Source organism: Leptidea sinapis, chromosome 6 (assembly GCF_905404315.1).
Source record: "Leptidea sinapis chromosome 6, ilLepSina1.1, whole genome shotgun sequence".
In the NCBI taxonomy this organism is placed as follows: Eukaryota; Metazoa; Arthropoda; class Insecta; order Lepidoptera; family Pieridae; genus Leptidea; species Leptidea sinapis.
This window is the reverse complement of record NC_066270.1, coordinates 3,169,971-3,242,059: the sequence shown is the minus strand read 5'-3', so window position 1 is coordinate 3,242,059 and position 72,089 is coordinate 3,169,971. Positions and strand designations below refer to the sequence as shown.

The following is a 72,089-nucleotide window of genomic DNA, read 5'->3' as shown; positions in this document are numbered from 1 at the left end:
CCGGAAACACCGCACAAGGAAGCTCATTCCACAGCTTTGTAGTACGTGGAAGAAAGCTCCTTGAAAACCGCACTGTGGAGGACCGCCACACATCCAGATGGTGGGGATGATATCCTAACTTGTGGCGTGTCGTGCGAAGGTGGAATTCGGCGGCAGGAATCAGTTTAAACAGCTCTTCGGAACACTCCCCGTGATAAATGCGGTAGAAGACACACAATGAAGTGACGTCTCTACGCAACGCCAAGTGATCTAACCGTTCACAGAGCACTGGGTCCCCGACAATTCGAGCTGCACTGCGTTGCACGCGGTCAAATGGATCGAGCTGATACTGGGGTGCGCCAGACCAGAGATGACAGCAATACTCCATGTGTGGCCGTACCTGTGCTTTGCAGAACGCTAGAATGTGAGCCAGCTTGAAGTATTGCCGTGCTCTATTGATGACGCCCAGCTTCTTCGAAGCCAATTTGGCTTTGCCCTCCAGATGGCCACGAAATTGGCAATTGCTCGAGATTTCGAGACCCAGTATTCCGATACTAGGCAAGGCTTTAAGGGAAGTGTTGTCGACGAGCAGTGATACGGCAAATGGAGATTTTTTTGTAGTAAACGCGCAAGCTAGAGTCTTCTGGGGGTTGAATTGGACAAGGTTCAATTTACCCCATTGCGCGATCTTCTCGAGAGAGGACTCGATAGAAGACACAAGTTTCTCCCGGCACTGGTCGACGTTTTCCCGAGGAGGAGACCTGCATGATCCGTGTATACGGCATCACCAGTGCTGTCGTCTGCATAGCAATGTATGTTGGAGGTGTCCAACATATGATTGATATGCAGAAGAAACAGCGTGGGAGATAGCACACAGCCTTGGGGCACTCCAGCGTTCACGGGCTTGGGATTCGAGAAAAAACCGTCGACAACGACTTTTATGCTGCACCCAGTGAGGAAGCTGAAGGTCCACTTGCATATGCTCTCGGGAAGCCCAAATGATGGAAGTTTTGAGAAGCGCGCCTTGTGCCATACACGATCAAAGGCCTTCGCTATATCCATCTAACTGCCAGGCCATCCCCCTTGCTTTCAATAGCCGCCGCCCATCTATGTGTTAGGTATACCAGAAGATCACCTGCCGACCGACCATGGCGAAAGCCATATTGTGGGTCGTTGATCAACTGGTGACTTTCTAGGTATACTAAAAGCTGGCGGCTAATTATGCTCGCCATGATTTTGGAGAGCAGGGAGGTAATAGCAATAGGCCTGTAGTTTGCTGGATCCGAACTGTCTCCTTTTTTTGGGATCGGATGGACAAGGGCTGACTTCCATGAATCAGGGACTACGCCTTTTGAATAAGAGTGCCGGAATAAACGCGTTAGCACCGGCGTCAACTCACGGGCACACGTTCTAAGCACGATTGAAGAAATGCCATCCGGCCCGCTTGACTTCCTGACGTCCAACGAAAACTGAGGTCGCCTATCACTTTTCTGTCTGAACTGTACTTGAGGCATGGAGCTCTGACACCGTGGGATGGTCGGCGGTGTTTTTCCATTGTCGTCAAGAGTCGAGTTGGAGGCGAAAAGAGCGCACAGGGGATCGGCTTTCTCTTTTGCCGTATGGACCAGGGTGTCATTCCTCATGTGCAACGGCGGCATGGACGGCTGGTTGAAGTTACCAAGAGCAGCTTTCGACAACGACCACAACTTGCGTGTTCCGGTCGGGTAACTGGAAAGCTGCTCGCCGATTTTGACGACGTGATTTGACTTGACACGGGCGATTTGCCGCTTAAAAAATCTGGAGGCACGGTTATATTTCCTCTTAAGAACTTTGCAGTTCTGATCCTTTGTGCCCAGCGCCGCAACCCAAGTTCGATACGCCTGTTTTTTGCAGTCAGATGCTGCTTTAACTGACGCATCGAACCAAGGCTGTGATCCGCCACCGATCGGTACTACAGAGCTTGGTATAAAAATATCCATGCCCTGCAGTTTCACATCGGCTACTGCAACGGCGCAGGCACCAGGATCATCCAAAGGGAAACAAACCTTGCCCCAAGGGTAGGATGCAAAAAAGGAACGCATCCTATCCCAATGTGCTGACTTGTAGTTCCAAATGCGGCGGGTCGCTGGTGGTCTGTGACGTTGGCGTCAGATGGGCACTACACTCCTGACCAGGTAATGCTTGGACGTTCCGAGAGGGGTGTCGACAGAGACCTGGTAACTATCGGGATGTGTAGTCAGCAGAAGATCTAATAAGGACGGCATGTCGCTATCCACATCCGGGAGCCGCGTAGGCGACTCAACCAATTGGGACAAACCATACGCCAATGCAAAATTGTGCACAGATCGCCCTGCGTAGTCTGTGGTACGTGATCCAAGGCATTCGGCATTGTGCCCGTTGACATCACCCAAGACTACGTTTTTTGCGGAGGGAATCTGTGCAAGCACAACGTGCGCAAGAATGCACCGTGCGATTTTGGTATAAACGTTTCATGGAAATTTTGATTTGAAGAACAAACCACGTAGAGGACCGCTCACACATTTGAATAACAATGAATTGAAAGAGATGATGGAAGTCGATCCGAGCCAAACTACCCAGGAATTAACGGCATGGTTTAACGATACCTTACCAACAATATTAACACTCATTTGCGCCAAATCAATACAATAAAAAATAACAAAAATGGGTCTCTCATGATTTGACTGATCTGCAGAATGAAACGCGTGTTGATACTTGTGTTGCCTTGTTGAATCGATGCAGAAATGAATGTATATTGGATTGAATTGTGACATGCGATGAAAAGTGGATTCTTTACGATAACGGTAACGATATAGATGGCAGCAATGTATTATGGTAATTGTTTTAATTAAATAAAACTTTAATTTATTCAGACAAAATAAATCTTATTTTATTATATTTACAATACTATGACTACATAAAATTAAAACTACCATTACGTGGAAGCGTACCAAGAATACTGGCAGCATTTCCGCGTTGGATAGCTGGGCTGATCCGTTGACCGAAATAGGTGCCAGCGCTTGGATTTCCAGTAGCCTTATTAATATTATTAAATAAATATGTTATATTAAAAAAAATGAATTACAAATTTTCAGTACAAAACCGGCAATTTCATACTTTAGCCCCTAATAATACTAAAAACACATTTCAAAAATTACTTTACCAGTTTGATCTGAACCCGATTCAATTGCCTAACGGCCGTTATCAATAACTTATCTATCCTTAGCTTAACTTACGGATACATTGCTGTCACCGTTTAATGACAAGATCTTATCTACCCATAGTTATGTTCATGTATATATTTTTAGTTATTGAAATGTAAAAGGATTAATTTGTCCACCTCTAGTAGTTAAGGATAGATAGGTTATTGAAAACGGCCGTATATTTACAACAGCAAAATATTACGATAATTTTCATAGTACCATCAAATTTGGTATTTTTTAATTTACCGGTGATGTAGTCGAAAACATTTTTTTTTTAACGAAAACCACAGAAAATTAGCATGAATTGTTTTACTTTGTACTTGTGCGAGTATCTACAGTGGGCATTAATGGTTAAACATATCCTTAAAAGGGATAATACATTTATAATTACAATTTAACATCATACGGTAATGCAATGGTCCTTTTTAAAGTTATGTACGTTTGTGTTTATGTGTTTTTGCGTAAGTATCTGTACCCTGTTGTACCAGGCCATTCACACAGTTTTCCGAAAAAAAATATAAAAACTGGGCGAAGCCTTGGCTAATTGTAATTATTTTAAAATATGCGATTATTTACGAGTTATAAATTAATAATGGAATCGTGTCTCATTGAAAATGAATCTGCTTTGAGAAGAGTATTGTGCGATGATATTTTTCTGACTTCAAATGTTTTAAGCCAGACGAGTCACTTGATTAACTTAAAATTACGTTTATGGGTGAAGGCCCTTCTAAAGCAACCATCTACCTTTTGATCGATAACATTACTTGTATTGTAAAAAAACTGATGAGTTTCTTACCAATTCTTCTTATTGAAATGTATTTCTTATGAATGAGCTTCTTGACAGATTTTGAGACAAACAGTCGTATGAAAATCACAAGTATGTATCTTATACCAGTAGGAGGCTTTGCACAGGATGCCAGCTAGATTGTGGGTACCACAACAGCGCCTATTTCTGCCGTGAATCAGTAATGTGTAAACAATTTTGTGTTTCGGTCTGAAGGCCGCTGTGGCTAGTGAAATTACTGGGCAAATGCGACTTAGCATCTTATGTCTCAAGGTGACGAGCGCAATTGTAGTCTCGTTAAGAATTAGATTAGTTAGAAGAGCGGCACAACATTTTTTGGGCAATTATCATCAGCTAAACGTCCTGCTCGTCTCGTCCCTTACTGTAAAAAAAAATCTATATACATACGAAAACGTTAGAACAACCACGAACATATTAAAAAGTTGCGCCTTTGTGAAATGCTCAAACTCAGACCTACAAACCACTATAAGTTTAATATTCAAAACTAAATAAGAACTTATTAAAGTGAGATAAAAATTCTCGTACTAAAGCGAAGTCGTTTTAGCGAGACGTGTGGTTATTTCAATATAGTTGAGTGGTTTATGAAAGCCTTGCTTTACTTTATGTATAAAGTGGAAAATTGTGCAGGATTCATGTTTTGAGGCTGATTTTCATTTCGCTTGAGTTTAATTTAATGTTTCTGCAATTGCTTGCAGCTTAAATATGACTTTTTGTATTTACACATGTACTTGACTTCACTAGGTAATCAATTTTGTTCATAAAATCGTCAAACTAGGTCGCTCCTGCATCCGATTTTCATGCTGCGTTGATAGCTATAGTTGATGCCTCTGGGGGTGAGAACCACCGTTCCCATATAATAATAGACTTAGCTTCTTCTCTTTATTTCCTTCTGTATAACCATTTACCTCAAGCGGTCCACTATTCCCCACCCGTGAGATAGGCTTGAGCGGATATGACCGGGCGGCCGGCGAGGCGGCCTTCATATCCTAAAAATGCTTCCTTGCGGCCCCTGCTGAAGTTAATATCTACTTTTAGATGGCCGTGAATATATGGATAGGTCTTCAAAAATGATATTGAGGTTGCTAATATTATTTTTTTTTCTAAACTGAATAGTTTGCGCGAGAGACACTTCCAAAGTGGTAAAATGTGTCCCCCCCCCTGTAACTTCTAAATTAAGAGAATGATAAAAATAAAAAATATATATGATGTACATTACCATACAAAAAAAACATAAGAGTAGTTTTTTAATACGTCACAATTCGTAAACCATAATTTTGCTGCAACGGAACCCTTCATTCTCGAACCCGACCTCGCACTTGGCCACTTTTTTGTATTCGGCTTAGAACAAGATACAAATGATAGAATACAATTAATTAGAGTAATTAATACATAATAATTGTAATTATGCATTTTGTGTAATTAGCCTCGCCTGTATTTTGTTCTGTTTTGTTGTACTAGCACACATTGCGCTTCGTATATTCTCATCTTATGTTTGCCCATACATGCTGCCGCCTGGATAAACTGCTTCCGTCAAGCTGATGATATCCTTGGAAGAGGAGAAATTTTGATGAACTCTGTTGAGAGTTGAAATAATCACAGTTGCTAGCTCATATATAGGCTGGATATGATAATATTATGGTGTTTCATCATTTCCGCAACAGGAGACTGGAAGGCAAATTGAGCCCAATAATTTGTATGTAAACTAAGATTGGTTTGTGACCGTCTTAAATTTGAACGAGCTATTTTAAAATTTCACTGAGTTGTAAATACCAATCGTTAATTCGCTTCAAATTATTTTAGTTTTCAATCTATATGTACGTATAATTTACAAATTGCATAATCGGTTTCATAGAAACCCATATAAAATAGTGGAAGAATTATTAAAATATCAGCACTCATACAGCGTAGTATTTCCTGGGCGGGGCTTAGGTTCCATAAAGAAAACAAATATGCTTTCCAAAAAGACCAGAAATGCTCCTGTGATTGAACTGAAAGAAGTAAGGTTAGCGTGTCATGATAGGGCAAACGTGCGTGAGCTCTGCTCATCCTTCTATGAGACTTATCTCTTGTTTATATATTACTAGTGACGACCCGCGTCTTCTCTCGCGTGTCTCCTGCCCGTATATGCATGCCTGGTACAAAAATTGCTCCAATTAGTGAACTATGAGAAATATTTGAACCTGAATCGCTTTATAATTTTTTTTATAGGTCAAACGACCAACAACAACAACAAACCAGTGGGATGCTCCTTTGCATAAGATGCCGGCTAGATTATGAGTACCACTACGGCGCCTATTTCTGCCGTGAAGTAGTAATGAGTAAGCATTACTGTGTTTAGGTCTGAAGGGCGCCGTAGCTAGTGAAATTATAGGGCAAATGAGACTTAACAACTTTTGTCTCAAGGTGACGAGCGCAGTTGTAGTGCCGCTCTGAATTTTTGGGTCTTTCAAGAATCCTGAGCGGCACTGCATTGTAATTGGCAGGGCGTATAAATTACCAATTAACCAATTAGTGTCTGGTTCGTCTCGTCCCTTATTTACATAAAAAAAAACGAGCGGGTCACCTTGTGTTAAGTGATCACCGCCGCCCACAATCTCTTGCAACATCAGAGGAGTCGCAGTAGCATTTCCGGCCTTTAACGATGGTATACGCGCTTTTTTTGAAGGTACCCATATCGTATCATCGCGGAAGCACCGCCTAAGGAAGCTCATTACACTGCTTTGTGGTACGTGGAAGAAAGCTCCTTGAAAACAGCATGGTGGATGACCGCCACACATCCAAATGGTGGGGATATTATCCTAATTTATGATGTGTCGTGCAAAAGGTGGAATTTGGCGGCAGGAATATCTTAGCAGAATCAGGTGAAACAGCTTTTCGGAAAACTCCTCGAGAAAATTGCGGTAGAAGAAGACATACTATGAAGCGACGTCTCTAAGAAACGCCAAGTGATCCAGCCGAATCATCAAAATCAACAATTTTAAGCTTTTCTCATCAAGATTCTCCAACGATATATTGTGGGGGTCTGTACTTAGTGTGTTTGCTTAGGAATTTCCAACGCCGTCTCTGTGTTTTAAATATAGAGATGTATTGAGAAGTTTTGAAAGAAACAAGAAAACATGTTTAATTTATTCAGTGTAAATTACTAGTTAATTGTATAGTTGGAACTGAAAAGTCAACCTATAGCCTTCATTCTTTCTATTGCTATTTGAAACGGCTAGACTTGTATATTTCAGCTACTTTCATAGTGTCATGTCCTACGGAATTATATTGTGGGGTAGGGTTGGAGATACTGACAACATTGCTGCAGAAAAGGGCAATTCGAGCAGTCCATAAAACGCGTTCAAGGGATTCATTGAGAGAAAAGTTTTGTGAAATCTTATATCTTTAAACGAGCAATTCTTGTATATATATATATATATATATATATATATATATAATCTGAATCTCGGAAACGGCTCCAACGATTTTCATAAAATTTAGTATGCAGGGGATTTCGGGGGTATACAAAGGTAAATTTCGCCAATATATACAAGACTATTATAGCTGAGATGGGACATTGGGTGATCGGGAAAGCAGAAGACCCCGGTTCGAATCCAGAAGTCGTATTAGTTTTTTTTTTTGTTCAAGTTTTGTACATTCTTAAAAATCCGAGCAAGGCTCGGTCGTCCGGATATTTAATATTATGACAGTACACTGAAAGAACATATTATACGAGAACCTCCTTTACGCTCACAAACATATTATTAGCCAATTTAAAAAGAATAGTGATGTACATAATGTCAATACTCGAAACAAACATAAACTCGCAATTCCATCTACTAGGCTCCGTAAAATTGCTAAATCTTTTAAAGTGGATTGCGTTGTTTTTTATAATAAACTCCCAAATGATATTAAAATATTATCTATTAAAAAATTTAAATATATCGTTAAAAATAAATTAACATCTGTGGCATATTAAAATGTGAAAGATTATTTGGGGGATAAAGATAGTTGGAATTAATGTTCTAAATTTTGTTAATGAATATTGTTATGCTCATTTGAATGCTATTGTAACTTTTGTACTTCATCCTGACTTGCAATAAATAACTTATAAAGTTTTACAGTGAATAAAGACTTTGTCTTTGACTATGTTTTCTCTCTCTCTTATGCGAATGAGTAGTACATTTAAGTATAACCAATTTTAAATCTTTAAGCAACTATGTCCTTGTCACTCATTTTCTAGACAACCCACTTTCAAAATATTTTTAACAAAAAGCCCTTTTTAACCATTAAACGATTGGGTGAAAGTCGCTTCCCACTCGGAATCTCTTGTATGTACACTATGGATAAGTCATAGTGAACATTTCTTTTTTCAAATTCAACCAGAGTCATTATATTTGGACATAACTGTTTTCCCAAATTTCGAAACCATTTAATAACTCGTCTAGACTGTGGTGTACAAGCGAGCTGCGGTTGTGGTGTTGACATGTGACATGGGTCAGAACTGCTTGACTACTTCTATCGATCCTTTCAACCACAGTACCACCAACAGGTTATGAAAGTCAAAGGCCAATCAAATCTAAAATTCTAACAGAAAAGAACTTGCGCTATAGAAAGTGTGCTTTTAGAAATAGAAACACTTTATTTAAAATCCTTAAATACTTAATTAAATACCATAACAATATTATAATAATTAAAACTAAAGTAATAAAAATAACAATGTGAGCGTAATTCCCTGCTAAAAGGAGCTGACTCAGTATATTGTTGGTCAGTGTAGAAGACACCAACACAACACTGGTTTTCAGCAGCCCCTCGTGACATTTGGAGTTGACAGTTGCATTAGTCTTCCCATTGTAATTAATTTGTGTAGGTATCAAAGGGAATGACTAAACATTATATTTTCTTGATTTTGTCGTCTTTTCAAGGAGCTTTCTTACACGTACTACAAAGCTGTGGAATGAGCTTCCTTGTGCGGTGTTTCCAGGACGATACGACATGGTTACCTTCAAAAAAAGCGCGTACACCTTCCTTTAAGGTCACTTAACACCAGGTGAACACTACGTTCGTTTGTCTTCCTTTTTCCATAGAAAAAAGAACATCCATTCTGACTGTTGTAACACTTATTAAAGTAACTGATTCTAATCGAAATTACTGAATTTGATTAATGATGTAATGGGTAATCCCTTTAGGGTTTGCCTTTTTACGAAAAGCTGCATTGAATAATCCTGTGTATGTTCGATTGATTCTCGTTAAATACACCAAGAATTCGAATAAAAAGAGAGTTTTAATAAATATGATTTGAGTCAGCAACACCAGGCTATGAGTGTATCTAAATAATACCCATTATTAACACAATTAATAGGAACAGAGTCATATCCAACGATATCCCACAATCGGAAGAATGGTCAATGGACAAATCCTAGTTGTCTAAGAAATAATATACTTCTCGTATACAAGCCGAATCCCGCATCGTTCATAAAATTTTGTTTTTCAAATTTTATTTGTGTATTAATCCTAGAAGTGAGGGTTATCACTTTAAAAACATAACATATTGTTTAAATACCCTGTTTTAAAAAATGAGGCTGGAAAATGTCATCTGCACTTCTCGGCCTCTGTATAATATGTCGTAGGTATATTGTCAAAGCCGTAGAGGAAGATGGGAAACACAAGGCACCTCATCAGTCGAACCTTGGTGGTTTTGGTGATTCTTCTGTCCTTCCAGATCTTATTGAGCTTCTCTACCGCAGACCTGGTTATAGCACATCGCCTTCGCATTTCCAGCTCACAACCTCCGGTATTGGAGATAGTAGAACCAAGATATTTGTAGGTTGGCACCACCTCACAGTTGGCAATGCGTTGAAATCCTACTCTGTTATTATCTTACGCGGTTTTGGTATACAATAATCTAAATAGGAAACTGCAATGTTTGCAACGGGGATTGCATCCATGAGCCCTTGCCAAACTTGACTTAGACTGACGATTTTAGTATCATCTGAGTAGAAACGAAGGAATCGTCTTAATAAATATTTACTATACATGTATTCAAATAAACATCAACAGCAGATGTTCGATTAGATCAACACCGATTTGAATCATGAATATGTATGCAAATAATCCGGACCTCAAATTCCACTTAATGCTCGTGAAAGGTGAAAATCTTTGCAAACTGTATATTTTATAGCCATGTGTGTCTAAGCTGCTTGAGTCTGAACTCGGGATTTTCTCGTATAGAATATTTAACGAATACGCGATAACTGAGTGTGCTTAGTGGTAGAATCATTGTGGTGAGACAGGTGTTGGAAATTATATTTAGTTTTGAAACGTCGACGCAATGTATCGACCAATTACATCTGTCGGAAAATTATGGTTATAATATTATATATTTGCAATTACAAGTTGCAAAATACAATTATAATATTATAGTAGAGTGCAGAGTATAGGGCAGAGTTTTATACAAAAAAAATTTGAACATTACTGGCACGAGATAAGGTGTCAATTTGAACGAATGTTATAATGTTATCTGTATAAGTTAATGTATTAATAAATACGATGCCGTTCGGATATTTTTTGGCGATTTGGATTGGGAGTCTTGGTACAGCTTTGAACACGTCGAAAAAAATAACAGGAAACTGTTAACCTCTATTGATAGCAACGCACGCACACTAAAACACAGTGACTGATATATCAAATTAATAATAATACACGTTTATATCACTCTATTACATTACCTGGTTAATTTACAAACAGCACTTCATTTTGTCTTAAATAAAAGAACTTCGGCGACCATTAAGATTTTTTAAGGTTTTCATGTTACATAGTCCTGGATGTTGTACAAATATTATTTTATCCAGCTAATTTTTAGAACTCTTGAGAACAAATATCATATTTTATTCAAACATAGTCCTGAGATCTCTCGGGAACATCATTGTTTCAAAGTTATTTTAGGACAAAGGCATTAGAATTTTAAAAGTAATTCATTACCTCTTTTGTAACAAATCTTTGCTTAGAAGCGTAGAGTCTGAATTTTAAATTGCAGCAATTATAACGTATGGAAAGGCATTTTAGCTACTAAATGCCCAAATGTGTATTATTCTACCATCGAGAGGTTAATTGCTTACTAATGATTATACGACCATTATCTTTTAATAAAGGACATAAGATATTCCAAAGATCCTCTGAATTCTGTTTTGCGTCGATCTCTCCGCCTTGTCCATTTTAATGAAAAAGGATTACGAACTAGTGTACGGGTTATTTTACATTTTTAAGATTTGCAACTTTTTCTGAGGCACTGGACTTTCATGATACATGATTCCAGGCTTGGATAAGCAGCGTTGCTTTGCAGCGTAGATTGCCGATCCATCGACAATTTTGGTTACGAAACACATTCAGATTAGATCGGCTAGATTATTGTACCCAAAACGACGCCTATTTCAGCCGTGAATCAGTAATATGATAACATTACTGTTTTTCGGTCTGAAGGATGCCGTAGCTAGTGAAATTACTGGGCAAATGAGACTTAACATCTTACGTCTCAAGGTGACGAGCGCAATTATTCTAGTGCCACTCAGAATTTTGGGTTTTTCAAGAATCCTGAGCGGCACTGCATTGTAATGTATCTTATTTTTATTTAAAAAATCTCTAAATGATTACATGCATGTCATTGTTTTAAGATTAATATATCTAATAGAACACACCTATCTATTTTCTTCTTCAAACCATATTTCGCACCTACACTTTAGGACAGACAGGATTCACATTGTAATCACACAATTAATTTAATGTTACTTCTCATCTCATCTATGATATCATCAGTCTATTGATGGATGATATAAAAATGAACATCAATAAACAGGTAAAAGACCGTACATTACATTTAACTTTATGTTTTAGAAGGGTCACTCATGCCCCAATAAAATTCAGATGACTGAAGTAATTGTCAACCCTTTCAGGTTGTTGACTGTTTTACGACGACACTGAAGTGGTCGTAAATAAAGAGTAGCTGATAAAACGTGAATAATACTAGTTTATGGCCAATAATCAAGTACTAACACAATTTTAATGCTTTTACAAAATAAATTATGGTTGGTTTGACATTGAAGGATCCTTTTGTTGGCGAGATTTATATATTTGTCTTGTTGTTTATGTCATAGCCAGTTGATTAACGGCCGTTTTCAATAACCTATCTATCCTTAGTTTAACTTACTAAAGGTAGATAAATCTATTCTTTTACGCTAACTAGATTGGATTATAATTATATTGGACATCAGTGAGGATAGTTAAGATCTTGTCATTATCGGTGACAGCAATGTATCCGTAAGTTAAACTAAGGACAGATAGGTTATTGAAAACGGCCATAAATCCATCAATAGTTAAATTAGTCGTTAGTACCAGGGGGTTGGTTAGTGGGAGGCTCCTTTGCACAGGATGCCGGCTACATTATGGGTAGCACAACGGCGCCTATTTCTGCCGTGAAGCAGTAATGTGGAAGCATAACTGTGTTTCGGTCTAGTGGAATTCCTGGGCAAATGAGACTTAACATCTTATGTCTCGAGGTGACGAGCGCAACTGTAGTGCCGCTCAGAATATTTGTGGTTTTTCAAGAAACCTGAGTGGAACTGCATTGTAATGGGTAGGGCGTATCAATTACCATCAGCTGCACGTCTCGTCTCTTTTTGCATAAAAAATGAAGTTACTTTATTTAGGAGATAGCAGAAAAACCACTGGCCCTATTGCGTTACCTACGTAACGTTTAATCAGAAGGCTGTTCAGCCATTTCGTTTTTTCATTCGCCATTTTGTTGTTGGTCAAGACCAACCCTATGCAAATTATAACCATACTTGTGTGGTCAGATTAGGTCATGTATATTAATTATTAGTTCAGTCAACACAAAAGTACATAAAACATGGAATTTAATTAAAGGACTAGCCAATAATTAACTCTAGGGAATTTGATTAATAAAAAGCCAAGTACTTATTAATTAAACTAGTCGGCTTCGATATTAACATATTGATAAAATATAAGATTAAAAATAATTAATATTAAAATTCTTTCAGTTCTTTCACAATATTATTTTATTACAGTATTTTCACAGTATTAGTTTATTATATTTATTATTATTATTTAAATTTATGTTACGAAGAAAACTGTGTGGTTCATTTCCTTGTCGATATTTAGTATCAATTTCCAAGCAACTTATTTTACATTGATTACCTAGCGATATTCAATGTTTTCACATTGGTTCACAATTTTTTTCACATTTAACTAGATACAATTATGTATCACAACTAATTCTGATATCTTTTTTCTTTACCTACTTTCTGAATTATTCTTCTCGAAATTGAGAATTTTATTTTCAGTTTCCGCCAGGTGATTGATGTTTGTATAAAACATTGTCTTATGAACTTTAAAATCAAGGAGTTTTTAAACATAACCATGATTTAGGGATGTTCAGATTATCACTCAATATCGTCTCGAACTAAGCAGATTTTGCTGAAATAGCAGGTAACGTTTTGGTGAAACTTATAAGACCTTATCATGTGTTGACAAAACCTTTGTTTAAAATGTTCTCAAGCACTTTGTAGATTAAGTTTAAAATCAAAAGTGTCGGCTAAGCATATTTAAGTTTGAGTTTAAAGATAAAACTAAACATTTTTGTTATTTTTTAAAGTGATAACCCTCACTTCTGGGATTAATTACACAAAAAATTTATTGAAGTAGGCGTTACTTTGCGGAAATCCATAATTATTCAAATGATTTGAGTTTTCTCGAGCCACGAGAGCAGTCTTGCCAGATTTTGGCGACTCAACATGAACTGAGGATGCCTCGTGAAGAGGCTAAACACGTGTCGAATTCTTCTTAACGTGCCGTCTCCTTGCGAAGGTTGGCAATTTCAACTTTCGACACAGCTGCTCTAAACAAAGATCTTGTGCTCTTCCCAAACCATTGGCGCAAGTTTTTAAGCCACGATATCCTTCTGCGGCCAGGCCTCCCCCTGCATGATTAGTTGAAGGAGTTCATATTTCTTGGCATTACGCCTCACATGTCCAAAATATTCTAACTTTCGTTCCTTAATAGACGTAAGTAGCCTTTCCCATTCTCTCTAACACAATGCTATTCCGTACGCGCTCTGTCCAAGAAATTCTCAGCATACGTCTGTACACCCACATCTCGAACGCTTCCAGTTTTTTTTTGTCATAGCTTCTGTCAGCGTCCAAGCTTCTACGTCGTATAGGAGTACAGAAAAGACATAGCACCGCGCTATGCGTATATGAGAAGAGAGATGTTTAGGTTCCGGTCACAAAGTACTTTTTCATTTTTGAAAAGGCGTTGCGTGCTTGCTCTATTCTGCATCGTATTTCGAGGCTGTGATCTCCTGAGTCGTCAACCATTGTGCCTAGATATCTGAACTTGGCAACCCTTTCAAGACTTTGACCATTGAGGCATAAAGACCACTTCTTTATCCCTCAATGGTCAAAGTCAGGTGTACGGCTTATTACCATGTACTTCGTCTTTTTCGTGTTGATGCTAATACCATACTCAGCACTGACGGAAGCTACGGAGTTGACTAGTCTTTGAAGGCCCTCAAGACTGTCCGCGATTAATATCGTTTCGTCTGCGTACCTAATATTGTTCAACATTTTGCCATTAATAGATATTCCGTCTGTGCTGTTATCAAGCGCTTCCGAAAATATGGCTTCAGCATACAAATTAAAAAGTAAGGGTGACAAAATACAGCTTTGTCGTACGCTCCTTTCTAACTCGATGTATGATGAAAGTTTCCCGTTGACCCTAATGTTTGCACGCTGTTTCCAATATAAGTTTCTGATAAATCGACAGTCTTTAAAGTCCAAGGCAATTTTCTGGAGCAGCTCCATCAATTTGACATGTTGAACTTGGCAACCCTTTCAAGACTTTGACCATTGAGGCATAAAGACCACTTCTTTATCCCTCAATGGTCAAAGTCAGGTGTACGGCTTATTACCATGTACTTCGTCTTTTTCGTGTTGATGCTAATACCATACTCAGCACTGACGGAAGCTACGGAGTTGACTAGTCTTTGAAGGCCCTCAAGACTGTCCGCGATTAATATCGTTTCGTCTGCGTACCTAATATTGTTCAACATTTTGCCATTAATTGATATTCCGTCTGTGCTGTTATCAAGCGCTTCCGAAAATATGGCTTCAGCATACAAATTAAAAAGTAAGGGTGACAAAATACAGCTTTGTCGTACGCTCCTTTCTAACTCGATGTATGATGAAAGTTTCCCGTTGACCCTAATGTTTGCACGCTGTTTCCAATATAAGTTTCTGATAAATCGACAGTCTTTAAAGTCCAAGGCAATTTTCTGGAGCAGCTCCATCAATTTGACATGTTGAACTCGGTCAATGGCCTTTTCATAGTCAATGAAGAGACAAATAGATTCATATCCCAGCATCTTTGTACCAGCACCTAATAGCCGAAAAGTGCGTCTCTTGTTTCCAAACCGCTTCTAAAACCAAACTGGGTATATGATAGTAAGGACTCACATTTTTTTTTTATTTTTTTATGGAATAGGAGGACAAACGAGCGTACGGGTCACCTGGTGTTAAGTGATCACCGCCGCCCACATTCTCTTGCAACACCAGAGAAATCACAAGAGCCTTGCTGGCCTTTAAGGAAGGTGTACGCGCTTTTTTAAGGTAGGAAGTAAGTAGGAAGGTACCCATGTCGTATTGTCCCGGAAACACCGCACAAGGAAGCTCATTCCATAGCTTTGTAGTACGAGGGAGAAAGCTCCTTGAAAACCGCACTGTAGAGGACCGCCACACATCCAGATGGTGGGGATGAAATCCTAACTTGTGGCGTGTCGTGCGAAGGTGGAATTCGTCGGCAGAAATCAGGTTAAACAGCTCTTCGGAACACTCTCCGTGATAAATGCGGTAGAAGACACACAATGAAGCGACGTCTCTACGCAATGCAATTCTTATGGCATGATAGACTTCACTTTTCGTAATGGCTGGTCCCGTGTCATCACAAACGAAATCTACAGGATCAGATCGAGTGTCATGAAACAGCTCAGTAACATATTGTTCCCATGTTACTTACATGTCATCGGTGGAAGATGCATAATTGCCATATTTATTGAGAAGAGTTACTTGTCTGCGTCCTTGATGTTTAGGAGATATAAGCTCTTTAATCTTCTTATGCATATTAAAACAGTCAAACTTCTTATCCTGTTTCTCTATCTCAGAACAAAGATTACCATACCATGTTTCTTTTGCCTGTCTTATTTTTTTCCGTATTAAAAGTTTTATTGTGTCATATTTTTCTTTGTTCGTTTTATTTTCACGTCTTTTATCCATTAAATCCATTATTTCGTCAGTAATCCATTTCTTTTTCTTCGTTCGTGGTGTCGACGTCAAGATCTTTTCACTTGTGTCAAGTATTGTCGTCTCAAAACTATGCCACGGTTGTTCCATGTCCGAGAAACCAGGATTAACATTGTTTCGTTTTAGCCTACAAATGTCGTCATTGATGGCTAAATGAAGTTGTTTTTTGGATTCAGGGTTTTTCAATTTGTCAAGGTCTATTCTGGTGATTTTTGGTTGTTGTTGGATTTTCTTTAACTGAAACTTTATTACGGCCACAATAGGATTGTGGTCAGATCCAATATCGGCTCCGGGATATGTTTTAGCAGATTTTATGCTATTCCTATGTCTTCTGCTGACCAATATGAAATCTATTTGATTACGTACGATCTTCTCTGGACTATCGGCTGGTGAACGCCAAGTGTAAAGTCTTCTAGGTGGTAACTTAAAGAATGTATTAGTGATGACAAACTCACGCTCCTGGCAGAACTGCACCAACCTTTCTCCTCGATCGTTTCGAACCCCAACCCCAAAAGTGCCAACAACATCGGGTACTGGACCTTGTCCGATTTTGGAGTTAAAATCACCCGTAATTATTGTTGTATCATGTTTTTTAATTATTTTGAGGGCTGTTTCTATGTCATCGTAAAATTCCTCATTCATATTGTCACTTTTGTCTGCAGTAGGTGCATAAACTTGGATTATGTTGATGTTAAACGGCTTAGCTTCAAGTTGTAATAACATTACCCGGTCCAAAATGGGAAGAAAATTCCTTACAGTAGATCGTAGAGCGTCTTTTATAATTACTGCAACACCATTTCTATGATATTGATTATCCCAGATAGTTGCATTGTATGGTTTTGAATCTATTCCTTTTGAACCCACTTCCGGGGTCCCTCAGGGCTCAAATTTAGGACCCCTGCTATTTTTGATCTTCATCAATGACCTTCTTGATAAAATGACATGTAAATGTTTAGCTTATGCTGATGATATTAAATTATACACCCAGATATCAAGAATTGAAGATTGCTATTTACTCCAGGATAGCGTTAATACTTTAAATGAATGGTGTAAAACTAACGACATGTCAGTAAATATAAAAAAATGTCAATTTATTAGCTTCACAAAAAAAAGGAATACAATAAATTTTAACTATTCCATAGATGGTACCAATTTAGTCAGGGTTGGTGTTCTACGTGATTTAGGTGTGTGGTTCGATTCATCATTAAGTTTTAAACATCATTATGAAACCATAGTGAAAAAAGCAAGTAGGATGCTAGGATTTATGATGCGCACATCAAAACCATTCAAGCACATAGATTCGCTAAAGATACTTTACACCTCACTAGTAAGACAGCAACTTGAGTACTGTTCCTCAGTCTGGGCACCCATTTACAAAGCTGACAAAGATAGTATAGAAACAGTTCAAAAGCGATTCATTAGAAAATTATGTATAAGAATGGGATTGAGACGAGCCATACCTGAGTATGAGGACCGCTTGGTATATTTTAAATTTCAAACTCTTAAATGCAGGCGAGAAATTGCTGACATGGCTATCCTACACAGGATTGTGCATGGGACTTTTAGCAATGATTTATTAACAGATGTTCACTTTATTACTCGCAAGCAAGCCACTCGTATGCCTACAATTTTTGCAATACCGCACTGTTACAACAATGTCGCATATAATAATCCACTTCATCGTATGTGCCAATTATATAACGAGTTAAATAGTATTAAAAATTGTGAAATTGACATATTTAATCAAAGTTTATATAATTTTAAAATAACAATTAAGAAGCACTGTACCATAGAACTCAAATATTAGTTGTACTTACATATTTTCAATGTGATTGTAAATAATATAACGCTGTGTACAATAGTTGGATTTACAATTTTATAGTGATAAGATCTTTATTTTTATTTTATATTACATATGTTTTACTTTGTAATCGTTTTTGTACCTAAATTAAATAAATAAATAAATAAAATAAATCATTGCTACCCGAATAGTAGACTGTAGCATTTTCTGAAGTAACTATACCATTTCCTTTCCACTTATTCCAAGGATATCAAGCTCTAATCTATTCATTTCCATTATAACATTTTCCAGTTTACCGTCTTCGTACAAGCTGCGGACATTCCAAGTTGCGATCTTTATGGCTGACCCGGAGATTCTTCTCACCCTCTGACCATTTAAGGTCTGCCGAGGACTAAGGGATATTGTTATATTTGTCTCAGCCATAATGATTTATCCTGGGAAATTAATAATGTGGTGGTTTTCCGTGGTCTTCCACATCGATGTTTGCTGCTTTCTGAATCTGGGATTCATAGGACAACAATATAACTGGTGACTGTACAGGCTTGTCCAGCTCACACTCACTCAGTCTACCACCTACGCAGCTGCCCGCAGTTGGAGGAGATTAATGCTTATTTACTGGCGGCATTGACTCGCCATGTCACAGGATTTTCATTGGGTCTTTTTAGTTTTTCTATAGAATAACCTTTCCTAGGGGCTGCGCCCCTCCGGCCACCGCTAGCGTCCCGCCCGGCGGCGTCGGTCCCGCGACCGAGGCCACCGGCGCCCGCGTCCGCGGCAACAGGTAACCAAGGCGGCAGCACCTTTGCCTTCATGTTCGAACTGTCAGAGCTGTTCGACATAGATGAAATCATAGCCCTGGCCAGCAGGCTCGAGGCTGTCCGGGACGACCCGCCGTCGCTCCTGCAAGTTATGGCAGACAACGGCAAAATATTCCGTGCCCTCACCGATATAGGGCGAAAGTATAAAAACATTCGCGATGCCTTATTACGTAAGCGGACGGGTTAAACCACATACGCTCCTTATAGCGTATTTTAACGCCAAAGGCCTTAATCCTCAACTAGACTTGGTGAAGGAGTTCGCTCACGAACATCAATTAGACCTATTCTTAGTGCAAGAGACATTTCTAAAACCACGTATACGCGATCCGCGTATCGCTAATTATAACTTACTCAGGAATGATCGCACCACTCGTATAGGCGGCACCCTCATTTATTTTAAAAGGTCTCTACACTGTATCCTAGTCCTACACTAGATCCTCCGGTCCTCACTAACATCGAGGCCTCTGCCATCCGGGTCAGTATGGCGAATCACCAGCCGATCACTGTTATTTCAGCTTATCTTCCGCCCAACAAACAAGTATTATAGTATTATACACAGATATAGAAGCATTACTCGGCCACGGGGCCACAGTCATAGTGGGCGGCGATCTTAACGCCAAACACTCCAGCTGGAACAGTAGAGCCACAAATAGAAACGGAATCTTATTAGATTCGCTGACAGACACGCTGAACTTTTCAGTAATAGCATCCGACGAACCAACACATTATCCGGATAACGTCGCGCACCGACCCGACATTCTAGACGTTGCGTTACTTAAGAACGTAACGCTCAATGTAAATTCAATCGAGGTTTTCAACGAATTAGAGTCAGACCACCGGCCTGTCGTCCTAAATCTAGGCCCACCGGTTAACTTTCAACCACCGACGAAAACAGTGATCGACTGGCAACGGCTGGAAAAGGATCTCGAGTCTATCAAGTCCGACGACCTTGACCTTATACCGGACGTCATCAACTCGGTCGACACGGCTCACAGTGCTATCTCTCATGTGACGTCACATATACAAAATAGGATCAAGGCCTGCTCCAGGCAGGTTCCGACGATGCAACCGCATCGCCTAAACCTGCCTCCAGAGGTCAGGAACTTACTCACACAGAAGCCCAGAGCCACTAGACTTTACGATAGGTATCCGTCGGTCGAGAATACATGTGGCTTTCTGGAAGCTGCCTCGCGCGTTCAAACAGGAGCCGCCCACTGTCATGCCTCCTTTGGACAGACCGGAACTGCAGCCGGCGCTCGATGACGATGAGAAGGCTGAATGCCTCGCCGATAGTCTCAAGAGTCAGTGCTCTCCAAATGCAGCAGCCGACCCGACACACGTTGACGAAGTTGATCGTGAAGTTGCACGTCGCTCCGCTCTGAGCCCTTCAGGCGATGTAATAAAACCCACCTCTTACGAAGAGGTGAAGCTAATCATTAAGGAGCTTAACTCCAAGAAGGCCCCGGGGCCTGACACTATAAACAATAGGGTTCTTAAAATCCTACCCTCGACTCTTATTACTTTATTGGTTACCATTTTTAATATTCTATTGTCTAACAGCGCGTTCCCCGAACAATGGAAGGATTCCATTGTTATCGGTATCCCAAAACCCAATAAACCTAAAGCTAATCCGAGTAGCTATAGGCCTATTAGCTTAATTAACTCGATCGGGAAACTTTACGAAAGATTAATTCTCGCGCGTCTTAATCATTACATCGCGGAGCTCAACCTGATACCCGACATACAGTTCGGATTCAGAACCGCTCACTCGTGTCCCCAGCAGGCTCACCGACTCACCGAGTACATTCTCGTACGGCGTCAACTTCACGCTACCACGGCAGCCGTGTTTTTCGATGTCGCGAAGGCATTCGACAAGGTATGGCACAACGGCTTAGTATTCAAGCTGTATCAATTGAGAGTGCCAGACAGGCTCGTGCGCATCATACGAGCCTACCTTACTGATCGCTGCTTCCGATATCGAGTAGAGGGCACCCTATCCTCACCCAGACCCATCAGGTCTGGCGTGCCACAGGGTTCAGTCCTCTCTCCCACTCTTTTCTCGCTCTTCACGAGCGACATTCCCAAGTTTCCGAGTGTCCAGCTCGCTCAGTACGCTGACGATACGGCACTCTACTTTGGCTCCGCTCTATTGAACCGCTCAACCTTGAGCAGGAACATTAAAGTGCTTCAAGCCGCCGTCGATGAACTAGGCAACTGGTTCAGAAAATGGCGGATTGAAGTGAACCCCACCAAGAGTGCAGCGGTACTCTTCGGTAACGCGAATAGTATCCGCGCTAAAAAACGACCGACCGACGTCATTAAATTGTATGAAACACCCATACTGTGGGTGAAGGATTACAAATACTTAGGAGTCACGTTCAACAGCAATATGAACTTCAAGAAACATATTGATACGGTATGCAATAGAGCCCGATTTGTCCTCAGTCGCCTTTATCCACTTGTGTGTGGGCGAAGCAAACTTCCGCTCAAACACAAAGTGACGCTGTACAAAACAATCGTACGGCCTATACTGTCATACGCAAGCGTCGTTTTCGCGCACACCCGACCGAGCTACTTACGTCGTTTGCAAGTAGTTCAAAATAAATTCACGCGCATGGCAACCGGAGCCCCGTGGTTCATCCGAAACGTTGACCTTCACCGCGACCTAGAGCTTCCGACGATAGCTCAACACTTTAAAGAGATCTCGCGACGCTTCTTTGACAAGGCGCCTAACCATGCCAACATCTTGGTTAGGAAGGCATGCGGGTACACCACCCTTCACCATAGTCTCAACCCAATAAGACGTCCCAGACACGTAACGGTAGACCCGGATGACGACATCACCATCGCGAACGCGACACCCACACAAACACCGACACAGACACGCAAACACCGCCTTCGCATGCGTAGGCGCGGTCAACCACCGCAAACCACTGGCACTCATCGCTCTGACGATGGCCAGCGGCCCGCACCCTAGATACACCCCAAATTGTTTTGATACCCGACGAGACGTTAGTCCTCGTCCTGTAATCGCTTCACTACACTCACTCACACACGGACTGACTGACGGACTGACATACACCACTTACACAATCACAAACACATTCCACAAACAGACACAAACACAAACATACATGCACACAAACATTTACACTACGTACATACATACAAACACACATACATACAATCATAAACACACACATACACACTTACATACATTACACAAAACATCACCACACTCGCCGGCGAGTGTGTTCTTATCACCTTTTCATCTTTCATCTTCATTTCATCTTCATTTTCATTCTCTCTCCTTCCCACAAGCACACAGGTCTGAGGTTCGAGTCTCCTTAGGAGACGCCCCGCGACTGTTGTTGCATAGTCTTTGCGGCCTCCACGGCCCACGTCCTACTTCGCTGTGAAAGCCAGGGCTGCTAACAGCACAGAGGAGGTTTTAGTCGGTATGGGGTGTCCGCTTACGCGGACACTCGAGTCCGACATATTATATACGTAACCGTATTTCCTCCTCTCAAAAAAAAAAAAATCCTAGGGGCTCTACACGCTACACCCTCTAATCCTGCCGGTGTCTGGTCGGGGACTGCCGAAGCAGCTAGGGATAATATCTTACAGCCGTTCCACTATCCGCCACCTGTGGACCCCGGTAGTAGCTCACACCTAAGCCCTACCGTGTCGAATTGCTTAAAGACAAACATTGACAGAATTAACACTAAAGAAAACTCAAACCATTTGATTAATTACACATATCAAATTTGTGAACAAAATTTATGAACGATGCGGGACTCGAACCCGCGACCTTTCACGTTCCGTGCGTGCCGTTGATAAATATTGTATGTCTTGTCCAACGCTCCGGTTGTGGCTTTTTCTACAAGATCTACTTTACAGATGACAACCCGCTCAACCCCAATATTTGCATATTATTAAATTGACTTGATGTTTCATAAATTTTGTTTTCAAATAAAAACCCTTTACTTTATTTACTCACGTATGTAATAGATGTGCAAATGACGGTAAAGAACATTTGGTAAAAGATCTATTGTTTTATATACCTACCTACCTACATAGTCCAAATTAAACAACCGCTAATGTTAGGACTACAGAACGTCAGCTTACTAAGTGTTAAAAACAGCCGACATACTTGCAGGTAGAAGTTTTGAGTGAGGTACGGGTAAGTTGACATAAACAGGCATCGGTTAACCCGGAGCGGAATTCTTGACAACCTGACAGCTGTGACGGGTTAATTTGTTTCTGTTCACTGTACTCACTTATTGGAAGTGTTATAAGCCAGTTTATGTGACCGTGAGTTGTAAAAGGTGAGTGTGATATTACAGTACCTACCTACATGAGAACCAATTTTCCAATTTAGTATATTCGAATTTTTGGGCAATGTTAATAACATGTCAGTAATTAATTTAGTCATTAGGAACTCTTTATTTCGTTATTTCTGCGTGTTTTTTTCTTTGTCTTTGATTATGTTTTATTGATTTGTACCTATTTATTATTAAAAATAAATTGCATGAGTGACTCCGTTGTAGACACGCTAAAAGTCAATCAACTTGAAAAGTTTTTTTTATAGTTTGGTTTGCTTGAACACAGGGTTGTTTTTTTTTCAGAATGGAAACTTACAAAACTCAAAGGAACTAGCTGCAAAACGAAACAGGTTGGCCAAATATGAAAACCCACTTTGTTGGTTGAGTTTGTAAGTCAAATCCTACTATTTGACAGTAGAATATTTTATCTGTGAGGTTATTTTATTTTAACCTAATTCATACATACATAAAATCACGCCTCTTTCCCGTAGGGGTAGGCAGAGACCACTTCTTTCCATTTGCTACGATCCTTACATACTTGTTTCGCTTCGTTCACTTTCATTATTCCTTTTATACATGCTCTTCGGTTTAGGGTACTCTTGACCTGGCCTTTTTTCAAGACGTCCCTGTTTTGATCTTGAAACGTCCGCCTAGGTCTACCCCTTCCAACACTTTCATTCACACTGGCCTTATACTCTTTCTTCGTCAATCGTTCTTCATTCATTCTCTCAACATGTCCAAACCATCTCAGCATACCTACTTCATATAACTGTTAAAATACCTGTTTTTCAAATTGCGAAATAATTCACCGACATGTCATTTAATTAATTGGACATACATATATAAAATCATCATATTTACTTAATCATACAACAATAAGACTTATAAGCAACAAAAGCGTATATAGATAACTATTACTAATTGTATAACTAATTATAGGTAAATATGAATAAAAATATTTGAATTCAATCTACAGTGCTATCCGTCCCTAATTAAAAGTTACAGTAGATACCTATACATTATTAAATTGTTTTACAACGCGTCCTAAACACAAATAATCATATATTTAAAATTACTTCCTCCTCCCTGCGTCGTAATCCTCAGTACTAAGGGGCGTGACCACCCCTCTGTATCACTTTCTCACGTATGATCGCTCTCCATCTATTCCTGTCTCTGGCGGTGTGAAAGGCATTGTGAACCGTAGAGTCGAGGGCGGAGCGGATCTGGTCGGACCATCGTGTTGGACTGCGTCCACGAGGCCTTTTCCCATCTATTTTGCCGACCACAATGAGCCTCTCAAGGTCTCCATCGTCCTTCCTTGCGATGTGACCGAAGTATTCTATAACTGCGCAGACATTCGGAAGACAATCGCCGCAATCTTCAAGCTGGCCCACATTCTAGCGCTCTACAAAGCGCAGGTCCGGCCACACATGGAGTATTGCTGTCATCTCTGGTCTGGTGCACCCCAGTATCTGCTCGATCCATTTGACCGCGTGCAACGTAGAGCAGCTCGAATTGTCGGGGGCTCAGTGCTCTGTGAACGGCTGGATCTCTTGGCGTTGCGTAGAGACGCTGCTTCATTGTGTGTCTTCTACCGCATTTATCACGGACAGTGTACCGAAGAGCTGTTTAACCTGATTCCTGCCGCCGAATTCCACCTTCGCACGACACGCCACAAGTTAGGATTTCATCCCCACCATCTGGATGTGTGGCGGTCCTCCACGGTGCGGTTTTCAAGGAGCTTTCTCCCTCGTACTACAAAGCTATGGAATGAGCTTCCTTGTGCGGTGTTTCCGGGAAAATACGACATGGGTACCTTCAAAAAAAGCGCGTTCACCTTCCTTAAAGGCCGGCAACGCTCTTGTGATTCCTCTGGTGTTGCAAGAGAATGTGGGCGGCGGTGATCACTTAACACCAGGTGACCCGTACGCACGTTTGTCCTCCTATTCCATAAAAAAAAATCGCGAGGAGATCCTGAGTTCACGCAGTATGGAGAGATTAGATCGAAATGCTGTCCAGGGTATACGGAGCATCGTTCTTCAGCACCACATCTCAAAAGCATCAATGCGTTTGCGGTCTGCAGCTTTCAGTGTCCAAGTCTCAGCGCCGTAATAAATATATACGAAAAATAAAATTACTTACACAAACTTAAATACAGCTTATATAATAAGTGATCATAAAACAACAATAATATAGTTAAGGTTAGAAACAAAAAATATATTGAAATAATGACAAAAAAGAAAATAATAACGTTATAATTTTGCTTGGTTTGCCAAAAAAACTGGAATTTACTTTTATGCTATTTATTTTATGCAATCTCTATTCTTCTTTCTGAGTCTGGGCAACGAATCATGATTAATAAGTACCTACGAGAATTTCTTTTGAGTTAAATTGATTAGATTTATTGAAATTTCAACATGACATCTTTAAGACTGTGCATTGTTGATAATTTCAATAATTAATTTAATAGTGTTTTTGGTTTATTAATAATATTACCTATATTATAATTGAAAATAAGTTTTAAAAATAAATCAAAATTAAAAGTTTACATTATTGTTTTTAAACATTATGAACTTGAAAACTTGAAAAGTTGATTGACTTTTTAGTTTGGCTTGCTTGAACACGGGGTTGCTTTTTTTTCAGAATGGAAACTTACAAAACCCAAAGAAACTAATGCAAAACGAAACAAGTCGACTAAGTCATTAAATAGTGAAAATTTTAACAACTTACCTTAAAGAGTTATTATGAGATGAATTAATGTCTTTCAGGTGAATTTTCATCCTGAAATAGCTAAATAGCTGTCTCATTATAGTAGCATCTGAGGTGTTTGCTGCATATGGTCCAAAAATATCTACAATGTAACCGTCAGTAGCCACTATTAAAATGGCTATACAAGATTTGCAAACTTGTGCAAACTATATTATTTTTTTTTAAATAAATAATTTTAAGATTTTTGTAAATATAATATATAAGTGCCATCACAAATTACGATAGGATTATTTTCAAATTTTCCAAATAGACCTTGCGGTATGATCAGATTTCTGTGTGAGAAACCGTGTAAGAAAAATATTATTGCCATATTCTCGAGCTTGGACAACTTCTTTCTGTTCGTCCTTACCAAGTATGGCAAATAATACCTTTTAATAAATATATTAAAAAGCTCAAAATATAACATCTACAATAAGTTAAGAAAACGAAAACATCGAAAATAACATAACGATAGATCGATTCCTTTGATAACATCATATCAACCTAAATAATTAACCAATAAATAATCCAAGTCGGGCAGGCTTTCTTCTTGGACTTTTTGCTATACCAAAGCTATACAAACATTTTGGCGTCAGTTGAAGGCAGTTAATCAACATAAATACCATGTTGACATTAGGCTAATAAAAAAGAATAAATATACACTTTTGTCTTTGTAATACTGCTGTATTAAAAAAAAACTTTGATATTTAATTCAACAAAAACGCAGGTGTTTAAAATTATAGAAGTAGCTTTTTTAGACTACTTAATTTATTGTTTTATAGGGCATAGTTTGGTTTTGTTTAGTGACCGCAAGAATTAAAAACACACTCCATACAAAAACGGGTCATGTATTTTAATTAAATAATAAGGGTATGTTCCGATATGCACTGCGAGCACTGCACAGTCCTATCACTGTAGAAAAATTTGTTCCGTTATGGACTGCCAGTATACTGCCGCATTACTCTAGGGAAATATAATATGACGTTATAAATCGCCGCCATGTTCTACTGTGAGCACTGGCGTTTTCGAGGTAAGGTACTCGCAGTAGTTTGATCACGTGATCAGTAAAAACCACTCGAGTGCTCAGGCAGATTTATAAACAATACCTAAGTTTAATCCCCAATATTTTTAATTTGACAGTACTCCAACAACAGTTTTTTTTTTAATGAACTAGAAATCTTTGGTACACTCATTTGAATGCTGCGTCAAAAAATGCGGCTGACAGTATACGGGATTGCGTTCCATTTTAAATGGTAACCAATATTAATATATATAATATAAAAGAAACGGCTTCATAGTATACTCAATTGACGTCACACTTTACAGTGGTCGTGGTGCATATCGGAACACACCCTAAGTACTTACCAATTGTCTTTGTACGCATTAACTGACATTTGAAGAAGAACATGAACTGACATTTCTGACGTTGACAGTTGACACTTGACAAATGGGAAATATTGTTATGACGTGCGCCGGATATTTTTGTTTTGCTTAATTTTAAACAATTTTATTTACTAGATTCTTAACTAAGCTGAAAGGATTCTTATTGAATATCTATCAAAATGAGTGAAGAATCATATGAAGATAGACAAAACAATGAATTAGTTGCATTACAGGTACGTGAAGTATATTTATAATTTATCAATCTTGTAAAGGAAACCTCAGCAGTTTGTAGAATACACAACGTATGAGTAATTTTTATTTTAAACTGTAATTTGTTTGTTATATATATAATATATTTTACATATTAATAATAATTGAAATTTTGTTACTATTCAACATATTTAATTCCAGGCAATCTATGGTGATGCTGTAGTTGACATTCGTAAGAAAGCAGTTTGGAATGAATGGAGACCATTAAACCTTCTACTGACGCTCCAACCACTTCACAATTCTGAAGGGGTTCACTGTTCGGCCACATTGAACTTTAAATGCTGTCATAACTACCCTGATAAGTAAGTATATATTGTTATACGATAAGTAGGTTAAGTATATTTTTTTTTATGGAATAGGAGGACAAACGAGCGTAGGGGTCACCTGGTGTTAAGTGATCACCGCCGCCCACATTCTCTTGCAACACCAGAGGAATCACAAGAGTGTTGCCGGCCTTTAAGGAAGGTGTATGCGTTTTTTTGAAGGTACCCATGTCGTATCGTCCCGGAAACACCGCACAAGGAAGCTCATTCCACAGCTTTGTAGTACGTGGAAGAAAGCTCCTTAAATTTAAACCAATATAACAATAATAGTTAAAGTTTAGATACATACCTAAATCTGAGGATTCTGACTGTGCCAAGGTATATAAGTTCATATGTATCCTGGTATGTGCATTGATTTTCTAGCAAGGTAGGCACAGTGGATCTAACTAGTCGTAGTTGAGATTTGGAATATGCAAAGATTGCTTACCGTAGGTATTTAGTATCTAGTGTATGGAAAAAATTTATGAGTGGGTTTTCAATAGAAGTTTGATAATAAAATAACAGAACCAAATTAACTTTAACACTAGTACTATATTTATTTAGGTTCATAAGGCGGTAGGCACTGACTAATTGCCTATATGATATGCACACCCCTGTGTGTATCATCACTTACATATTATCTATTATGTTTTTCTTGCCAGGAAATGATATTTATTTAATTGTTTGTAAAGCAAATGGTGCAACTCTTACCATCAGGTTTTCATTATTATTCTCATAAAAAAAATTTTTAGTATGTTGTGTTGACCAAACTTTCATGCAACTATTACCATAACTTTAAACATGTTAATGTGTTCATTATTACACTACTTTCAGACCACCTCTTGTATCAGTGACTAAAGTGAATGGCCTCTCAGATGATAACGCAGCCAAATTGCTAAAAGAGTTGAACAATATGGCAGCACAGCTTTGTGGTGAAGTTATGTTATACCAATTAGCACAGCATACACAGGTGATAATTCAAAATAAACTTTTAAAATTCATTAAAAAAAGCGACTTTAAATACTAAAAGCTTCAAAATAACTTAAATTAATACACCACTTATGCAAACCCAATACATTTAATATTAATAAAGTATATTTAAGTGGGCATTATTTTGCGGAAATCCATATTCATCCAAATGTTTTGAGTTTTCTTGAGTGTTAATTGCGCGAATATTTGTGTTCAAACAATTCGACATGTGTGCCTCTACATGAGGCATCCTTAGAAGATGTTGACTTGCCAATCTCTGGCAGGAAACTCATTCAGGGTCTCAGCAAAATAAAATTAGTTTTCTAATTTAATTTGTTTAATTAATCCCTGAAATCTGGGTTGTCAATTAAAAAAAATAAATTGTTTAGATTTGAAAGAGCAACATTTTAAGTAATTAATTTCCTAATATATTGAAGTTGAGCAGGTTATCAACTGTAAAGTAGATCCTGTAGATGAAGCCACAACCTTAGAGTTATGAGAACAAGGCATACAAGAAATTTATTTTTAATTTTATTAAAAATATGTCACTTGAAGGGTTAGCTCAGTGTAAAGAGTGCTCACATGGATTTTTTTTATGTAATAGGAGGACATTCGAGCGTACGGGTCACCTGTTGTTAAGTGATCACCGCCACCCACAATCTCTTGCAACACCAGAGGAATCACAGGAGCGTTGCCGTACTTTAAGGAAGGTGTACGCGCTTTTTTGAAGGTACCCATGTCGTATCGTCCCTGAAACACCGCACATGGAAGCTCATTCCACAGCTTCGTAGTACGTGGAAGAAAGCTCCTTGAAAACCGCACTGTGGAGGCCACACATCCAGATGGTGAGGATGATATCCTAACTTGTGGCAAAGGTGGAATTCGGCGGCAGGAATCAGGTTAAACAGCTCTTCGGAACACTCCCCGTGATAAATGTGGTAGAAGACACACAATGAAGTGATTTCTCTACAGAATGTTAGAAGTTGTGGGTTCAAGGCCCTCAATATTCATAAATTTTGTTTTCAAATTTATTTTGTGTAGTTATGTATACAACTTGAACATAAATTGATTGTGGAGCTCATTTTAGTGTATTTCTAGCAATTCCTTCACGACCACAACAAGCCTACACTTTCGTTTTACGAGGAAATGTTGAAACATAAGACTGAAATAGAAAAGTTGAAACAGCATGATATACAAGTTAAGGAGGATCTAGAGGTATGTACTGAATATCACTTAATTTTTTTGGACATCCACACAGTTACATTCTAAGATCTATCTACACCCATGCTTTAAATCCTCTATAAAAGATTCTTAAATAGTTATCTTATTGCCAACATTAAGACACACAATGTCCTAATTAATATTACATCATTCAGTCGAGTGTTGTAATTAAATTCTTTACAACATTACAACAGTGGTTTGGATGGTGTAATGGTTACTAGGACTGTCTTTTTTAATGTTAGCAGTAAGCTAACTGTTTCAGAATCTCTTAGAGGATTCTTATTATGTGTAAGATATTGTAGGAACTGTTGATAATTAGGTATTAAAATACTCATGTGATACAAAATTATCACCCAACACATTCGTGTTTTAATACCCTTTATTAAACAACAGTTGCAAAAATAACTATTAAAAAACGCCAAAACCAAAAGTCAACATATAGTTATGGTTGATAAATCTAATGATTATTAATTGAGAATCTTGTTTCAGGCTTGTTTTGTGCATCTGTTAATTAATGCTCTAAACTAAAATGAATTTATTCTATGTATGCTTTAATGGTTTGTAAATGTAATTTTTCTACTTATATTTCATAATTTACTCAATACAAACCCTCAAACTATAATACAAAATTCATGCAGGTCGTTTGGTTGTGATCATTTTCAGACGAGTCTGCTGTATTAAAATGAAAACCTTAAAAATAGTTCATTATCTACAGCTTCAAGTGTATGATGATGACTTAATTTCATTTTAATTTGTGGAAGTTAGAGCCAACATTTAAAAAAAGCGCACGGACCTAAAAATGTCGCGGACTAAGATTGCGCATGCGTGGTAGACATCGCCCATCATTAGCACCTCATTTCTGATCATTTTCATTTTATATGCACCTAAGTCTATCTATCCTCTGCTCTTGACTCCAGCAAGCGTAAGGGAGCTAATTTGTAGAAATTACTATTATTTTTACACCACTTTAAATAATCTGTATGTCTCTAAATCTTTTGTACATGCCAGTTATTGATATTTTTGCTTTGTGTCTTTTAAATTTAGTCTCCTTGTTGATAATTTTACGTTTGTGCATGAATAGTGTTGTTTTGTCAAATAAAGTAAAATAAATAAAATATATTCCTATGCATTTATTTCATGGTCGTAGACTTACTATTGCTTCTGCATGTAATTATTTTTCATTGTAACAATCTTGGTGTCTATATAAGTGCCATTCAACTTCGCCTAAACACAAACTATCAAACTAGCACTCATTCCTTGCCAGTTGCATAAACTACGTCGAATACAAAACATAAATTTTAGCCGGCATATTTTTTTAGCGTCAGAAAATGAAAGATGAAATACAGAGAAGGCAACTAACTCTTAAAAGTTCTGAAAGAAGAGATCACAAGTGTAGCTTGAATACTGAAGATGAGAACAATGGACAGGGGGACGCGCCTAAACTTTTATAGTAAGTATATTTTTAACTATGTTGCCTGTGTTAGGGTCGAATATTACTGGGCTCTTTAGGGCTATATTCCACCCGGACACCATGGCGGCGCAACCAGTCGCCGCTACCAACAAAATCTATACAGCTCTATAGAGAGCTACTCACCTGGTTTCCGTTTGGTTGCGCAACCGATTTGGTAGCGCGACCAGCTTGGACGCGAGCACAGAATGTTTCTGGTCATCGATCAGAGCTGTATGGTGTCTCACTCACTCGGCCGCCTGTGACGCTACTACCTCATTGCATGCCACATCTGTGCACAGTTTTTTATTGTGTTTGTGAATTGCATACGTTGGAAAATTTTGATACAGAAAGGATTATCATCGACATTCAAAGTAGAACATCAATTTCATCAAATCAAGATGAAATGCTAAGGCTGAATAAGGATGAACCCACCACTGTTTCATTTTTCTCTTGAACTTTCTTTTCTTACTTACATAGCAGCAGTGCTATTTTTTCGGAGGTACATTTTGATACCGTCTCAGTGTGGTGTAGCGAATCTGGTGTCTGTATGGTGTCTAGTTTGGTAGCTTACGTACACCACTCTGGCGCGACTGGTTGCGCCGCCATGGTGTCCCGCTGAAATATAGCCCTTAACATCTTATTTCCCCAGGAGACGGGGCAATTTCGTTGTGCTCAGAAATTTGTCTTTCATGAATCCTCAGTAGCTTTACATTTAAGTGGGCGGGTCTTTTCACTTGTCATAAGTGAACGTTTTGCTAATCCTGTTACTTCTTATCATAATATTATATAAAAAAGTCTAATGAAATAATAATAATCATAATAAATAGTTTAACTAAAAATAATCATTCGCCATCTTTTTTTTATTAGACTTTCACACACTGTGTTAAAACTTCAGTAATATACCTATTAGGTCTATGAAATATAGACTGATCAAAGACAGACGCACGCACGGACCGAGGAGTCTTACTAATAGAGTTTCCTTCCGTACCCTCTGCGTACAGAACCTTAAAAATGCATCTCTCGATGAATTTAACTCTTCAAAAGCCAATCACACTTATTTCTTTTGTCACATTTAGCTATGCAGACAACAAAACATCGCCTACAAAAAATATATCGCGCAGTCGCACAAGAAACATTCCATGTAATTGCAGCTCAAAGGGAACACAAGTACTGAGGTATACGCAGCGGAATAATAAGAAAGTTTATATTGGAAACTGTTTGGGTAAGATTTGCTGAAATTTATTGACATCAATATTTTTTGCCTATAATTCACAATTGAAACGACCAGGGGAGTAAATATAAAAATTGTGTCGACGATGATTTTCTGAATGCTATCTTTAAATATTTGTATTGTAAAAACACGTCATATTATATTAAAGTCCAAATGTATCGGAAAAAACGTTATACGTACTACAATAAGATTTACAAAAGTAATTTTCTCTATTCGTTCTTTCCGTGATTTTTAAATATTACATCATGGATATTGTGCCTGGGCTGGACAGCTATGCTATGGAAATAGCTATGCTATTTCCAAGCTTTTAATCTGCTAAATAATCTGAAATTTATGGTTAGCCGCATTTAAAAGGCTAACTTGTATATGAAGGTATTCTTTTGCCCATACGCATTTATATTAAACTAGCTGACCCGACAGTCGTTGTTCCGTAGAAAATAAAAAAAAAATACTGTTTTATAGGATTTGCCAATAATATTTCAAAACATCAAGAATTATTTCGTTAAAAATGCTCCCTGTTGTTATAAAGAAATTGTTTCACAGAGGAACTGTCAAACCGTGCGTCACTAAATTCTCTCATATAAAATATGTCCATACAAAATAAAATATTAAAATGAAAAATAATTATGGGTCCCAAATCGAAAAAAACTATAATCCTATCACTCAAGTTGGAGTTAACTGCACTCCATGAAGTGATCCCCATTAAAATCCGTTCATTAGTTTAGGAGTCCATCGCGGACAAACAACGTCATGTCACGTAATTTATATATATTAAGATAAAGATAAACGCATAAAGTATGATTTGGACCTTTAAGCTTGGAGCATATTTTCACTTCAAAGACTGGCAGTGCATATAAAAGAACTCTGGTGTTAAAGATATTCTTGTGTAGCGATTCCCAATCTCTATTCAGATTAGCAAATTGCCTGTTTGCCCCGCTCTAATATAGTAAAAAAACCCTCAAGATGTGATCAAATTGAATCGCTAATAAGGAAGTAAATTTTCAAAATTAAACAATTTCTAGGACACTCATTGAATGGCTCAACAACATACTTAGCCATTGACGATGATGGCGATCAAGTGATTGCAAAAAAATGGTTCTTATTACCAGCTGCTGACTTCCAAACACGAAACAAACAGCTTAACCAAATCCAGCAAGACTTGAAAACGATGTGCCGGATCAAACAGAAATCCCTTACACCATACACAGCAATGGAGCTGACAACAGAATCATCTTCAGCCCAACAAGTGGTGTATATCTTCAGGGACTTTATACTCGGGTCTTCATTGAAGTATCTCCAGAACAAGTCAAGTTCCTGTGGAGATATGTTTGAGGCGTTGAGACTAGTGCGACATGTGGGTTTGGGTGTTTTTAGTGCGTTGATGGAGTTGCATAGTGTCAATGTGTTGCACAGAGATGTCAGGAGTGAGAATGTGTTCCTGGAAGACAGTGGGGCTGTGAAACTGGTTGGTGCTGGACTGGATATGAGACTGATGGAAATTTATGAGGGCGAAAATTATTGCGATAGGTATACTTAGTTTTATTTTTAAATTATTAGTAGCTGTTATAAGAAAATGGGACATCCGACATAGCCAGATTAACTTAAGTGGCAGTGACCAGGGCACATAGCTAGACAGACCGTTGGGGCAGTAAGGTTCTCGAACGGCGTAGGTCCACCACAAGATGGATCAACGATCTGGTCAAGATCGCCGGAATAGGTTGGATGAGGACCAATCGTTATGGCTATCTTTGGGGGTGGCCTTTGTCCAGCAGTGGACGTCTTCTGGCTGAAATGATGACGATGATTTTAAGAACATGTTGCAAATTGTTTCAAGAAGTGATATTCCACAATAATTACTATAAAATCTATTAAAAAATCGAGTTTTCCTTATTTTCAGAATATCTGGTCAGATTTATATTAATTCTGCTTTGCTTTGCAGTTTTTTCAATGTGAAGCTTTGGCAGAAAGCAATATAGCTATATGGCAAAAAAAAAAATGATTTCAGACAGACGAAAACACACGACATATTTGCTGCTGCACAGTTGCTGCTTGCAGTTGTGTCACCGGAAGCAATACAAGAGATACCACCGGATTTTCCTGGATCTGCTAAAGATTTCTTTTCAAGGTAAGTAATAAACATTCCCGACTGGTGTGACCACAACACCAGTGTGACTACGAGTAAATTTTTTTCCTCGTCGTCACACCAAGGGTTTTACTACACCATGTTGGTTATTGATATTATAAGTGATGTGTCAATTTTTATTCTCATGATCTCGACATTCTCGATAGTTTAGATAACGAATGACTATGCACGGAAAATGTTTTTTCCTCGTCTTCACACCACGGGTTTAACTGCACCTTAATTAAAGTAGTATTTCCGTAAAATGGCCTAAAGATATATAATTATTTATAAGTTTCGTCTGCGTATTAATAATCAAATTATCTTTTTAAATTTTCTCCATTTCCTTGGGCTTTTTTCATTGTCAATGTCCGCTTCCTGTTTTAAGACAGTTAATAGTATATTAACTATCACACAATTCTTGTTAATTATATTGTTTAATGAGGAGTGCATGCAATGAAACTTTCATGTTTGAGCCCGTATTTCTTCATATACGTTAAAAAATCTTTTACTTTGCCAACCGAGGCACCCAAACCTTCCCTCTTCGGTGGGCGAATTGAAAAAGAAGGAACGTTGGAATTCTCAAAATAACCATGAACCATCTAGGATACATGTCGATACGATCAGTGGTTTAGGCGTGATTGAGCCTCAAATAAAGACCATTTTCATTATATATATAACTCTTTCAGGTGTTTAACAGAGGACGAGCATACTCAGTGGTCTGCAGAAGAACTGGTGAAACATGGGTTCCTGGTGGACGCCCCTCCCAGACTACCCAGCAGTAAGGATAATAATAGCAGAGAAAGTGAATCGGAAGTAATTAAAATTATTTAATTCACTATAGAATAGTAATAGTACAACTTTCATCTTAGATAATATACAGAGTGTTGTCAATTAATGAGAAGTCAAATATTAAAAGTTATAGATATATAGACCAGGCTCCTTTGCACAGGATACCGGTTAGATTATGGGTACCTCAACGGCGCCTACTTCTGTCGTGAAACAGTAATGTGTAAGAATTAATGTGTTTCGGTCTGAAGGGCGCCGGGGGAAAATTACTGGGCAAATGAGACTTAAAATCTTATGTCTCAAAGTGACGAGCGCAATTGTAGTGCCGCTCAGATATTTTGTGTTTTTCTTCTAATCCTGAGCGGCACTGCAGGGGCAGGGTGTATCAATTACCATCAGCTGAACGTCCTGCTCGTCTCGTCCCTTAATGTCATAAAAATATTTTTGTTATGGATAAGGAGAACAAACCCTCTTACAAGTCACCTGGTGTTATGTAATCACCGCATCGTCATCATTACCATCATCATCACCACAACATCATCATCATAGATGGATATAGATAAGGCCGACGAACATAAGACTTACTATTTGCTATCAAACAAAGTGTGCAAGAGTGAAAAACATCTCTAACGGACATACAGACAGAGAAGTTACTGTAACTGATTTTGATTGACAAGTCGTAAAAGTCAGCCACGCTTGGAAGCAGCTCCTTAGTATTTTAAATATTAAACTGGTTAACCACTGGCTAATGCACACATTGACAGTTGAAAATATGTGTCGCATTATTATTATTATGGAGAAGGAGGGCAAACGAGCGTACGGGTCACCTGGTGTTAAGTGATCACCGCCGCTCACATTCTCTTGCAACACCAGAGGAATCACAGGAGGGTTGCCGTACTTTAATAAAGGTGTCGTGCTACTTTTGAAGATACCCATGTCGTATCGTCCCGGAAACACCGCACAAGGAAGTTCATTCCACAGCTTTGGAGTACGTGGAAGAAAGCTCCTTGAAAACCAAAATGTGGAGGACCGCCACACATCCAGATGGTGGGGATGATATCCTAACTTGTGGCGTGTCGTGCGAAGGTGTTATTCGGCGGCATAGTCTATGTAATGAATGGTTTTTTCTTTCACTCGCACCAACACTCTTTATTTTTCGTTTTTTCTTTTGTCGCATTCGTTATTTGTACATAAGAGAAATTAGGTGTTCTAAGTTCATAAGAGGTATTTTCATAACTCTTCAGTAAGTTTACATACCCTATATATATATATATAAATATATAAAAGTTGGTCGTTCAAGTGCGTCACAAATAAAAAAATATTGGACGAAGTGGAGAACAAATATTTATCTACACCCATATGCTTTAAATCCTCTATTAAAGATACTAAAACAGTTAGCTTATTGCCAACATTAAAACACCCAATGTACTAGTAACCATTACATCATCGACTCGACTTCCAAACGAGTGTTGTAATGAAAACGGTCATCCGTTTTCATTACAACACTCGTTGATGATGTAATGCTTACTGAGACTTGCTTTTTTTATGTTAGCAGTAAGCTAACTGTTTCAGAATCTTTTATAGAGGATTCATATTATGGGTGTAGATAAAGTCTTGTATGCAACTGTTGATAATTAGGTATTAAAACACTCATGTGATACTATTATCAATCAACGAAAATTTATTTGGAACACATCTTTCACGTTCACAATTTAATCAATAAAAAAATTCATACCGATATAAGATCCCTCTGAAATTAACGATACATTCTAGAATAATAACGTGTTGAAGTTCAGTTGTTGAAGTTGGCAAAATATTTTCAGGACGAAGATGGAAGTCAAAAGATTAAAAATATGAGTTTACTTATGAACGGTCACTCGAGACTGAACGCTGAGTTTGAGGTGCTAACATGGCTCGGCAAAGGTGCTTTTGGTGATGTTGTTAAGGTAATGAACAATATTATTATGTAATTTTACTTTTTACCTAAGATACAGTATGCTCTATTAAAAATAAATAGTTAAGAATATTTTTAATGTGGCGTATAGTTTTAAAAATATTTAGTTGATCTAGGCGCTCAAGAATGTGGTCACTGGCCGCGGTGACGTCACTACACTACACTCACGTGTGTGAGTGTGAGAACGTGCCCCTAAGCGGTGCACGCTATTATGACGTCATAGAAGCATTTCGCGCCGTATGCTGTATATGTATATCACCAGAAGGAGGCTCCTTTGCACCGGATGCCGGCTAGATTTATGGTACAACAACGGGCCGTGAAGCAGTAATGTGTAAGCAGTGTTTCGGTTTTAAGGGCGCCGTAGCTAGTGAAATAACTGGGCAAATGAGACTAAACATCTTATGTCTCAAGGTGACGAGCGCAATTGTAGTGCCGATCAGAATTTTTGATTTTTTTCAAGAATCCTGAGTGGCACTGCCTTGTCATGGGCAGGGCGTATCAGTTACTATTCGTCCTGCTCGTCTCGTCCCTTATTATCATAAAAAAGCTATGTAATTGGCCACTGATTACGGCATGTTTTTGTCTTACACGCCGCTAAGTGTTTTATTATTGAATTACTAAATTTCAGGTAAAAAACAAACTTGATGGTGGTTTCTACGCGATAAAACACGTCAAACTTAATCCAAAGAGTGTTGACTTGAACAAGAAAATTACCCGCGAAGTGAAGCTACTTTCCCGCCTCAACCACGAGAATGTGGTGCGATATTACAACGCGTGGATCGAAAGCGTCGTGGAAACCAGAGTGGAAGACACACCGAGCCCTGTGAGGAAAAAGGATGATAGCCTCATGGACGTCGTGGCAAAGCTTGGGCAAGAGGTCAAGGTAAGGGTGTTTTAGGGTTTCGTAGCCAAATGGCAAAAAACGGAACGCTTATAGATTCGTCATCTCTGTCTATCCGTCCGTATGTCACAGCCACTTTTTTCCGAAACTATACGAACTATGCTGTTGAAACTTGGTAAGATGTATTCTGTGCACCGCATTAAGATATTCATACAAAAATAGAAAATAAACAATAAATTTTGGGGGCGATATTTAGAACTGACACTCAAAATTGTTTTTTTAACAAACCCATACGTGTGGATATGTCATGTCTTATGGATATGTCTTCAAAAATGATATTGAGTGTTCTGATATAATTTTTTTCTTAATAGTTTGCGCGAGAGACACTTCCAAAGCGATAAAATGTGTGTCCCTCCCCCCTGTAACTTCTAAAATAAAAGAATGATAAAACTAAAAAAATATATGGTGTACATTACCATGCAAAATTCTACTGAAAATTGGTTTGAACGAGATTTAGTTAGTAGTTTTTTTAAGACGTCATAAATCATAACATACAAGAACTTTTATACTATGTTACTTGCTCCTACGGAACCCTTCATGGGCGAGTCCGACTCGCACTTGGCCGCTTTTTGTATTTGTACTTAATAACTAACATTTGCTCTTACCAGTTCTTTTGCCTGACATGTGATTTAAGCAGAAATTGATTCTAAGAGGCGACCACACGATGCACGATATCAATCCACAAGTTCAAATGCCATCAATAGAGTGATTCGGCCCCTTTCTAATACTATAAGGTGCAGCTTAAGACATATAATATGGTATATTGGTCTCATATTTGGTTTTTTGGTCCCCAGTTTCAGCTCTAAGAGGTATTTAAACTCATTTTCTGCTTTTGAACACATGCAATTTTTATGGTGGTCAAGAATTAAAATTTAGCTTATAAACTCCAACCTCTTATGAAACCTTTGATAAAGTTTTCAAATTCTATGTATGTTTTTGTATCTACTGATTCTGAAAATCCCCATTAAAATATATGTTCTTCATTTACTATGTAAATAATATGTAATCATAATTAATTTTACTAGAAAACAGATCACGTATTGTTTATTTTAAATAGTTTGTTTTAAATATTTATTTACAGATTAACTGGTCGATGTCTGAAGGTCCAGTGCAAGCGCGCGATGAGTCATCCGACAGTGATGAGGAAACAGATGATGATGAACCGGACCTCTTCTTTAACATCATGAAGTTAGTTCTTTAACGATAAAAATAAAAAATCTTAAACTAGGTGAACTTTAGCTGGAAAAAATTTTTAACTGAAAAGTGAAAAGTTAGTAAAAAGTTAGCAAATTAAACGGATAGGACTTATAACTTATAATAATAACATAGAAATAATAATATTTCCTATATTCTTTTTGCAGAATATTTAAATGATAGTCAATAAAGGTAATAACAATAGTTTTAAGTTTCGACTACTTTTAATGGTAGTTTTTGTATTAGGAGGTGGTATTTAGTTGGAAATTGTGCTACTAATACATTCGCATTAAATTTTACGCTTCGTATCTGTACGTCCCATATAAAACACATTTAAAAAAGATCTTTCATTTATTAATATTCGTTTTCGTGCTAAAGTGCTTAAAATTATGTTGATATGATTGAACGGACACATAATATAATATAAACCAAAGTTACCGACATAGCCCAAATGATTGCGAAACTGAAGTGGCAGTGGGCAGGGCACATAGTTCGACGGTCAAATGGCCGTTGCGGCAGTAAAGTCCTCGAATGACGATCACGTACCAGAAGACGCAGTATTGGTAGGCCCACAAGGTGGACTGACGATCTAGTCAACATCAACGGAATACGTTGGATGAGAGCAGCGCAGGACCGATCGTCGTGGAAATCTTTGGGGGAGGCCTTCAGTGGACGTCTTCCGGCTGATGATGATAATATAATTATCATATTTTATAATAAGACGGCAATTTATCATAAATAATCAATTATATCAGAATAATATATATTATTGACACACACTTTTTACACAAATTATCTTGCCCCAAGTTAAGCATATATAGCCTGTGCTATGGGTTACAAGACAATGATATATTTAATACAATATACTTACTTTAACATACATTAATTCATATAAACATACATAAATACATTTATACGTTACTCCAGCCAAAACGAAGACTCAAGTAGTGCAATCGAGTTCGAAGGAGCTTCCAACAAGTCTGACACGATACCGTCGGAGGAAAGTACAGTCACCGAGCATCCCTCACAGATGCTTTACATCCAAATGGAATTCTGTGAAAAAAATACCTTGCGACAGGCAATCGATAATGGACTCTATCAGGAGCATTATAGAGCTTGGAGGTTGTTTAGGGAGATTCTGGAGGGTAAGTAGGTTGATAATTAATATACAGAAAAAAAAACGTAAAACAACATTACAATTCGTGGTAATTATTCAAAAAAGTTAGCAAATTATCCCACTTCTGATATTATAATGCTTAAATTAAACATTAAGCTTAAATTAGAAGATTAAGTTTAAAATTATCAGTTGATGCCTAAAGAAGTTTTAATACAGTCCAAAAAGGCTTCTAGATATTAATAGAGATTAGACACTCGACACTAATGCCCGGCCTACTCCACTACTGGTTGTATTCCACAAAAACAAATATAACACAAATATAAATATATAAACATATATTTAAAAAAAGGCTTAGACACATACTGAGATTTTGATGTAAACAATAGTGGCGGTAATACAAACTATGGAATAAACTTTCTTCGACAATATTTCCGATTATACAATGTAAAATTTGTAAATTCATGTACTGTCCTTCAAGAATATGTAAGTTTCATCTGTCAAAATTAAATTATGAGAGTACGTAATGTATAGAGTATTTACCATAACAAAAACGAATTAATACTGATTTGTTGTAAAAAAACATGAGAATTATTTATATTTTCAAATTTAAAATAACTGTTTTATTATCTCTTAGTATGTCACGTGACCGAAAACGCCGACCACCATTTTGTGACGTCACTATAGCAGAAACAATTTGTTTTAAGCAACACACCAACGATACGGACTATGAAAGGTCATTTTTATTTTTAGAAACATCAAAAATCAAGCACTGCACATTTGACGTTTCTTTGTTTATGTTATTATGACGTCATGATCATGGCGGCTCCCTTTTGGCGCGACTATTTATCGTTTAACTTTAAAACAATTTTTCTTAGCGTAAAATGGAATTATATTACGGAATCAAAAATAGCAGTTGACTGCAGAATCTTTACGACCATTTTCGAATATATTTTAAAAAATCGAACAATAGCCTATTGCTAAGTTCTTTTAGTTTGCAAGACCGACCGCAATCTATGAACTAATATAATTTATAGTTGTAGGGTCATTATATTTTTTTGACCCATTGTATATTCTCATACATTTTTAATTTTTCAAAAAGGTCTAGCGCACGTCCATCAAAAAGGAATGATCCACAGAGACCTAAAGCCTGTCAATATATTCTTGGACTCCAACGACCACGTCAAGATTGGTGACTTCGGCTTGGCAACTAAAGTCTTCACAAGTTTGCCAATAGATGGTGAGATTTTTTCCGAAAGCAGTTTATAATAACAGTAACTTTTACCATATTGAATCTTCCGGTGAAGGATTATCCCACTTCTCACATAGGATAAGCCTTTAATGTTGAAGCGGTCACAGAAGAGCTTCGAACAGTGAGTTACGTTTTTAGGTTAAGGATTGGTCTCCGCGGCGCTCCAACTAGATCCCGCAGGCGTAGTCGTAATGTGCGGCAAATAATACTACGCCCAAGTGGGCGTACTCGAGCCAGTCTCGAAATTCTACAAGAAATAAAGACACTGGGATCACATATCATCAGTAAGTATTTTGTATTTTATTAATTTCAATGTAAAATAATACGAAGCGTATTTGAAAGCTGCCATTGAGTGTCAAGATAGTGCGTGGCGCACAAAAGCATCTGATAGTTGCCGTAATAAAAAAAAACTATGGTTCTTAGGTAGTGTGGTATCTAGTTGGAGCACAGTGGAGACTAATCCTTAATCTAGGCTTAGGTTATTTTATATGAATACTCTATTGTAACAGATATATATAACATAATTGTTATTCCTAAAAGTCGCTAATAAGTCATCTGATGACACGTATCCTCAGTTTATATTACTTACATCTACAGTCACCTAAACGCGTGGTCACGTTTAAACCACGATGGTTCAGCGACATTATCATTATGTTGTTATTTTCAGTTTGCTAAATCAAAGAATTATTTATTTGTTTTTCGTAAATTGCATTATATGTCGTTCGTTAACAAAATCATCTTACGGTATTCGTTCATTTCAATTAACTTGTAAATATGATTGTATGCTTCATAATTTTCTTTTAGAGAAATCACAAGAGAGCAGGGACACAGACGGATTACTTACTGGTAAGGTATGTTTAGTAATAACTCATTTCATAGATGCATACACTAGAAGGAGGTCCCGAAACTAATGTTGCGATACATTTTTCATACAATACCAAACAGCCATAGATTTTTATCATAATGATGATATGAAAGTTCCTGTAAAAATAAGTATAACTCCAGAAGCGTGAGGTAGGGAAAGTTAATGGTTCCAAATATTAAAAATTACTACGGCATATGAATATGTGGTGCTGGTCATATATTTTATTTTATTGGGAACCACAACCAATTATGATATCTTACTTAATAATTACAATACTAGTTAAAAACATGTATGTTTTATGATGGTGTGAACGCTGTCAATGTATAAGACTGTATCAAACACGTCTCAGATCTATATATGAACGTAAATGTGTTTTATACTTGTATAAAAACATGTTCGCAACACAGTGTGAACCCAAGAATGTTTCAGTCAATTGCAATACATATTAAAAACAAATAATTATGTTTTGACAAGTATTCTACAAGTTTTATATAAAACATGTTTTTGACTTGTTTCTTGGTGGAAACGAAGGGTTAAAGATTTTAAAACAGTTAGCTTATTGCCAACATTAAAACACTCAATGTCCTAATAACCATTACATCATCAAAACGAGTGTTGTAATAAAAACAGTACAACATTATATCATCTGTTTCCATAATTACTCTACTTTGGATGATACTATGGTTACTAGTTACTACGACTGGCTTTTTTTATTTATTTATTGTTTATTGTGGTAGCAGTAAGCTAACTTTTTCAGGATCTTTTGTAGAGGATTCATGTTATGGGTGTAGATATAAAGTGTTGTATGCAACTGTTGATAATATGGTATTAAAACACTCATGTGATACTATGTATTACCAAACTCGGCTTCATCTCGTGTGACAAACCCACATTCGTGTTTTAATACCCCTTATTACACAACAGTTGCATATATAACTATTTTTATTCCGATCTAAGTCCATTCACGGTATAGTGTTTTGTATTCATCACATGCTCAAATATTAAATAACCTTCGTCCAAATTTATTTTTTACTAGCTGATACACCGTGACTTCGTCCGCGTACACACTGCAGGGCATTTCACTTAAATTTTTAAAAAAACACGTAACAAAAAACGTTGCGACAATTTTTGTAGATAATAATGTGTTCTGCAAAGTCGTAAGTACATTAATTTATTCTCTCATCAATAGTTTTCGCAGCGCACGCGATGTTTTAGTAATTCTTAATTTTTTTTAAATAAATTATAGCCTATGTCACCCGGGGATAGTGTAGCTTTCCAACAGTGAAAGAATTTTTCAAATCGGTTCAGTAGTTTCGGAGCCTATTCAATGCCAACAAACAATCAAATATTTCCTCTTTATAATATTAGTATAGATTATCTATGGTTAAGGATATCTTTTATTTTAAGTGATATCCTTCACTGTGGATTGTTGACCAAACTTTTATTGATCGATGGATTAACCGTCATAAAGACCTCTGGGCACGCATATTCTAATAAGGGATTGTCCATAAATTATGTTCGTCTATGGAATTATGATAAAATCAATCAACCTGTAATGATAAAATTAGTTCAAACTAGGTCTTAAATTTTAGATTGGCACAACGTTGTACGTGGCCCCAGAACTACAGCAGTCTGCTACCAAAGTGATATACAATCAGAAGGTGGATATTTATTCGCTGGGAATCATTCTGTTCGAGATGTTTCATTCGCCGTTCCGCACGGGTACAGAAAGGTACGAATACATACACCCGAACACATTTTATTTTATGAAAATAAGGGCGAGACGATCAGGACGTGCAGCTGATGGTAATTAATGCGCCCTGCCCATTACAATGCAGTGCCACTCAGGATTCTTTAAAAACCCAAAAATTCTGAGCGGCACTACACATGCTCTCGACACCTTGAGACGTAAGATGTTAAGTCTCATTTGCCCAGTATTTTCACCAGCTACGGCGCCCTTCAGACCGAAACACAGTAATGTTTACATTACTGCTTTACGGCAGAAATAGGCGCCGTTGTGGTACCCATAATCTATCCGGCATCCTGTGCAAAGGACCTCCCACTCGTGCCTTTAGTAACTTACATATCAAACTGACTTGGATAAAATATGACTTGGATCATTTCACCACAAATATGTAAAAATAGTTAATAGGGTCTAATTTAAAATTCTATCATTTTCCAGGTTCACTGTTTTGAGTAGTTTACGGAAAAAGGAGATAGTAATGCCGTCCGAGTTTGTGAGAGAAGAAAATGCGAAGCAAATACATGTTATCAGGTATGTTTACACTTCTAGACTCTTGTTCAATCGTTCTAGAACATATTTTTACATTTATTCTAGTTGGGCGTTATGAAATTTTAAAATAGAGGTTTGATGACTTTTCCCGACATCTATGCAACCTGTATAGCCGAGTGGTTAGCGATCCTACCTACTAAGCTAGAGATCCCGGGTTCGAATCCCGGTAGGTGCAAGCATTTATATGATGAATATAGATGTTTGTTTCCGAGTCATGGATGTTTAAATGTATTTATGTATGTTTAAGTAAGTATATTGTATTAAATATATCATTGTATTGTAACCCATAACACAGGCTATATATGCTTAACTTGGGGCAAGATAATTTGTGTAAAAAGTGTGTCAATATTATTATTATTATATGCGGGAAGAGGTAAAGCTAATGCCAAAGCCTGTCTAGTCGTCAAATATTTAATGAAGAAAGTGCTGTTTCTATAAAATGTTGTAAATTTACCGAAATACGTATAAAGAATACAAGACCATAGTGTCTTCCCCTTTAAACTTAAGCAACTTAAGTTAAAATTAAATTACTTATAAGCCAAAGGCTAGATTGTAATTAATGATAAAACATAGGTTTTTATCATTAAAGGAAAAAAATATATGCCAGCACTAGGGTTAATCTATTAGGTACTGTGCTCATAAATGGTTTAACTGAGCCCGCATATAGATATAACGAAAGAAAGCAAAGAAACTATTTATTATTGTTACTAAATTATTATATGTAAAAGTCTTGTGTGGTGAAGCGAGTGAAAGAGAAAGGACACCGTTCGCTAGTTGTCGTTCGCTGTATGTTGACAACGCCTTATAAGAAATTTATTCTGCGAAAAGTTTCATAAAAATGGTGTAATAGTTATTTATGCAACTGTTGTGTTTTGATACCTAATTATCAACAGTTGCATACAAGACTCTCTACACCCATAATATGAATTCTCTATAAAAGATTCTGAAACGGTTAGCTTACTGCTAACATTAAAAATGTCAGTCCTAGTAATCGTAATATAATCCAAACGAGTGTTGTAAGGAAAACGAATGATATAATGTTGTACTGAATTTCACAACAACACTCGTTTGGTTGATCTGATGGTTATTAGGACATTGGGTGTTTTAATGTTGGCAATAAGCTAACTGTTTTGAAATCTCTAGAGGATTTAAAGCATAGGTGTAGATAAACAGTATACAATCTACCGCCAAATCATGTGCTAATGGGAACTGATTTTACTTTAGCTAAGCTAATCTTAGGCTGGCCACATGCGCGTAATAACAATGATAAACTGTCGGAGGCTTCTTTGCACAGGATGCCGGCTAGATTATGGGTACCACAACAGCGCCTTTTTCTGCTGTGAAGCAGTAATGTGTAAGCATTATTGTGTTTCATTCTTATGTCACAATTTTTGGGATATACAAGAATCCTGAGCGGCACTGCATTGCAATGCTGCTCGGCGGGGCGTATCAATTACCATCAGCTGAACATCCTGCTCGTCCTCTCCTTTATTGTCATAATATAATATATAATCATATAATATGTTTCAGATGGCTATTAGATCATGACGCCAGCCTTCGTCCAACAAGCGCAGAGCTGCTTTCAAGTGAACACGTACCAAGAGCAGTTCCTGAAGGAGCGCTGTCTGGTCTGCTATCCCACACGCTTGCAGATAGAGGCTCCAGGGGATACCAGCGGCTGGTTAGCGCCTGCCTGGATCAAAAACCCTCTCCGGCAGAGGATTTCACATATCAGAGTGCTATGAAGACAAAACCCATGGAAACCATTGCAGCAATAAAGGATGTTTTAATTAAGGTGAGATATTTATGGGAAGAAGGAATTGGAATTGAACATGCATAGTTTTACTGCTCAAATGACATCACCAACTATTAATGGGTCTGGAGTTTAATTCTTTTTTATATATTTCTACAAATTAAAATATATTATACAAAATTTCACATCAAAACATAAAATCTTTTTAATTCGTTTGCTTATGTAAATAACGAAATTTGTAGAAGTTCAATCATCACAATGATTATTTGGGATTTCTCTGTTCTTGTAATGAAATAAATAAAATATAAATATTATCGAAATTCATCTCAAAGAATTATTCATACTCAAATAAAATTTGGAATAAAAAATGTATTAAGGTTCACGAATCGAGATAAAAACTATTATATCCCCCAAGTTGCAAAATTTCATTAAAATCGATTATGTAGCTTAGGAGTTATTTGCAGACAAATCAAAACAAAATCAGTTTATTCACGTAGGTCACGGAAATGACACTTATGAATGTCTGAAAAAAAAATCTACTTCGTAGAGGGTTGAGCTAATGGAAAGAAGTAGCAAGAAACTCATTGCCACTCTTTTATATCAAGATTAACATTTACATCGATTTACAAATCATTTCAATTACAATATAAAATGTAAAGTGATGCAACAAACACACTCAAACGTCAAATAGTCAATGCCTTACACGAGTAAGTCAAAAAAGTAAATGTTAATTAACACAAAAGTTATTGAGTACAGTAGCTGCATCAACCACATACACCATAAATAAATAACAGACAAACAACGTGATACGAGATATTTATATATTAAGGTTCAAAATGGAACCTCATGATTAATGATATAATGTGCGCTTATTATAGATATATTGTAAATGGGCGACAATTTATGCTTAATAATTTGAAATATGTATAAGCCGACATATCGTATTTTTTTTTATGGAATAGGAGGACAAACGAGCGTACGGGTTACCTGGTGTTAAGTGATCACCGCCGCCCACATTCTCTTGCGACACCAGAGGAATCACAAGAGCGTTGCCGGCCTTTAAGGAAGGTGTACGCGCTTTTTTTGATGGTACCCATGTCGTATCGTCCCGGAAACACCGCACAAGGAAGCTCATTCTACAGCGTAGTAGTACGCGGAAGAAAGCTCCTTGAAAACCGCACTGTGGAGGACCGAAACACATCCAGATGGTGGGGATGATATCTTAACTTGTGGCAAGTCGTGCGAAGGTGGCGTATAGCAGATTATAGGAATTTCTATATTTTGATATTTTATATTATCGACGTGCCATATACACGACAGGGAATTTTACTTGCTTAGAGCATTAGCAACGCCGCTATCAGCTCAAACGATAGTATTAAAAGAGAATATTTAAAACAACATTTTTAATTATGCGGGTTTTTATAATTATCTATATTTCTATACATATATATATTATAAAGAGGAAAGATTTGATTGTTTGTTTGTTTGCATTGAATAGGCAACGAAAATACTGACCCGACTTGAAAAATGCATCATTATTTACAAAAAACGAAGTGTTCCTTTAAAATTTAATTGTTTTTTTGTTATATTATGGGGATTTAGATGCACTTAAATCTGACTTCCTATGTCTGAAAAACAATGAGCTGTGGATAAATCGAGGCTACTGACTAGGAAATGTGTGCCGGTATTTAAATTGTATTCTCTAGACCTATTCCTTTTAAGAAGCGTAGGATCCTCAGAGGGTCCAGGCAGGGCATGCCCTCTGCTTTGAGTGAGGGTGTTTTAAGACACCCCAGCCTGATTCTGGCAGTGGCCTCGCGTTCCAGAAGGATGTGCATGGAGTCTTCAGCGCTTCTACGTCCTCAGTCCTGTGTGTACGCGGATGAAGTCGCGAGTAGCTTGTTTTTAATATAGGTGTAGCCCAAATCATACTGTGTTTGAGTTCACTTCTGTTCATGCGCAGGTGTTCCGCAGTCACGGGGCGACGGAGTTTTCACCGCCTCTGCTGACGCCCCGTGCGGACAAATGGGAACAGAGTAACAGCTCGGTGAAGGTGATGACGGTATCGGGCGCTGTGTGCCATCTCCCGCATGACTTGAGGCTGCCTTTCGTGAGGTATCTAACTACAATATATTCAATACCTACTTAAGGGGAATACACCTTTTTGTATTCATTTTTTTTATGTACAGGTCACCTTATTTAAATAAAACACTTTTAAAGGTTTAAAACGCGTGTAATTATAAGTGTTTTTGCATGAGATATTTGCGTAAAAGTTACATTTTTATTTTAGCTAACCCTACGTTTCAAGACCTTTCCAGATCACGTTTTCAGGGGGACTGGAATTTGACGTTTTAATCCTAAAGTGTTTTATTAACATGTGTAACACTCGCGTTAATCAAAGGAAATACTAGGTCATCTGATGTTAAGTCATCACCGCCGCCCACATTCTCCTGCAATTCCAGAGGAAACACAAGGGCTGTTTTTGAAGGTATTTTATGTCGTATTGTTTTGGAAACACCGCACAAGGAAGCTCATTCCACAGCTTAGTCGTACGTGGAAGAAAATGTGACAACTGGGCCAAAATTAATAAAAATAATAATGTATTTTATTTGACACACAAAACATTGTATAGATATAAAGTATTGAAAATAATAGAACAATTATTATAACTCTAACTAACTTGGGAAATATTGAAGAATGTCATCGTACAAATTTAGGTATGGACAAAGACAATATTATGTAAAATTCGATTTGAATCCTGCTCTTTTTTTATTTTTTTACTGCTGTTTTTTTTTTCAGTAAACGATTCCAACTGGTCAGTTACAAGTAGCGATAGGTCGTCGACATATTAAGTGTGAACGAAACTAGACCGTACATTTGCTTTCGTCGACTAGTCGATGGACTAGTTCAAATTGTGGACTGTATTTCACCTTCGACGGTTTTGTAGTCCCTAGACAACGCAGTCTTTTACAAGACGTTTCTGTTGCGAGACGCAACGACTGATCAACTGTATGAGCTCGGTGCGACCGCCGTGGCTTAGAATAGACTGTGTTAATTCGTGATGGTGACATTAATTTATACTGAATGAATTAGTAATATTAAAATTTATTAACATGATTAATATCTAGTAGTTAAAACTATGGGCCTTATGAGAAAGCTCATGGTCGCTCAGAGGGCAATGGAGAGGGCTATGCTCGGAATTTCCCTGCGACATCGAATCAGAAATGAGATGATCCGTAGGAAAACTACAGTTACCGACATAGTCCAAATCATTGCGAAACTGAAGTGGCAGTGGGCAGGGCACATAGTTCGACGGACAAATGACCGTTTGGGCAGTAAAGTCTTCGAATGGCGACCACGTACCGGAAGACTCAGTGTTGGTAGGCCCCCCACAAGATGGACCGACGATCTGGTCAAGATCGCCGGAATACGTTGGATGAGGGCAGCGCAGGACCGATCGTCGTGGAAATCTGTGGAGGTCTTGGTCCAGTGAGGAGTCTTCCGGCTGATGATGATGATGAGTGAAAATTAGTTCATAATTTACATTCTGCTTTATATAGACGACAACCGAACGCCTTGCTTACGTCTGCCATAGCCTATGAATTGAACTATTCTATTTGAAATAGGTACGTTAATCTTCGACGCATAGTGGACTGGTTGATCGAACTGATCCGTTCATTCAACGCCCATCACTAGTTACAATGTATAAGCAAACTGTCATCCCATAAAAGTTGAACACTGCCTCTAGTCTAGTACAGTCGGTCAGTTTTTTTTTAAACAGCTGTGCGAAATTTATAGTATTTTTATTTTTTTTAATTAAGTTTCAAATTTGAATGTTTCAGACACATTGCGTACTCGGGAACTAAGTATATCAGACGCTATGTGGTAGATCGGGTGTACAGAGAGACTGAAAGAACCGTGAAAGGTTTCCATCCGAGAGAGATCATTGAGTGCGCTTTCGATATGGTCACACCCAGTATAGGTAACGATCGTCCATTTATTATTTTGTATTTAAGATAATGCTGAAGTCATTCGGACTGACTCTTGCAAGAGCTTAGGAACATACATTGGACAGAACAACTGCCAATGCAGCATTCTAATTCAAATATTTTTATTCAAAATAGCATGTGACATCACTTATTGAAAGTCAGAAACTACCACCCATTCCAAAAAGAATTCCTCAGATCTGAGTAGAATGGGCGCAACAAACTCAGCGGGCTTTTTTTTTTCATCAAAAAATATGTTTGCAAAGTAATATTGTACAATTAAACTTATTATTTAATAGCCTGAGGGCGGTCGCTCCATTTCTAATCTGTGGATTCATTGATTTATTTGCGAAGAGTTATATTGGGTCTGGGTTTATTACAAAAAACCTGCCGAGAAAAGGAAGACGTTGACCTGGTGGTATGTGATACACCTTGCCTATTACAGTGCCGACAGTCGGCAATGTGCAACGGCACTGTGCCGTTCAGTATTCTTTAAAAGACCCAAAAGAAGCCACAACCTGAGAGTTGAACAAAGCATACAAGATTTTATTACGATACGTCACTCGAACGCTTAGCTCAGTTAGGAGAGCACTGGTACGGAACGCCAGAGGTGGGTTTAAGACGCGCATCGTTCATATAATTTTGTTTTCAAATTTTATATGTGTATTAATCCCAGAAGTGTGGGTTATCACTTTAAGAACATAACAAATTGTTTAGATTAGCAAGAGCGACATCTCAAATCAATTTCCTAATATGCAAATATTGGGGTTGAGCAGGTTATCAACTGTAAAGTAGATCCTGTAGATGAAGTCACAACCTGAGAGTTGAACAAAGCATACAAGATTTTATGACAATACGTCACTCGAACGGTTAGCTCAGTTGGGAGAGCACTGGTACGGAACGCCAGAGGTCGTGGGTTAGAGTCTCGCATCGTTCATAAAATTTTGTTTTCAAATTTTATTTGTGTAAAACCCAAAATTATCAATAGCACTGCCTTGACACTTTGAGACTTATGATCTTTAGTCTTATTAGCTCAGTGATTTCATTAGCTACAGCGTTCTTCAAACCTGAAACCTCCCACAAAATATGTACCGTACGAATAAGTAATGTATCTAAAAATGTGGGAGGCTCCTTTGCACAGGATGCCGGCTAGATTATAGGTACCACAACGGCACCGCTTTCTGCTGTGAAGCAGTAATGTAAACATTACTGTGTTTCGGTCTGAAGGGCGCCGTAGTTAGTTAAATTACTGTGCAAATGAGACTTAACATCTTACGTCTCAAAGTGACGAGCGCAATTGTAGTGCCGATCAGAATTTTTGGGTTTTTCAAGAATCCTGAGCGGAATTGCATTTATTTATTAAGTACAATCACATTACACATATTATCTTTACTAACTAGTGTTATGCATACAGGGTAACGTGTCTGATATGTGCAACAATTACAGTGTACATAGCTTTGCCAAAATACTTATAATAAAATTGCATTGATCCAAAAAATACTAATACTAAAACTGCATTGTAATGGGCACTGCGTATCAATTACCATCAGCTGAATTTCCTGCTCGTACCGACCCTTATTTTCATTAAAAAAATATCAGCAAGATTCCTTATAATACAAAAGGAATACTTGAAAATATATTAAAGTCTAATTTCGTTCAGGATCGTTATGGCCGGACGCAGAGCTGCTAGTAGTTGCGAGCAGGTCGGCCGCGGCGTGTTCCCTCAAAGTTTCCATACACCTGAACCACACAGAGCTGCTAAGAGCTCTGCTGCTCTCCTGCGGAGTCACCCTGGACAAACACGCTCTGATATATCCAGTACTTGTCGATGTGTCACTAGGTGGGTTAGAAATTTTATTTATTTACTAAGAAAACTTACAGCTATTTATAACTATGTTGACATTTATATGTATAACTAAAAGCTATTAAATAGTTTTCACATAATATATGATTCTAATTAGTTTTTAAAATAACTAGAGAGTTACGCTGTCTTACAATCTATTACATTAATACTATTTATATAGTTAGTACTATATTATAATAACTACATTTAAAAATTACCAGCAAGAAGTTTACATTTATAAAACATAGTTACAGTGAATAATAATATAATAAAACATTGATTTTGTTGAATACTTTGAATACTTAGGGGAGAAAGTATGATTTGGTCATCAGATGCCGAATTGCACTAGGTTTAGTTAAAAATGTATCAATTTCGGGGTAAGCATTTACAAGTTCATTAAATTTGATACTTGTACGGACGAAGAAGGAATTACGGCGATAGAAAGTTTTATAAATGGGGATATGAAAGGGGATGGGATTACGCAGCTGTTTTTAGGAACACATAATTTAATTTAATTTGACTTAGTAAAGGGGGAACATCTACTTTATCGTTAACTATTTTACTGAAGTATACTATGTCAGAAATATTTCTACGCAATTTTAGTGGAAGAAAGTGAAATTTTTTTTTCATCATAAATCATACTGTTAAGTGGCTAGCGCTTAGCAGAATGGAACCGGTCCACATGCAAACTAAGCTGAGTATTTGAGGTCCAAAGTTTAATGACACATATGAATGTCAAAAAAAAATTTTTTTTATTATTATTAATTATACTAATGGATGCCTGGAAGAGATCACTATATAGTGATAAGGCCACCATTTGTACCATATCATGTTAGTATGAATGTTAGTAGTTAAGTTATATTTTGTTAATGTGGTGTCAAAAAAGGGTAATAAGTAAATAAAATATTTATGCAACTTTACGAAGATTGGGCAGTAGTGAAAAAGCGACCTTAACCAAATTTATGTGCGGGAATTTTTTTTTCATAATATTGGTGATCTATTGTGAAAAATAAAAACCAAGGTTAGTCCTTTTATGTAATTTTTCATATTTTAATAGTATGTGGCGGTTAGGTTAGTTAGATGCCCGACAGAAGTGATTACTTAAACTTATCTATGTTGAACTATTTAATACTCAAATTGTTTAACTTGAGTAAAGCTTTGGTTATTACTGATTTTTTATTTTTATTAATATGATTATGTAAGTAAGTGTCATTTTTTAATAGAAATCTCTTATTGATTATCTATATATATAAAAATGAATTGCTGTTCGTTAGTCTCGCTAGTAGTTATCGGTCCAGCCGTTCTCGAGTTAAAACTCGACTGGCTGGACCGATTTGGCAAATTTAGGTCTTGAATTATTTGTGGAAGTCCAGAGAAGGTTTAAAAGGTAAATAAATAGGAAAATGCTGCTAAATTAAATAAAAACAACAAATTTGTTTTTCCTTTGATGTGTCCATACATAATTTCTATGAGAGAATTTACTGACGCACTATTTGATAGTTCTGCTGTGAAACAATTTCATTACGACAGCAGGGTGCATGTTTTACGAAGTAATTTTTGATGTTATGATATATTATTGAATTAATAAATTCATATAAAAACATTATTTTATTTATTATATACAGAACAACGTCTGTCGGGTCAGCTAGTAAAATATATTTTATTCTTAGTAACAATTCTTTGATCTGTACGTTAGAATTTTGTGTATGTACATTATTAGTAGCATTATTTAATCCTACAAAAGTAACAATTGGTTAGAGTGAGAGATGAGGAGCCTGCCTACCGCTACCGTATGCTTGAGAGAAAGGGAAGCCAGACAGACTGGCGGCGTAACGCGTTACGTTACGAAGTGGGATATACGAAGTGATCACTTAAAAAATTTGGTTTGGCTGGTTTAACGCAGACTGTCTCTTAATTTATAATATATTTATTTAATCTACTTTCAGTGTATAATATAAGACCTCCGTTAAATTGCACAGGTCGTATTACAAGTCTTCAACTGCAGACGCATTTGGCAACACTTTGCGTGACGAACCGAGATATCGGCAACCTTCTGCGGCTAATGGAAGCGGACGTCGAGGTGAAGCAAGTGAGGGAGCTGGTGGGGCAGGTGAAGAGAGACAAGTGGAGCAGCACGCTCGAGCGAGCCGTGCGGGAGTTGGAGACTGTGTGTGGTGACGCGCTGGTACTGGGCTGTGAGGTGAGATCTCAAGAGATCAGGAGAAGCTATAAAAATGACAACACTCCGGAAAGTTCTTTACATAATATATGTAAAAGGAGTTGGTCATTTAAACGCTTATAATAAAATTGAAATATCTGTATTTTACAGTTTTTTTTTTACGCCCACATTCTTTTGCAACACCAGAGGAATCACAAGAGCGTTGCCGGCCTTTAAGTAAGGTGTACGCGATTTTTTTGAAGGTACCCATGCCGTATCGTCCCGGAAACACGGCACAAGGAAAGCTCATTCCACAGCGTTGTAGTACGAGGAAAAAAGCTCCTTGAAAACCGCACTGTGGAGGACTGTGTGGAGGACGGGAGTGGATGTATTGTGGCTCCCCGATTACCTACTTAAGCTATCTTTTTTTTATATAATGTAATATTAGAAAAAAAATAATGTTCTGATTACCCTTGCAACTGTATGTAAGTGTGTGTGTGTATGTATGTGTGTGTGTGTGTGTATGTATGTATGTGTTTCCGTATGTGCGTGAGTGTGAGCGTTTGTTTATGTCCGTACACAGAAAAAATCTTTTAGAGAAAGATATTTACAGTGGAAGTGGTTCAATTTCCCCGGAGCAAGTTGCGTTTTTAGTAGAGCAAATATCATACAAATTAGTTCATTCGTTGTGATTTTTTATAGATCCTTTGTCTTCACCATAATCTTCATGTCGCCTGTCTTCTACAGGATTAACTTATGATGCTTCATAATCGGTAACACCCGTTAGATTAGAGTCTTTAAGGCGTCAACTCTAAACGCGTATGTACGATTTGTATGCCGCATCGACAGTAAATTTTGATTTAAATATAAATTTGGATATTATATTCCTAGAAATTAATCGTTTGAACACTTAACCCTACTACTTTCTTAATGAAACCACCGATTGGGAATGGAGCGACCGCCCTCGATTTAACATTGTAACCATATTTTTTCAAAAAAAAGAAGCCCGCTGAGTTTCTTGTTACCGTTCTTCTCAGCATGCTTTTTCGAATGGGTGGTAGTTTTTGACTTTCAATAAGTAATATCATATCCCATTTTGAACAAAACTATTTGACCTTGAATTTAAAGCCTATCGTAAAGGTTTAGTTTTTTTGTTCTAGTGTCCAATAACTGTAGCACCGTTCCTAGCGTACAACGCTACGCAGCACAGAGGCGTGTTCTGGCAGATGTCGGTGATGCGACAGACCAGCCGGCTGGCAGCTAAACACCGCTCCAGGGACCTAATAGCGGCTGGAGGAAGGTACTATATACCATATGCTACGACCTGTATAACCGAGTGGCTAGCGATCCTACCTACTAAGCTAGAGGTCCCGGGTTCGATGCAAGCATTTATATGATGAATATGGATGTTTGTTTCCGAGTCATGTATGTTTAAGTAAGTATATTGTATTAAATATATCATTGTCTCGTAACCCATAACACAGGATATATATGCTTAACTTGGGGCAAGATAATTTGTCTAAAAAGTGTGTCAATATTATTATTATTATCATATGTTACACGTACATTGATGAGCACAAAACTCATGCCTTACGATAGTAAAATACTTGACTAGTTCTCGGTGAAATATTTAAATAATTTGAGCCTTTTTTCAAACAGACATCGAACCGCGAGCGTGGCGAAGTGTTTTCATTTTGTTTTTGTGTCCCCATTATTTTTGACAATACCTTAAAATGTACCGTACCGAGCTGAAAGTGTGGAGAACGCGTCACGCAACTTGCGAAAGCTCTCTTACTTGCACATTTTTGAGTAACTTTCGGTTAGAATGCCCGGTGTAAGATTCCTATCGGGATGTAAGTGAAACACGAACGTCTGAGTAATAGCTGAACGTTTATTACATAGAAAAATATACTTATATGCTAGCATTGCTGACCCGGCAAACGTTGTTTTGCCATATAAAGTATAATTCACGCGATAGTTTTATAAGTAATAAAATATTGCCTATATTATAGCCTGTACATCATTTTGTTCTATTGTCAATAGTTTTTGCAGCGCACGCAAAAATAGGTTTTCGATTTTACACCTTGTGTTACAAAATAGCAATTTTATTACGGATCCCTAATTTTGAAAAAAAAAAAACATAGCCTATAGCTATATTCCTCGATAAATGGACTACCCAACACTGAAAGAATCATTCAAATCGGACCAGTAATACCAGAGATTAGCGCGTTCAAACAAACAAACAAACACTGCAGCTTTATAATATTAGTATAGATTATATAAGGGTGAGTGCACACTACACGCCCCCCATAAACAAAAAGAAAAAAAATATGACGATTTGTTTTTTTTTTGCTACAAATAACTACTCTAATAAAAGAAAACATTGATTATACGTACTATAATCTAAGCACAATGTTACAACATAAAATTCTTAATACTAGTAAAAAATTACAAGTTAAACATAATTATGAAATTATAATATCAAACAATATTCTGTCATAATATATTTGACACTAAAACTACAGACACAAAATATTAGGTAAAATCATATAAATTCTATGAAAAATACATTTTGTGCGATTTTTGCCACCTCTAACATTGTTAGTCGTAATTAAAATGGATGACCTTAGTATTATCCTCGGATAACGCGAGTGTTACACACATTTTAATAAAATACTTTTTAATTAATTAAAACGAAATGGTTTTGGTAAAATTTTTCCATAAACCATCTGTCTACAAAGACCACCTCGGAGGCAATTAATACTATCTCGACTCCTGTCGGCCGCAGTCCCCCTGAAAATGTGCTCTGCAAAGGACACGAAACATGCAAAAACCTTATGTATAAGTATAGTTACAATTACTCGTGTTTTAATCATTTAAAAAGTATTATATACTAGCTGACCCGGCAAACGTTGTTTTGCCATATAAAGTATAATTCACGCGATAGTTTTATAAGTAATAAAATATTGCCTATATTATAGCCTGTACATCATTTTGTTCTATTGTCAATAGTTTTTGCAGCGCACGCAAAAATAGGTTTTCGATTTTACACCTTGTGTTACAAAATAGCAATTTTATTACGGATCCCTTATTTTGAAAAAAAAAAACATTGCCTATAGCCTTCCTCGATAAATGGACTACCCAACACTGAAAGAATCATTCAAATCGGACCAGTAGTACCAGAGATTAGCGCGTTCAAACAAACAAACATACACTGCAGCTTTATAATATTAGTATAGATTTAAATGGATGATTTTAGTCGAATATCAAATGATTCCTTTCATTCGTTTAGCATCATAATATTATCTTTCCTGTCTTACCGTGTATTATTATGATAATGAATTTACCATTCATGATAGTATTACTATGTCGTGGTCTTCAAATTCAAAAACACTTTATTCATGTAGGTCACGGAAATGACACTTATGAATGTCAAAAAAAAATATTGTTTCTTATTGAATTTACCGCTACTTCGTAAAGAGTTGAGCTAATGAGAAGAAGTAGCAAGAAACTCACTGCCATTCTTTTATGTCAAGATATACTTTGTCATTGTTTTACAAATCATGTCAATTACAATATATGCAAAGTGACGCAACAAAAATACTCAAATGTCAAAAACTGAAAGGCTTACACGAGTAAGTCAAAAAAAGAAAAAAAAGTAAATTAATACTTATAAACACAAGAGTTATTGATTATAGTAGATGCATCAATCCACACATACCGTAAATAAATAGCATCTTCCATCGCATACATTACTATCTGCAACTAAGGTAGGTTTGACAACGAAATAATATTGCTTTAAAATTACGATTAGGTACATACCTATTTATATTATAGAAAAAACTAAAGGAATTTTTAAAAGATGGCCTTATAGACGCAGGTACAGTTATGGGTAAAGCCCCGTATTCATGGTAAACATTTGTTTAGCAACAAAGTTGAATCAACGTGTTGCGGAATTGCTGTCAACATGTTGCTGGCAACACTGCGTGTTGCAGAGTTGATAGCGTCATGTTGACAAGCTCTCGCCCGACAAGCGTAAACATAAGTTTAGCGACAATTGTTGACGTGTGTGAACGTGTTTGCAATAGTTTATCATGGCAGTAGCGTGGAGCAATGATAAAATAATGCAACTTATAGAATTATTTCAATCAAAACCATTATTATGGAATTTTGGCTATTGATGGACCAATCATTTCCAGAAGATGTTCGAAATTACTTTTCGACATTCTCGCAAAGTTACCAAATGATCCATCTCCCATTCTGAGGTCACTCATCAAATTTCCTCTTTGCAAAAGATAGTTTCGAATCCACCATCTTTTTTCTTTTTTTTATTAGAAATCCTATACATCAGATACAGAGAACACATCAACACTACGTCCTCGGGCAACATTTTAACGCAGACTGGCATGTGGACAACCTATATTGATTTAAACATAGTTGCTAGCAACATTCTCGCCGCTCACCAACAATGTTGATCAACTGTTCCTAAACAAATGTTTACCATGAATACGGGGCTTAAAGAAGACAACCCTATTCTCGTCAGAATAGGTAAAAGTCACGCGATAGAAAGAGAGGCAATTTCTAGGTAAATAAAAATGTAGGTTAATAGCGCTGTGCGATCTGAATTACACCTTATTGTATGGCCGCAAGAGTCCCCATTTCTTTAATTGATTTTGCAGAGTGAGACTTCCGTAATTTTACTATTCACGGACTAGTAAAAAAAATAAGGACTCCGTGTCATAACAGTGTAGCACCAAAAAAAGCCGATTAACGTGTAAATACATAGCCCCACGTACACACTTACACTACTACAGGCCGATAGGCGGCCATTATGAGAATTGTCATCGTCTCAATAAAATATTTCAAAAATGCCGTCGTGCGTTGTAAAAAAGTGTAAAAACGATTCTATATAAGTATTTGTGGCCATATATGATTATTTAAGGGAGAAAAAATTTTGTAACTAGTATCCCCCGTAACCGCATACATACTAGCATAACGGTGGTTCACTTGCTAATATCACGGCGCGGAGTCCTTCTTTTTTTACTAGTTCGTGGTACTATTATATATTCTTTGGTATTATATAAATAAAAACGTAAGAGACGTTTTTTTTAACCAGATACGATAATCTAGTGGAGGAGTTCCGCAAGATTGCCCGCGCAGAAAACGACCACGATAATGCCGACTTGCAATGTAGTTCTGTGGGTTTCTCTCTTGCGTTGGAGAGAATCGCCGCCATTTTGAAATCTATGGAACTAGATGTACCGCCCGCTGTCAAGTGTAAAGAGGTAAGTCCAAAGTCACTATCAAACGAGAAGAATCTTATTTTTAACTATCGTTTTTTTTATGACAATTAGGGACGAGACAAGCAGGACGTTCAGCTGATGGGTACTGATACGTTCTGCCCATTACAATGCAGTGCCGCCCAGGCTTATTATTCGTCACTTTGTGACATAAGATGTTACTCTCATTTGCCTAGTAATATCACTAGCTGCGGCGCCCTTCAGACCGAAATAATAATCCTTATATATTATTGCTTCACGGCAGAAGAAAGTGCCGTTGTGGTACCCATAATCTAGCCGGAATCTATTATTTATATCCCAAAAAATTTAATTATTGGTTTTTTTATTGCTTTATATGACAATACAACGTTTGCTGGTCAGTAACTAAATAAAAATCTAAAAAATTTCAGAATGAGCTGGTATGTGTTTGCTTATGGGGCACATACGCGCGTGAGGGACTCGAGGCGAATAGGGCTAAGCTAGCCAGAGAGCTTTGGGCACAGGGGTACTCCGCGATATGTTGGCCAGCTAATACGAGCGACTCTCACCACCTTACCAGGGCTACCGTGGTGCTGGTCCAAGAAGATGCTTATGTTCTGGTCGCCTACTGGGAGGGAACACGGTATGGTCGTATATTCCTCACCATTATTCCTGAACACGCCAAATATATTAAAGAGTCAGGTGGTTAAGTGGTATAAATTATCTCCGCCAAAAATAAAGAATTATGGGGATAGATAAACGAACTCATGGCTTTGAACAAGTTTTCTTTCAAGTTCTCTTAAAATTATAATTAAATCTGGTAATATATTTTCCATGGTATAAATTTAATTAAAAATTTAAATTACTTTAATAATTGATCTCATAATCATTATTGTTATTTAGTGTTACGATGTTATTGGATTTAAATATTACTAATTAACCAAACTGAGTGATGTGTACTTCTATATCATGTGTATCAGTGTTTCTTCCTTTATTAACTATCAAACTCATTGTTTGTTTAATATTTCATGATATTGATGTTATTTTTAAATAAATAAATGTTCTCGTTAACAATTTTCCCTTGGACCAGGTTTTTTTAAGAAAATTTGGGACGAGACGAGACGAATGACAAGGACGTTGAGTTGATGGTAATTGATACACCCTACCCATTACAATGCAGTGTAGGATTCTTGAAAAGCCCAAAAATTCTGAGCGGCACTACAATTGCGCTCGTCGCGTCGTACACTGAGCCAACCGTTCGGGTGACGTAACGTTGATAAATTTTGTATGTCTCGTTCAACTCCGAAGTTGTGGCTGCACAGGATCCACTTTACAGTTGATAAACTTTTAAACCCTAATATTATCATATCTGGAAATTGACTTGAGATGTCGCTCTTGCAAATCTAAACAATTTTTTTTAAAGTTCCTTCATACCTTCATCTTATATTTCAAGTTGACGAGCGCAATTGAAGTGCCGCTAAGAATTTTTGCGTTTCTCAAGAATCCTGAGCGGCATGCATGTATTTTAATGGGCGTATCAGTTACCACCAGATGAACGTCCTGCTCATCTCGTCCCTTCATGTTAAAAAAAAAGCTACGGCGCGTAACTACTCGTTTGACTTTATTGAGAGAAAAATCTTATTTATTTCTAGACATAGGGAGCTATAAAAAGGAAAGAAGCTTATAAAGTTTTCCTACTAATGATCTGATGGACTTATTTATATTCACAACGAGATAATCTGGTCGCTACCTGACTTTTTGTCATGTTTTATATTCCATTACAGCGTCAGAGAGTACAAGGTTGCATTCAAGGACGTGGTCGATTTTGTGAAGCAGAAACTAAGTGCGGAGACAGTGAGGAACTCTGAATGTGAGTTTGTATGAGTTTTTTTATCGGTTACCTAGTCTAAGCACTTTTCATTGCAATTGTGTTCATATAAAAAATAATAAGCTTAAATGATGTAAAAAATTGGAATATAATTCTTTTAAAAGTCAGGTTTCTTTTGTTTATATGTAATTTAAATTAACGTCGGAAACTATATAAGTTTACGTCATATATTATATTGCTCACATAGTGAAATGTACGAGAGTTAAATGTAGGAATGGAGGAGGCTTTTTCAGTGCTTCGGCAATGTTCCCGGATGCGAGGGTGGACGGCTTCCATGCCATCCAACGCAAAAGAACTGCGTCATTTGAGGTTACGGGGTAGCCCTAACATCATTCTGCAAACCATTGCTAGTCATTACGATGCGCCGACTATAATAGTTATTTATGCAACTGTTGTGTAATAAGGGGTATTAAAACACGACATTGATAGTGATAATAGTATCACATGAGTGTTTTAATACCTAATTATCAACAGTTGCATACAAGACTTTATCTACACCCAGAATATGAATCCTCTAAAAGATTCTGGAACAGTTAGCTTACTTACGTAATGTCATTCATTACTGATTATATACAAATAAACTAAGTATTAATGAAACAATTATTTATTTTAGTAGTAATTTACATTTTGTATAGTGCAATAATTAAAATTCACTCGAATATAATGTTCTTTTGCAGCGTTTAAAATGAATCGCTCATTCATGTAAACAAAACAATAAAAATATCGAAGAAAAATGGCGGGGATTCGAATAACCTACTTTTTTTTTACGGCGTGCGACGTTCTTGGAGTGTGGAGCGCGCGTAAACGAAAATGTTCTTTTTTTGAAATGCATACAGATACCACGCATCGAGCAATAAGAATGTGGCTGTATGTTGAAACTCTTTGCGCATGAAGGGATAAAAAAACATAGGAGTGTTGTTATGAAATTCAGTACAACATTACAACACTCTTTTGGATGATGTAATGGTTATTAGAACATTGGGTGTTTTAATGTTGGCAATAAGCTAACTGTTTCAGAATCTTTGATAGAGGATTTAAAGCATGGGTGTAGATAAAGGCATTAATACGGCTTCATGTGCCTGTTTATTTATAATTATACTAACATAATTTATAAATGACATTTTAGTAGCAATTATTATGGAGTTTTTAGAAGTGACCTCTTGTAAACAGGGGCGTGCATTGGTTTTCTAGCAAGGTAGGCACAGCTGTAGATACAAGTACCTAATAATTCAATAGTTAGAAATTTAGGTATTGAACACATAGATAACATTTAATGAAAAATAAATATGCCTCTGAACTTATAGTTACTATATTTGGATTAAATAAACTATTATATACACTACATTCAGAAAGGATAAGATTAGTGACAAAAACACACATTAATCCTACTCGCCATACCACTCTTATTATATCCTCACATATATTATGTAATGTTGTCTAACCTGACATCTGTCAAACTGACGTCTAGTCAGCCATTGTTTCCTTATCCGTTGACTGCCTGCCATGTGTCTCGAAAAGTTTACATACATACGTGTGATTAAAGTGATTTTATAATTATTAAAGTATTTCATTAACACGTTCACTGCCAAGCCAAAATGTTGGACTTAAATGATTTGACAACATTAAATAACCGTTAATTTGATTTTGTATTTACTTAATGAACTTTGCTCGGTTTTGTTTGTTGCTTTTTATAATAAAAAATAAAGTGTCGAAACACACTAAAATCGGTGAAAAAACATATAAATAAATAGAGACTCTAATTGACCGCCCGGCCGATCATAAACAAGATCGCTAAACGCAGGCCACGCCCACTTTTCATAAGTTCATTTCTTCCTGTAGTGGACAAACAAATCTTAAAATCCAATACGATACGGTCGGGGTTCTATAGCTCGTACAAGATTGTAAGGGTCCAGGGTTACAGCGACGCGACGTCGCGTGATGTTGCAATGAACGTATTAACTAACATAATTACAATTAACATAAATCACAATGACATTTGACAGAGTTGTCAACTTGTCAGTCAGAACTTCAGAAATTTCAAAAATTGACAAGATAATACATTATCTTCTTTACTCAATCTACGCATTAGTTACTATATAATTATCTTTAAGGCGACGTCACGAAATGGCCCAACGGAAGACCAGCGCTTGTTTTCAAACCAGCAAATATGCTGGTTGGGACCACTCTGTGACGTATAGAAAATAATATTTCTCAATTTTGTTTTATTGTACTATATCGTGATGAATAAACTTTTTTTCTTTCTTTCATAAAATACAACATATCCGTCGGACATAGTCTGTGGTAAGGTAACTTCCCCAAGGAGCATGATTGTAAAAAAAATTTATACTTTGCAGGCAGCCGATCTATTAGTTGGAGCGAGAGCGAAAAGTCGAATAGTCCGGTGATATCAGTGACTTTCATCACACCCAAAAACTGGATGACCAAAACTTCGAAGAGACATTCTGAAGCTCAGGTGAGTTTGGCGAAATCCTTTAGGAGGATAAATTCCAAAAATTTATTCATTAACCGCTAGTTAATGAATAAATTTTCGGAATTTCTTCGTTAACTTCGCTTCGCACTAATCATTTTCACCGGTAGATGTCCACATTGATACACTTTCACCAAATGTATGATGTCTATACTTTTAGGGAGGAATTTTGTTAAGTTTAATATGTAATAATTTTGTTATTATCTTGTAAAAATAAAACTGCATATGTTCGAGAAATTATGCATAGTCTCATTACAATTGTACTTAAACTGTAATTTTTTATTGGTAATTAGTAACTAGTGGTGTGTAGGGGCAGAAGAAACACAGCGTGCTTCTATTAAAAAATTTTGATACAATCAAATTTATAAATTAAATAGCCTGACGGCGGTCGCTCGCAATCTGTGGTATTATTAAAAAAATCATTTATGTTATAGTAACCTTTATCTGATAAATATCTTATAACAATTCTTTTGAATTTTGTAATACATTAGTTTGAATATTTTCTAGGATCTTGTTGTAAAAGTATATACATCGCCCCACAGAAGATTTACTAAACTCACTTAGTCGAGTAGTAGGCATATTAATGAGTTTATGTTTGTTCTTGGTATTGACAATACGATTATAACAGTTTCTACAAAATTCACTTATGCGCATATCGGAACATTATTTGATCATTTATACGCCTAGATAGACTATCACAGCTAAGAAAACGTCGAAAAATATTGAGTTTAGAATTAATTTTGAGCAATGCACAGGCACTAACACAAAGTGTCATACAGATCGCGAGTGTAAGACGTAGCTTGTCACGCACACTAAAGTATTAAACCTGGTTTGTTTTAATCGGTTGTCCAACAGCAAGAGACTCTATCTAGGCATATAAATTATCTAAGGTTTCATTATTATTATGCTAGATTACGCTGCCGATATCAATAACAGCAAGAGATTCTATCTAGATGTATAAATTGTCTAAAGTTTCATTATTATTATGCTAGATTATGCTGCCGATATCAATAACAGCAAGAGATTCTATCTAGATGTATAAATTGTCTAAAGTTTCATTATTATTATGCTAGATTATGCTGCCGATATCAATAACAGCAAGAGATTCTATCTAGATGTATAAATTGTCTAAAGTTTCATTATTATTATGCTAGATTATGCTGCCGATATCAATAACAGCAAGAGATTCTATCTAGATGTATAAATTGTCTAAAGTTTCATTATTATTATGCTAGATTATGCTGCCGATATCAATAACAGCAAGAGATTCTATCTAGATGTATAAATTGTCTAAAGTTTCATTATTATTATGCTAGATTATGCTGCCGATATCAATAACAGCAAGAGATTCTATCTAGATGTATAAATTGTCTAAAGTTTCATTATTATTATGCTAGATTACGCTGCCGATATTAATAACAGCAAGAGATTCTATCTAAACGTATAAATTATCTAAGGTTTCATTTTTATTATGCTAGATTACGCTGCCGATATTAATAACAGCAAGAGATTCTATCTAGACGTATAAATTATCTAATGTTTCATTTTTATTATGCTAGATTACGCTGCCGATATTAATAACAGCAAGAGATTCTATCTAGACGTATAAATTGTCTTAGGTTTCATTATTATTATGCTAGATTACGCTGCCGATATTAATAACAGCAAGAGATTCTATCTAGACGTATAAATTGTCTTAGGTTTCATTATTATTATGCTAGATTACGCTGCCGATATTAATAACAGCAAGAGATTCTATCTAGACGTATAAACTATCCAAGGTTTCATTATTATTATGCTAGATTACTCTGCCGATATCAATAACATACTGTTGCCTCTCAATATATTCTTGATAATGTTATATTTAGGCACATAAGTGAACTTTCTACAAACTGTCATAATCGTATTGTCAACACCAGGAACAAACATACACTCGACTTAGCGAGTTAGTATTTTGTGGGGGGTGTAACATATCCAATGACACGTTATAAAATCGGCAGATCAACAGCCTGATTACGTCATCTCTGACGCACCTCGGTCTTCAGAGCGTGTTGGGCCGCGTGCGTGTCAACGTGCTCGCATTGGCGTGCTCGGCCGCTTGCGTGCGCGCACTCGCTGCCAATCTGACCGCGCCTCTTTCCGAACACCAATTACCTCAAGCGTTCCGCGCGCTTCATGATATGTGAGTAGCCCCCTAATTGATAATCCGCCTTTTATCTTATATCTTTAAACGAGCAATTCTTGTATATATATATATATATATAATCTGAATCTCGGAAACGGCTCCAACGAGGTTTCAATTTAAAAAAAATGGTTTTATCCATGTTTGAATGAGAAACAGCTACAATAACATTAGAATACAAAGGTAAATTTCGCCACTATATACAAGACTATTATAGCTCAGATGGGACATTGGATGATCCGGAAAGCAGAAGACCCCGGTTCGAATCCAGAAGTCCTATTAGTTTTTTTTTTGTTCAAGTTTTGTACATTCTTAAAAATCCGAGCAAGGCTCGGTCGTCCGGATATTATTTTATTATTTAAATAACTGGACGGTGTTCCTGAAAAAATTTTGACGTCCCTTCATTGTGTGTCTCCTATCGCATTTATCATGGGGAGTGTTCCAAAGAGCTGTTTCACCTGATTCCTGCCTCCGAATCCCACCTTCGCACGACACGCGACAAATTCGAATATCTTCCCCACCATCTGCATGTGTGGCGTTCCTTCACAGAGCGATTTTCAAGGAGCTTTCTTCCACATACTACAAAGCTGTGGAATGAGATTCCTTGTGCGGTGTTTCCGGGGTACCTTATACGTACGATATGACATGGGTACCTTAAAAATCTACGTACAAGGTGCCTTAAAGGCAGGCAACGGTCCTATGATTCCTCTGGTTTGAAATTATATGTAATTTTCACTGCTTTTCCTTTGTTTTGACAGCAATTTCCATTCACTACAATTTGTTGTTTTAAAGCTGACTTTATAGATAAATATTTTATATGTTTCAGCTACTTTAAAAGCCAGAACATTCTTGACGAAGCACTATTGGAGCTGGTGAACATTGTGAAAGCAAACAACTCTTACCAAAGCCGATCTCCGGAAGATATACAACTGTATGCCCTCTATTCCATAGCTGACTCGATATGTCGTATTGTTACTTAATTGCATATTATATTTAATTATTTTAAAAGATTGTTAAACTTATCCAGTTTTAGAATTTAACAGTTCCAGTGTAAGTAGTATATAAATATTATAGCTATATATATTTTTACAAAAAAAAAACAATGTATAATATACAGAGTACCTTTGTGTCGGTTTCTCTGAAACGGCTGAACTTGTTTTTATGTGGTTAAAATAGTTGATAATGAATTGAAATAATACACAGTAATGTACTCGGGATAAGTGCAAAAACGTATTCAATACAATAGCCCACTATGTCTCATACCTCAGTATTAAAAAATCGTAGTAATTTTAAGACCTTGGTTGATTTTAATCTAAAAAAGTTATTTTCTAACAGAAACTCCTAAGTCCCGGAACTGTAGAATAATAAAACAATATTTATACTTTTCCCATATAGGGATCAAAATTCGGCCAAAAACAGGACTCTGTCTTGCGCAAGCCACACCCAAGTGAAGTGTTCAATTTAACAATAAAACGTATTTCAATATATATTTTTTTTTCTGTTTTTTTTTATCAATTTCAGTACTTAGTTGCAAAATTAATAATTTATTTACCTAATCATAATTTTTTTTTGATGGTCCGTATTTATCAAATGAAGGTGATGGAAATGACTTATTTTCATTTATATATCCTATTGCTTAAAAAACTGCGTGAGCTCTTAATACTTCAGGATATTCTTTTTCTCAGCCATTCAGAAGTAAAATAAACACTTATATAATAAAATATATACCCTGATGCTTTCAAGAACCGCATATTATGACTCCCAAAAAAAAGAAGAAGAAAAGAAAAATAGACTGTTCTATTAGAACAAATTGCTTATCTGTGACAATGTTATTATTGTTTAATAATAACATCGATTTCGATAAGTAATTTTTTAAATTTCGAATATTTCTGAAAAACAAAGAAGTTTAGTTTGACCTCTATTGTAATATCAGTCGAGACGACGTTTAGTTCGGAATGAAATGTCAATTTGCAATCAAACTTGACAAGCACATATATCGAATGATATAATATTTGGGGCGACTCTAGTTTGTCTCTGAATTAAAAAACAAAAATAAAGGCCGGCAACGCTAATGTAATTCCTCTGGTGTTGCAAGAGAAGGTGGTGATCATTTCACCACTTAACTCACCAGTACGCTCGTTTGTCCTCCTATTCCATAAAAAAAAACTATGACAGCTGCCAGAAAAGTTTTCATTACCGGTTATCGGTGCAAATTTATGATGGTCATATTATGGGGCTCCTGAATACATCATTGAGGCTTATGGGGGGAGATACAGTTGTTAACGCATACATGATAAGGCATTAAACACTCGTGCTTAAAGCCCTTCATTATGTACAGTTATAAAATACTATTCTTTTAACTTCATGGCGGCCATTTTGGAATGCATAGTAATAATATCTCTAAAAGAGAGAGCTTCTTGTACGGATCGTTACCAAATGAAATTATTTATTTCTTACTAGCTGACCCGACAGACGTTGTTTTGTGTATAATAAATAAAATAATGTTTTTTTATGATTTGTCAATAATATTTCATAACATCAAGAATTGCTTCGTAAAAATGCACCCTGTTGTTGTAATGAAATTGTTTCACAGCATAACTGTCAAACCGTTGAGTCAATAAATTCGACGGGGTACGCATCAAAGGAAAAACAAATTTGTTGTTTTTATTTAATTCCGAGCATTTTCCTATTTATTTACCCCTTAAACCTTCCCTGTACTTCCACAAATAATTCAGGACCAAAATTAGCCAAATTCCAGCCGTTCTCGAGTTTTAGTGAGACTAACGATTCATTTTTATATATATAGAAGATGAAATTGGTGACTTATGGAGTTGCACTCTATGCTAATAACATAAGGTAACTAAATGTGAGATTTGAACACATACGTTATTTGTGTTAGGTACTTTGTAAAATAATAGTTTATATTATCTTATTAAGTTGAATAAATTTTTTGTACCTACTGTTTTTATCTGTGTTTTATTATACTACACCACCAAGGCCTCCGACAATGTTCAGTACTTGGTGGAGAAGACAAGGTTCCGGTTGGGCGTCGAACAGTTGGTGACACGTCACGCAGTAGACTTTACCTTTATGTTCGCGTCCCGAAAGAACATATATCAACCTTTATGGACGTGGAGCTGTTGCCCAAGGGGGTCTTGTTCCGCAGGTATCGTAGACGTCGCCGACCGCCGGAAGTTAAAGAACCCGCGCCTCATCGCCGAGAAAATGTGACCTAGATTTAAGATATATATGTCGGAGTGGGGTCCTTCGCACGAGCTAACATCTAAATAATTATCGAAATATATCAATTTGCTAAGCTTCTAAGAAAAAAATTCAAATAACACAATGACAAATATTCCAATAGAAATCGGGCAGAATTATGTCCTAACTCGTCAACGGTTGCAGCCGAAGTGTGTAGACCGTATTTTTTTGCGCCCAAACAAAGGGAAAGGGCTACCCTCCGGGATAACGACGGGAGGGAGGTGGAGAATGCTCATACATACAAACGCAGTCTAAGTATGCGTTGGCTATGTGGGACTCACGAAAAACCTAGGTGCCTACCCACTAAACATCACCTGAGTTTGTCTTAGGGCCAGGTGCCCTCTAAGCCTTCATCGAAGGCGACCTTCTCTTGGGGAGAGAGGCGCAAGCGCCACTCCCTATGGAGTATCCGCTGAGGTTTGTGTCGACCGTAGAGAGATGTCGCCTTTTATAGACGTATTCAACCTGTCCACCTGTCACTGTCACCGTAAAAACACATGACCGTGCGGAACTGAACACAGACCTCACTCAAACGCCATTCTTCTTTTTTTTTTTGTTTCTGATAGAAACAGCATCTGACGCCCTTTAAATAACGACATCGGGCCATCGATAAAACGCTGTCTCTCTGACGTATATATAGGTATCTTTGACTGTAAGGTATTTATGTTATGGGCCTTTTAGCCTGAAATAAAATGCTTTATTATTATTTTTTATACGTAGCTTAATTATTATTAATTACATAATAAATCGAGCTTACTTTAAGGCCTCTTTTACACGGCACGTTTTCCTAACTGTACCGTGTATTAGTCGTAGATATGATTTAAAAAAATCGTTTTTTTTTAGTGGTAACAAGGCAGAGCAGACTTGGGTCAGACCTTGACATAGGTACCTTTAAAGGCCCAGCAGATTTCTGCCATAACGCCATCGAAAATTCTAAATACATCCTACTAGAGCGAGAGGGAGTGGAGAGAGCCTTAAAGTTCTCCGCTAGTCAAAGGACCAACCTCGCTTAGGATTCTACTGTTTTTGACGTACAGTAAAATACCAGTTTTGAATGTGTGCTGGTTAAAGATTTTATCTCAAGATTGAGTGTTTTTGACTGTTTGTTTAAATCTTAACTAAAAACGTGTTTTAATTCTTTAAAAATGTTTTATATACGTAACACTCGCGTTAATCAAACAAATACTATGAACAATATATACGACCAATGTGTACTCGAACGGTTGGCTCTGTTGGATAGAGCGCTCGGACGGAACCCGAGATGTCGCGGTTTCGAGACAAGCATCGTTCATAAATGTTGATGACAAATTAAGTTTGTGGAATAAGTAGGTAATAACTGATTAGACAAAAACAATTTTGAGTTCGAATTTTGTTTTCGTCATATTATAATAGTCTCCGTTGTGTTGTATATATACTAAGTATCAGCCATTAGGTCATGATTTGATATATTTATAACCTTGCAACAATAAACTATCGGTTAATTTGATTCAATTCAAGATATCGCCTCATAAAATCAATTCGAATTATTTATATTATCTATAAAATTATCAGAACATTGTTCGAGTCATGTACCTAAAGTATTTATAGAAAATTGGGGATTAAGATATGTATAAGCTAAAAATGAAATATGACATAATCCGCTTATTACTTTTGTACCTACTAAAATATTGGAGTCGTTTAAATTTACCACCGTTGCCTTGCCAGCGTTTGAAGATAGAATACCTATGCTCTGAGCAGAAGAGAGATGTTCCCAGTAAGTGGCAAATCTATCGCAAGGATCCCACCTTGCACCAATTTTATTCTTGTTATTTATCAACGATATTAGTTCAGTAATACTCCACTCCAAATTCTCTATATTTGCGGACGATTTGAAGCTTTATGTTACCGCATCCCCTGTCTCCTGTGCACAACTACAAGCCGA

At 37.1% G+C, this 72,089-nt stretch overlaps 1 protein-coding gene across 3 annotated transcripts; it reads left to right on the top strand.

Moving 5' to 3' along the window:
- The first annotated feature begins 27,519 nt into the window (after positions 1-27,519).
- LOC126964913 (eIF-2-alpha kinase GCN2) lies at positions 27,520-69,871 on the top strand. 3 transcript variants are annotated; one of them, XM_050808228.1, is made up of 29 exons: positions 27,520-27,660; positions 27,839-27,999; positions 28,834-28,969; positions 30,067-30,183; positions 31,509-31,639; positions 32,716-32,861; positions 33,893-34,397; positions 34,876-34,995; positions 35,679-35,805; positions 37,602-37,724; positions 38,361-38,615; positions 39,715-39,821; positions 40,755-40,972; positions 42,044-42,181; positions 42,998-43,044; positions 44,651-44,790; positions 45,241-45,333; positions 46,882-47,146; positions 49,068-49,219; positions 50,947-51,086; positions 52,751-52,930; positions 54,913-55,133; positions 56,252-56,391; positions 60,208-60,376; positions 60,781-60,992; positions 62,134-62,219; positions 64,592-64,710; positions 66,726-66,907; positions 67,734-69,871. In XM_050808228.1, exons 1-29 carry the CDS (start codon positions 27,607-27,609, stop codon positions 67,885-67,887), a joined length of 4,638 nt encoding a protein of 1,545 aa, XP_050664185.1. In that variant the 5' UTR covers positions 27,520-27,606; the 3' UTR covers positions 67,888-69,871. The 3 variants fall into 3 exon arrangements, with proteins under 3 accessions (XP_050664185.1, XP_050664186.1, XP_050664187.1); XM_050808229.1 differs by lacking the exons at positions 49,068-49,219; positions 50,947-51,086; positions 52,751-52,930; ... (6 more) ...; positions 66,726-66,907; positions 67,734-69,871 and having other exon boundaries at positions 42,998-43,039; positions 46,882-47,030; XM_050808230.1 differs by lacking the exons at positions 27,520-27,660; positions 27,839-27,999; positions 28,834-28,969; ... (8 more) ...; positions 39,715-39,821; positions 40,755-40,972 and having other exon boundaries at positions 42,998-43,039.
- Positions 69,872-72,089: the final 2,218 nt, after the last annotated feature.

Bases quoted from the DNA above. Each gene is read 5' to 3' on its own strand.
- LOC126964913 (XM_050808228.1), top strand. From the start codon at position 27,607: ATGAGTGAAGAATCATATGAAGATAGACAAAACAATGAATTAGTTGCA. The intron at 34,398-34,875 runs GTATACTTAGTT...AAATGATTTCAG, and splicing joins GGCGAAAATTATTGCGATAG to ACAGACGAAAACACACGACA. The intron at 60,993-62,133 runs GTATGGTCGTAT...ATTCCATTACAG, and splicing joins GCCTACTGGGAGGGAACACG to CGTCAGAGAGTACAAGGTTG.